Source organism: Eschrichtius robustus, chromosome 19 (assembly GCF_028021215.1).
Source record: "Eschrichtius robustus isolate mEscRob2 chromosome 19, mEscRob2.pri, whole genome shotgun sequence".
NCBI classification, from domain to species: domain Eukaryota; kingdom Metazoa; phylum Chordata; class Mammalia; order Artiodactyla; family Eschrichtiidae; genus Eschrichtius; species Eschrichtius robustus.
The window spans coordinates 50893886-50963370 of NC_090842.1; the positions used below are offsets into that span (position 1 = coordinate 50893886).

Below are 69485 nucleotides of genomic sequence, written 5' to 3' on the forward strand. Positions count from 1 at the left end.
TGTAAAGCACTATAGAATTTAAAGAATCTTTCATTCAATAAAAAATTTTAATAAAAAAAAATAAAAACGGGAAATAAAAGCACATGCATTTCCCACTGAACCCACACTTGGGCTGGTTAGTTTCCTCTTGGTTATTAATTTGAAATGTTACAGTTGAAAAGATTGAGTGTTCCTGCACTGACCCAGGGAATTTTACAAACTTTGTCCATTTGGAAAACAGACACCATCATTTTTATTATATTTGGAGGTCACTGAAGAAGTCAGAGGCAAAACAATAAACCGGGACTACTTAGTCTTAGAGGGATACCTTTGTAGATTTCTGGCGTATGTAAACTCCTCTCCCTTTTTCTCACAGAAAGGCACCAAGGGAAGGTAACATGCTAAGCCCTGCCTCACCATGTGAGGGGGACCCCCCAGAAAGGAGGGTGGTGCAGAAACTGGGCCCACGGCAGGACTGCTGAGTCCCCGCCTCTGCTCTCCGGGCCCCTCGGTCACACAACGTCACTGCTCTTCCCATTCCCTAAGATCCTTCCAGCCTTAAAATCCTATGACATTCACTCTGAGATAAACAGTGAAGGAAGAGAAAGAAGGCAAAAATGGGGAGCAACGAAAATGGAGTTTGGAAAACTTAAATCAAGCCTTGCACCTAGCCAGAGTCAGGAAATAAGCTTCCATTGTCTTTCCTCCTCCCACCCAGGGTTTTACACAGATATAAATTAAGATAGACTATTTTACCAAGTACTTCTGCCCCCAGATCCCTTCTTCTACCTTCTGTGTAATTACCTGCAATCATCTCAAACATATAAATAGACACATTTAAAAATACCCCCACCTCATTAGGTGTTCCCAACTTGGTTTTGATATGGCACCCTAGAAATCCAAGATCTCCTGAAACACTAGGCCTGCCATGAGTTGAGGAGGAAAAGGGCCAGATGGGGTCTCTGAAGTAGTGGCTGGAGCCTCAGAAATCCAAGCCCTTAACCAAACAAGCCAACATGATGGCTGCAGAATAATGGCCCACGGGAGAAAGGAAAGGCCCCTAAAGACAGAACTTCGGGCTGGGGGAAGGAATTCTCTTGAAGAGAGGCACTGAAGACAAGGACTGCATGGTGAGGTTCTGACCTCGTCAGCAGGGATGCTGAGGTGAGGCCTGCCGTGAATAATACCCGTGATCACAGATCTGATGGGTGGTCTCCTGCTAACTACATCCCAGCATTGTACAAAAGTGGGTTGGGCAGGATTAATTACTACAACTGTTGACGTTATAGAGTTTCAAAGATTTTTATTTCGCATTTAAAAGATTTACAGGAAATCTCCAAGCAGTTAAGGCAAGGGGCTGAGCTTGTCTCTCAGCTGGCTTGAAGCCAGTCATTCGGAGGATAACTTTAATTCCTGGGATAGGAGTCATACAGTCAGGAAGCAGCCCTGACCCCTGTAAGGTCAATGTCGTGGCCAACTACCCCGGGCTCAATTTAGAGACATAACTATGGCAACAACTGTGCCCAATCAGTTATTAGAGGAGATTTATTGACGGATATGCTTGAATAGCAGAGCCATTAATTGCAATTACCAGACAAGACACTTTGTTCATCTCGGGGAACTAGATGCCAAAATGCCCTAACAACTTTAAAATCCCATTTGCTCTTGAGCTCCTGGCTGGCATCACTGCACCTGCCTCAGCTTCCCAGTACTGGGAGGGAGACGAGAAGGGGTTTAGCTTGACCTGGCACCAGCCGCAGAAAATGGCAAGTGCTGGGCTATGGGGCACAAGCTATAGGAACCTCACAGAGTCCCAACACCCTTCACAACAGTGAGGGAGGAATAAGCAGCACTGCTCCTTCTGGTGTCCCTTCTCTGGGTCCCACCAACAGAATAGAGAAATGCCTTCCTCCTTCACTCCCCTGGTCCACGCCCATCATTTTCTTCAAGACTCTCTGGGTTGCCCCTTGGCCTTCCTGTGCTTGGTGTAGCTCAGCCCAGGCTCTGTCCACCTTGTGGTCCCCCAAGCCTGAAACAATCAATTCCCAGATTTCATCCTTCTGGTCTACCTCCAGGCAGCCTTGCCTGAACACTCCATTTCTCTACAACAGTGACTGACTCTCACCTCCTCCTGTACTTTCTAACCTCTCATTTGCTCTTGTTTCTTCATAGATTGCAGTCATGCTATTTATTGATCTGCCTGTTTACCTGTTTATTTCTATCTTCCCTCACTAGATTCTAAGGTCCACGAGGGCAGAGATTTGGTCTGTTCTTTCCACCGCAGTATTCCTCGTGCCTAGAATAACACCTGGCATACAGTAGGTGCTCAAGAAATATTTGTTGACTGAATAAATGGATTCAGTACATTCTGCAATTGTGCTTAAAGGGCCCTTCTCTCTCCAACTAGGTCATAACTTTCCTGAAAGCAGGGATGCTCCCTATAGCATCTTATTTAGCACCACACATACCTTAGGTGCTTTAAAACAAAGCAGTGGGTGAGAGAGATTGCAAACCACAAATTCTGTCCGTGCATTGGAATAGGCAAAAGCACATCTCCCTCCACTTCTCACGGAAGAATAATAGCTAAGGCTGAAATATGCTTTCTACAGGGGCATGCTCGAAGCACTCTCTAGAGTATTCAGTCATAAAACCCACATGATACGACTGACTGTGAAATCTGGAATGTTATTCTCTGCATGTTAAAGGCAAGGAATTAGGATACAATGAAGCAAAGTGACGTGCCCAAGATTATACAGCTAGTGAGTGATGGAGCCAGGAAATAAACCCAGGCATGGCCCAGAATCTGTGCCCTTAACCTCTATGCTTGCCATTTTTCTTGACTTAGAAATCTAGGATAAATACAAAAACAATTAGAAAATGCCCCAAGAAAAGCCTTTGGGCGCTAACGCTACGTCCCCTTGAGTTTACTCCTATTTTTTTCAAAGTAGATTATAGGCAACAAATCTCTGCTCCAAATTAAGATGTTGCCTGATCATCTTTCCCTTATAAATAAAACATCAAGACTATACCTACCTGAGGTTAGTGAGGCAAAGGATTTTTAGAAAATTCTTTCCAAGAGAGAGTGGAATGTATTATAGTTCTTCCCTAGAGCTGTGAGAATGCAACTCCCATTCTTGGACTCTGCCTGGGTTTGGGTCACAAGAATTCTCAGCTAACATAGATGAACTTCATCAATGCAAAACTGGCCATACCAGGTACCTCTTTATTCTACAGCATCTCAGTGTTAATAAGCAGGAGGACCTTTGATCAGTGAGGCTACTCAAGTAATTGGAATTTTCTGTACTCAACACTGAGACCCCATGATGTGAAGTATTCATTTAAATCAAATTTTCCTCAGTGGGTCTTAGAACTCACATAAATTTAACCCATCTTGTCTATCATCTAGTTCTCTATTTTGCACAACCAAATGGAGTGCTATAGACTGAATATTATGTTCCCCCAACATTCATATGTTGAAACCTATCCCCAGTGTGATGGTATTTGGAGGTGGGATTCTTGGGAGGTACTTAGATTATGTGGGTGGAACCCTTGTGAATGGAATTAGTGATCTTATAAAAGAGACCCCAGAGAGCTCCCTCGACCCTTCTGCAGTGTGAGGACACAGAAAGAAGATGGCTATGAACCAGGAAGTGGGTGCTCACCAGATACCGAATCTGCTGGCACCTTGATCTTTGACCTCCCAGCGTCTAGAACTGTGAGAAATCAATTTCTATTGTTTATAAGTCCCCAGTCTATGGTTTTCTGTGATAATAGCCCAGATGGACTAAATCAGAGTGATTTGACATTGGACTGATGAATCTGAAGCACTACAAGAATCTCAGTCACTTAAGACAAACTCCACCATATTTATCATTCATTCATTCAACGTTTGTTTCTTCATCATTATCTACTAGTGCCAGGCACTACACTAACACAGCATGTTGGCTGACATCACAAAATCCATCCGTTCTGACATGGATGCAATAACCATACAGATAAACTACAGCGATGGCAAGAGCTGTGACCAAAGGGCACAAGGCTCTAAGAAAGGGTAAAGGGATTTAACCTGGTCGTGAAAGTCAGGGAAGGCCTCCCTGAGAAGACAGCACTTTTCTGAGACCTAAGGAAGAGTAAGAGATAATCACGTGAAGAGGAGTGGGAGGAGGTAGGAGGACACCAGGCTCGGTGCAGCTGGGAAACAAAAAAAACACCTAAGGATGGGCGGTTGTGATGGGGCCGACGCTGGGGCAGTGGCCAGGGACATCAGGCCAGACAACGAAGGCTGGGTAAAGGTCTGGATCTTTATTAGAAGCGTTGGAGATTTTTAGGCACCACCAGAAAGGGAAAGATTTGAGGATTATTTGGAAGGTGAAACTGACAGCCTGGTGATGCATCGGTTCTATACACTCAGCTTGCTATGGCAGAAAACTGGACAAAGAGAGAAAAGGAAAGGTCAACAGCAAGGGTTGGAACAAAAGGATTTCCCAGCCCATCTTAAGATAATCAAAAAGTTAAACGATCAGGGTGTGCATTTCCAGAGTGGTACCCAACACTCAGCTCATTCTGTACAGTTCTGCAAACCAGAAATGAGCCTCACAGCTTGATAACACTGAGGGTCAACTCATACCCACCAATGGAGATGAGTCCTATTTTGCATCGCTCTCACTAGAACATAAAAAAAAAAAAACTATAATTCTTGTGCTGCTACCAACATTATTATGCATCAGTATAACAGGGTACTAATTTTAATCTGCACAAAAATCAGAGAATTTTCATGCTGTGAGGAACCTTAAACATTATCTGAATATTTGTGAATTTTTCCAGTATGTTCATAGATGTTTTCATGTATAATTTATTTCCTACTAACATGTATGTTTGGTGTCCTCTAAATAAACTATGCTTTTCATGGACTTAACCCAGGTGTATTGCCTTTGGGGCCCCTATCAATCCCACCTGAACCCCATGGGACACACACACACACACACACACACACACACACACAAATGTGCACATGCACATGGATAAGACTGTACCCAGAAGATGCTCAATCACCACTGTTAGCTGACTATCTGACAACAGACCAAAAGCTCCCTCTGATTCTGACAGTCAAAGCCACAAAGTCAAGAGAATGGCCCATTTAAAAGAATCTGGTAAAATCGTAGGGTAGAGAAGAGGTGAACAGTCAGACTCCCTCCACTGGCTCATCAAAGAATGGAAAAACCTGAAAGGAGCTAGAACCTGTGGTCCCAGCCCTTCTCCATGCAGGGAAGACAGTTCTGTCACCCATAGGAAGAGTGGTCGAGGCTCAAACAGGAGAGCTGAGAAGGATGCCATATCGCTGGTTAAAAAGCCAGGGGGGTGCTTCCCTAGTGGCGCAGTGGTTGAGAATCCGCCTGCCAATGCAGGGGACACGGGTTCGAGCCCTGGTGTGGGAAGATCCCACATGCCGCGGAGCAACTGGGCCCGTGAGCCACAACTACTGAGCCTGCGCGTCTGGAGCCTGTGCTCCACAACAAGAGAGGCCACGACAGTGAGAGGCCCGCGCACCGCGATGAAGAGTGGCCTCCGCTCGCCGCAACTAGAGAAAGCCCTCACGCAGAAACGAGGACCCAACACAGCCAAAAATAAATTAATTAATTAATTAGTTTAAAAAAAAAAAAGTCAGGGGGGAAATAAGTATATTCAGCAAACTGAGAAGTGCTGCAATTTTAGAAAGAAAGTCGCTTTCTTAGATGACAGCAGAAGTTACTTCCAGCTTTTTCCTTACTTTGATCCATCAGTGTTGCCCTGGCCACCAACCAAGTTCACACGGTCCAGACATTTTAAATGGAATCAATGTGTTAGCACCCCTATTTTTCAAAATGTAGAGGACATATATCTAAGATTAAACCTGTACAAACCAACCCCTAGATGTCATTGTTGCTGCTAAAATATCAAATCTTGAGTCTTTGAAATTCTAAATCTGAAGAGATAGCAGTGTTAATCTGAATAAGCCACTTAAATAATGCAAATTCAATTCACTTTCAATTTTTCAAAGCCAAGTCCAAAGTCTTCTGGACTTCTTAACCAAAATGTAACTAAATCTTAGGGTGTTAGCACGCATTCTGTTGCCAAAAAAAATCCACGTTTAGGAAAAATAGGCTGGAAACGCACGTAGTCGTATGTAACATGACTAACTGGGCTCACATCAAATTCCACGACTGATGAGCTTATTGTAGCGTAGCTCGGTGATCCTGGCCTCTTCTTTTCCATGTGTCCTCTGACTTCCGTGCTTGCCTCTGCCATTGGTGTTGGAGCCCAGAGCTGTCTGTCCTTCCCACCCAGGGCACGCTGAAAGAACAGAGGTGCTCCTTGGCCCTCCACCGCACACCCTAGTTCCAATTCGCCTCAAATGCTACTTGTTCGCCGATCGCAGTCTCACCTCCATCTCTTCCTTCCATTTCGTATCATTCCAGTCTGAACCTTTGCAATAATAATACTTGTTGTTTATCGATCGGGCATATCGGTGCTTCCTATACATTATGTCCTTTAAATTTTTCAGTAGCCCTGCAAGATAGGTATCACTATCCCCATTTTACAGATGAAGTAGCAGAGGCACAGCGAGGTTAAGTACCTTGCCCCAGATCACATAGCCAGTGAGTGCTAATAGGTTTTGAAGCTCAGGTGAGAGCCAGTCCACAGCCTGGATTCTTAGAGCCTCTCTAGAGTCAACTCCCAGGTCCCTAAGCGGACACCATCTTTATTCTCTCTCCCAAGCCCCCAGCTCTCAATCAAATTGCTGCACTTCCCCAAAACGGCTTTCAAGTAGCTCCTCAAATAAAGCCCAGATCTGGGAGCATGTCTGCTGAATGAAATCACTTCTTCATTCAGTCAACGAGTGTTTACTGAGTGTAACTGCATTCGGGGTCCTATTCTAGGCCAGGCGGAATATTGATGAACAAAACTGGCAAGCTCCCTGGGTTCTTGGAGCTCATTCTCTGCCAGGGTAGACAGTTGCTGAGGCAGGGATTACACACGTAATTAATGACTGCAGAGCCGAGTCCACAAAGATGTGTGAAACAAGAGAAGCAGAGCCCCTAACACAGGGCCCTACACCACGAGGGCCCCCAGTAGATGCTTGCTGCCTGTCTCTGCTAGGTCAGCCTCAGCCCCAGCGTGCCTTTCAGGGCAAAGCTCTCCCTACTCCCCACTCCAAGCCCTCCATGCCAGGCAGAAGCACCTTCACAATCCAGACAAATGCCTTGTGTTCACTCTTACTGCACACTTCCATTCATGTTGGTCCATATTCTTCCACATACCAAGCTGATTTATTCAAGACCTTAGCTCAGGCTTCTCCCCTCCCATCAGCTGGGCACAGGGTTCTCCCTCCATGGGACCCAGACGTGTGAGCTGAGGGAGAGGTGCTAGTGCAGGAGGGGTAGATGATATGGGAGCCTGGCCACCTGCTCATGAAGCTCACATGTGCCCTGCAGCAGCCCCACGCATGCCTGATTCTGGATATACCACTTCCATCTCACAATAGACCTCAGTTGGATCCTCCCAATCTTATGTCTTGCTGGAGCCAGTGAAGACTAGTTTCAGCCTCATGGCCAGAAAAGGCATGACAATTACAGTACGGACCATCTCTAGGTGCCATGTGCATTTTCCCTTCCCTTTCTCACTCATGTCTCTTTCTCAATGAAAGAAACACCCCAGAAGATCAAACAATGCTCCTCATGCCTGGTCTTCCATAGTATATGAAGAGCTCAGACTGGAGGACCTTAGAAGGTAGTCTACTTACTGTCTGTGGTTATCCATTTACTGATGTCTTAAGGAAGCAAGAGGTGGAACTCCCAGCCGGCTGATGGTGATGCCAGCAGCTTCTCCTAGTCTATCACCTCAAGAGGAGCTGTCGAAATAACAAACGACACATTTGGAGGTCACAGGATTACCCTTTAGCCAGGCCCTCTTGGTTTGATTAGCAGTTACTTTTCCTCTTAGTGTCTTTCTTCATCTTCTCCTTCTTCTTTTCATTTTCTTCCTCTGCCCCTCTCATCAATAAAGGTCACTGCGTTAAGGAAACCGTTTCTGTGAGAAGAATTTAACGGTACCCTATTAGAATCACACTGTCTTGTTCAGAAGCAGGTGGTATTACCTGTCAACAGGATTTTGGACACAGCAAATAGCTGCCACCCAACTCAGCTGAGGATCCTGGGCAGATAAAGTGGCCCAAGGAGACAGCCCTCTGGCGGCCTCAAAATCTCATTTTCATTCCCTTGGTAGAAAAGAGACTGACTTTATTGACAAAGACGACTGAAAATTGCTTGAGCGCTCCAATAACCAGTCTGCGTTGAAGCAGAGAGACAGTCTGGCGGAGGCCAGCTGCCTGCTCCTCCGTGCAGCTCTGCCCAACCCTGAGTCTGTGGCACACGCAGACCAGACTGAAGGGAGCCTCCTGACACCCTCACGAGCAGCCTCGCTCCACCTCCACACACAGCCTGCTGGTGCCGTTCCTGGACCCCAACCATAAATCAACATGAATTCAGGACAGCTCTGCCAGAAAGCAAACTCTTAGACTGATTCAGGGAACCAGGGGTCAGGCCTGGGTTAGCTGGAGAAGGCAAATGTCCTGCTTCCCACTGGAGTGTTCTGTGGCTTGACTGCACATCCCAGGTAGGCCACTAGATGTCGCCACCATTGATTCTTGTCCTTACTCCCAGGTGCTGGTATAAGACAGAGTCCAGGGACCAAGGGAACTCTACAGAATTCCATCACCGCCAGGACTGCAGGGCTGCTTTAGGTCCTCTGACAGTCTGAGCTCCTCGTGGGCCTCTCCTAAACCAGTTAGCGACTCAGACCCAAAAACAGCTGAGCTGAAAGTTAAGCAAACCCCAACTCTGAGAATAGATGCCCCCTGATCTTTTTCCAATTCTTCCTGGTCATTATCAGTGTATCCTTCTAGTTTATTCTGGCCCTCAATAAGAAACAAATTAATATGTGTGCCTCGTAGCACCAGAGATTTTAGATGTCAATGTGCTGCTGAAATGATGTAGGTCTGTGGCTTTTAGCAGAGAATGAATGACAGATGGATAATTTATGATGATTCTTGAGACCTGAACTATAATTATGAAGTATTTCTAGGTGTACATTCAGATGCAAAGTGTAAGGAACCTAGCGCTAATATTAATTTATTACTGACAGCAGTATATATAATAATATATCACGTCTTTTAATCTTACATTCCTTCTAACTTACATCAAGCAATCTTTTCATTCATTAATAAAATCAAGCCTTGCCATTATTCTTAATGATGAAGTCCCATTTTGAACCCAGAGGGCTCCTATAATTAAACTCTGTGCTTCCATGTACCAGACATTTGAAGCTAAAAAAAGAGGATAAATTGAACTTCTTGTCTTACAGGCAGGATGAAAACATCAGAAAGATGCAGCCTACCTGCTCACAGCCCCACAGGAGCTAAATAGAAAGTCAGGAAAAATTTTTGTGTTTATCTTCTCCACTCACACCACCACATCCCTTTCATTTCCCCTTTTAGTCCCCTGCCTTTTCTGACCCTTCCACAATCTTTCCTTTTGTGTGTGTGTTTTTTTTTAATTGAAGTATAGTTGATTTACAACGTCATGTTAGTCTCAGGTGTACAGCACAGTGATTCAGTTATACATATATACATACATATATTCTTTTCCCTTTTCCCTTATAAGTTATTACAAAATATTGAGTATAGTTTGCTGTGCTATACAGTAGGTCCTTGATGGTTATCTACTTTATATATTGTAGTGAGTATATGTTAATCCCATCCTCCTGATTTATCCCTCCCCCACACACACCTTCTTCTTTGGGAACTATAAGTTTGCTTTCTATGTCTGTGGGTGTATTAATCTTTCTTTTTTTGAGGCAGTATATCCAAAGAATATTTTTTAAAGGTCATGATAAAAATTACAACTAAAAGAAATGCAGGCTAACATGTCTCCTCCAATTCTCTGTGCTGTGCCAAAAATGTACATGATTAATCCCTTCAAAAGAAATCTAACCTAATCCTATTATGCCAAAGACGAGGTGTCCTTCATGAGTATCATGTCCGGGAACAAGCTGGTCTTCTCCACAAGTTTCAACTGGTTAATGTCTCATTCAGTTTATAACCAGTCATTGCCTTGGCAACTTATTCACTGCACTGTACTGAATGTTCCCCAAATTTAAACAGTGCTCTGGTTTAAGCTGTCAAGCACACACCATGTATTATCAGGCAACCTGGTCACTTTAGAAGATACAGATCTGTGACACTTGTAGAAGTGAAACCTTTAAGCTCATCAGCTAATTAGTGATCCCAAAGTAGAATAATGAGATGTGTGGAGATAAGGATTCAGTTATCTGGGTCATCTCTCATCTGGAGAGAAAATCCGATTCCACTGAGTAGGTACTAGATAACTGAGTAAGCAAGTTTCCTATCTATAACACTAAATCTTAATATGGTTGGTTAATTAAATCATGACAAATGACATTCCGTGGCAAGTGGAAGGTGCTTAAAAGAGATTCAGTGAGATGTCCCCAAGTTCAGTGGAACTATACCTGAATGTCTTTGTATTCCCCTGACCTAAAAACGTTTACCGTAATTTTCTGGAGAGCTTCTGTGTAGGAAAGAGAAATACGGAAGTTTTGCTCCACTGGCTTTTTGAAGTTGCCTAGGTTTTTCTATTGCATTCTGTGTCTTATACCTTCTCTGTCTTCAGGAATGAAGGTCCTAATTCTTTTATTAACATTCCTATCTGCCTGTAATGGTTTCTTCTTATTGCTTCTGTCTCTTCCAGTTACTTCAGTGTAGGGAAGAGGAGTGTCAGTCAGCAGTGGTTATGTCGTGGTGTGGTAACAAACAGCTCCAAAACCTCAGTGACTTCTCCATTCTATATATTCATTGTGGGTCAGCTAGGGGCTCAGCTCATCACCTCCACTCTAAAATGTGGGCTGACAGGGTGGCCACCATTTCAAACATTGCTGGTCATCAAGCCAGCAGGGAAAGGGCACTCTGGAGGGAACTGCCCTGGCAACTAAACGTTCCAGGATGGAAGCGGCAGCCCTCACTTCTGCACACAATTCATTAGCCAACACCAGTCAGAGGCCACACCTCTGAGCCAGGAAGAGGGCCAAGAAGTTCTGTCTAACCTTGTGCTGGAAGAGGTACATTGCAAAATAGCTGGTGAATATTAGAAAAGACAACCACAGGAAGTTCAGACAGAGATATACTTAACCTCTCACTTGTTTTAGAATTCCCTTATTTTCCCTAGATTATAGTTTCTCCACTTTGTTTTTGCACTCTGCTCTAGTAAAATAATTCTCTGATTCCTGTTCTGTCAACTTTCATATTCATGGACATTACAGTTAAGACAGTACTAAAGAAAAGCCTCTCTTCAGATAGTTATAAACAAGTATTGTTTGTGTCAGTAGCTCAAGAAGAAAAAAGAAATTTGCACATTGTTTGTTCTCACATTCTTCCTTTTATGTATTTCTGGTTTTCCTCAAATTTTTTTCCTTCCACCCTTCCATGCTAGTCTCCTGCTCAGTCTCTTTTATTGAAAAAAATCACTCAACCCTTTATTTTTCCTTCTTCTTAGCTATTTGGTCCAATTGGCAAAGAATTCTGTGGAATAGCAGAATTCTAAATTTGCTGGTTTCCCAACCCCCCAAATTCAGGTGAATTTGTATCCTGAGATATTTACTGTATCTCAGGAATTATTGACCTCTCTGAACAATGACAAGGTTTTGTTGGATCTTTCTCCCACTTGATAATTGAGAGTCCAGCCTGCTGCAAAGGTCTCTAAGTACATCTGGAAGTCCCCAAGAGATACAGGCATAACTCATTTTATTGTGCTTCATTTTTTCTTTTTAATGAGCTTTGCAGATATTGCATTTTTTGCAGATTGAAGGTTTGTGACAACCCTGCATCAAGCCAGTCTATCAGTGCCATTTTTTTCAACAGCATTTGCTGATTTCATGTCTCCGCATCCCATTTTGGTAGTTCTCAAAATACTTCGAAACTTTTCATTATGTTTGTTATAGTGACCTATGACCTTTGATGTTATTATTGCAAAAAGATTATGAATGTGAAGGCTCACATGATGGTTAGCATGTTTTAGCAATGAAGTATTTTTTAATTAAGGCATGTATGCTGTTTTTTAGACATAATGCTATTACACACTTAAGAGATTACAGTAGGGTGTAAACAAAACTTTTATATGCACTGGGCAACCAATTGAGGTCAAATTCATGTGACTCGCTTTATGGCAGTGGTCAGAGAACCAAATCCACAATCTCTCCCAGGTATGCCCGTATCTCAATGAACAAGTTCATTACTATGACTGGAATCTTCAGTTTTACTTCCTTCCTACTGTTCACAGCCCACCTGCTCAGTCTGGATCCAAGCACCCTGCTGTGTAGTTCCCAATACACCAAACCTGTCCAGCATTCCTGAAGCTGGGTGGAACGCTTAACTAACATTGCATTTTACTGTCAGCAGGGGGATGGAAACAGGACTGCTTATAAAGCTGGCATGTATGTCATAAAACAGATCCAAATGACCAACACCATGGTGCCCTCAGAGGACTGAGGTTGTGCTACCAGGTGAAGCAAGCTACCAAGTCTGGTGTTACAACTCTCAGGATGAGTTCTTTCCCTCAAAATCCTCAATCTCTCCAGCAAATAGATTTCCCAGGGCCAGCTCTGCCCCTCACCAGGCACACTTGAAGTCCAGCCATGAACCTAGGTAGCACCTCTACATTTTAGCCAAGAACACCACAAAAAAGTATAGCCCAACCAAAAGCTGTAACAAATTCAGAAGCATAGGGCTGTAAAGAATGTCCACGCCCACTGCTGAGAGCCAGTGAGGGAAAGGAAACTTAGCCCACAGCAGGTTTGGGCGACGTGGGGAGACTCCAAAGTGAGCACTCACTGACTTCTAGACCCAACGACCACTGAGAAGGCCACGCTTGGGCCGTGGGAGCCCGACAACCCGCGCCTTAACCCCACCCAGGAGCCGGGGATTGCAGTGGGCGGGCAGGGTATCCTCCTCGCGCCTGCCCAGCCCGGCGCCCCGGGATGCCCATGGGCGGGGCCTGAGCATCGCCCCGCCCCCTCCGCCCGCCACTCGGGTCACCTGATCTGCCCGCGGCTCACGTGATCCGTCCCCAGCGCCGCCATTTTGGAGCTCCGGATGAGGAGGGGAAAAGCTGGGGAAAAGAGGGAAAAGAGCAGGGAGAGAGGTGGGCGAGGACGAGGGCGAGGGCACGGCCGGGCTCCTGGCCGGCCAAAGGAGGCTCGGGGAAGCAGCAGCCGCCGCCCGACCGCAGGTACCGCGCCCCGGGGCCGCCCCTCCGCCCGCTGTTAGCGCCGCCGCCGGCCATGTGCGTCCTCCCCTCAGGCCTCTACCGGCTCCGGCTTCCTCAGCCGGCAGACACCCGCCCGATGCTGGCCACATGCCCCAAGTTCCGTGTCCCTTTTCAGTCCTCTGTGCCGCCCACAGCAAGGCTTGTGGAGACCCCGGGCTTGCCCTGCACCTGGGGGTGGGGGGGAACCTGCCGCTGCCCGCGTACTCTCACCAGCCGGGCCCGCAGGCAGGCCCGCCGGGTGTCGCTTCCCTCCCCTTTGCACGTGTGAAACCCCTTAGGCCTGTCGGGATGGAGCGAACAACGGTGTCCTCACCGCGTCTGTTGATTTCTTTTCTCAACCCGCATCTCCCAAGCCACTGCTTGGTGGAGGAAAAGCTAGTACATAGACGCCGTTCTGGTGTTCTGCACCTATTTCGAGCCTCCTCCATGAAGTGGTCTCCCCAGAGATCGCTGAGATCATTGGGAAAAGCTCCCACCGTGTAAGACCTGGGGGCATCCGTAGTGAATGGTTTGTGTGTGGAAGGCCTGGATGATTAATTAGGCAGAGGCCACCATCCCAGCCCGTAGGCGATCTTTTTAGTACTGCAGTGGGCTGTAATTTGCTGTCAGTCTGCATCTCTCCTATCCGGCAATTACTGGATTTATCAGTAATTGAATTTGTTCTTTGAGTTTGTACTTTCTTCAGTACTCTGCTCTGATTCAATGTATGGGTTGCATTACTGATTAAAAGAGAAAGCCTGGCTCTTCATTTCTTTACTTCACTAACTCGTTTAAAATTAATTTCAGGGGAAAGCCAAATACGTGCTTTCTGCCCTGGCAGTAAACTGTTTACTTAACCATAATCGATAAAGTTGCATTCTAGGTGAAATGAATACCATTCTTTGATCTTTTAGATTCATTCTAGGTAGTATAAGAAACAGTAGCAAAGAAATGTAGGACCAGCGCAGGAAAGTGCCTTAGAAGATATATAGGTCAGTACCCTGCGTTTTATCTTTCATGATGCCGTTCAGTTGTAGAACTGCTGGAAGTTTGCAGTCACCCTTTAGATTGTAGTTTTGGTTAAGATTAAAATGGCAATATACAATTTATAGTTTCTTATTTATTAGAAAGTGTTATCAGTAAAACCAATAGTATTTTGAGTTAATTAGATAAATTCTGAGCTAAAACATAAAATACACAATTATTGGAGAAGTTTCCAGTGCTATTTTTTCTAACTGGTGCAAAATCCTGGAATCTGCTTGTTAGGTAAATTATGTAAATTTGCGTCACGTAACGGGTTGCGTGAACATTTCCTCTGAATTTCTTTTTGACATGCAATATTGGGCAATTTTTCACTGCCGGAAAAAAAAAAAAATCATTACTTTGTTTCACCAAGAAAGGGAAATGTTTGATACTATGTACTTTCGTTCTTGGCCACAGCTGGATTTTGAAGATCGATCCAGGGGACTGTATTAATTTCAGGAATTGATTTGAAAGACACAGGCTCTGCCACTTAACAGCCATGTAACCTTGGGTAAGTCACTTAAACTGCACTGTTTCCTTATTTGTAGAATTGTGTAACACCCACCTAGCCTGTCCCAAAGACTTAATGAAGCTCAGACATACATGTTTGATACTGCCTAGCTGTAAGGGGCTGTTGCTCTTTTCAGTATTTATACTTAATGCATTTTTTTGTTCACACTGAGTATTAAGAGGAAAATTGGTGTATTGAGAAAGGATGGATTTAGAATCAGGCCTGGATTCCAATTCTTAAACTAGCTATTACTTTGCATCTGTGAACCTCAGATTCCTTATCTGCAAATAAAGAGGCCAGTATTACCAGGAATTTCATGAGTAATACACAGAATCTACACTGGCACTACTCTCTGGTCTGTGAGCACCTCAAGGGCAAGGGTTCCCTCTTACTTATTTTGGTAGTCTCCCGCACATTGCTTGGCACATTATAGGTGCTCAGTAAATGTTAAATCTGAATATTGGTTAACATTAGTTAGACCTTATGTCTTAATTGCAGCTGTCAAATTCAAATATTCTCTCAGGCTCGATGCCAGCTAAGAAATTTTATACTGTGAAATTCATATACTTTGATATTTACACTTGGTTTTTTCTTTGTGGGCAATTAATAATTAAGCTAAGGAGATTTTAATTCAAGTAAATTATAGCTGATGTTAGTAAGGTAAATCTATAAATAACGTGTAAGCAGTTTCAAGGTAGCTTTTTATAGGCAATTTATAGGACAGGAACATGAAAGTTCATCCAGCACAACTCTTGTTTTACATCTGCAGAATGTAAAATGCTCAGAAACAGTGACTTGCCTAAGGTCACACAGCTGAGGTTCCTCTAGGAGAGGGACCCATGAGCTATGTCCCCTGCCTTCTTTTGGCTGGAGCAAAATGGATATTTTATATTTTACAATTACGATAATGTGGAAGAACGAGGAATTGGCCATTACTTCTATAACACAATTTTTTTCTAATTGGAAAGAACAAATTCTTAGTCTGAAAGAAAAGATTGTTTATATAACAAACCGAACTGTCTTTGTATGTTCACAGAAAATTACAGCCTTTCTCTAGCTCCACCCAAGCCCCCATGAATTGTTCAACTTGATTTTACGTATGATAACCATACGGCCATAACTGAAAGGAACTAATTAGATGTACAAATAAACCAAATAGCAAATTGTAAGGAAATAAAGACAACTGAAATAATTTGGCTTTATTTTTGGGAAAGACATTAATTATTAGCTTTTGCCTATGGGATTCCGTTGTTTAGGGAAGACTTGAGACTCAGTGGAGAAGGTTGTAGAACTTTTCTGGCTTGGGATACAACTTTTATTTATTTATTTATTTATTCATTTATTTATTTATAACAATTTGATATATTTGGTCGAATGTTATGTCTAAAGATTCCAAATGAGAAAACCTGTGTTTTGTTGATGTCTATAGTCTTTCCTCATCCTAGTAAACCTTATTGTTCAGCCATATTGATCTTTTCACTAATCCCTAGATAGCATGCTTATTCTCGCTTCTGAAAATCTAATGTTATGGCTGCTTTCTTGTCAACAAATTTCCAAGAAAGCAAAATGGCACACTCAAATTAGGATAATTCAAGGAGGATGTATTTACAAAGATACTTATAAAGTTGTAGGATTTGTATAGGCAAACCACAGGAATAATTCTGTCATCCGGAGCTCGCAGCATCAGGAGAAGGGAGAGTCCTGTAGAATAGCCTGCCTGGAGAGAATGGCCTTTTGTTGAGGAACACAGCCACTTCAAGGTGACCTAGAGGGTGGGAACCAGGGAAATGAATGTCTTGATCTCCCTTTGCTGCCTTCTTCTGATCTCCTCTCATGGCTCCCCATTGGCATAACTCAACCAGAGGGCGTGGGAGCCTAATGATGTAATCCCTCCTGGGATAGAGAGCAGAGTGGAAAAGAGGAGACAGTCCAGAGGGGCAAATGGGTAACGTCCAGCATGCTCTTCTTTTGGAATACAGTGTACATCTTACCTCTTCAAGAAGCGTTTTCTTCCCTTCCTAGACCAAAATGAGCTCTTCAGTCTCTGTTAGGATTTGGTCATTGGGTGTTGCCTTCTGACTATTTCATCTTGTATACTGCTGGGTTATTTTAAAGCTGTTAATTCTTTTTAACTTCTAAATATGTTAGTCTTATCCACTTAACTCAGTTTTAAACTCTGTGAGTACTATAAATTTAAAATTTTCTCCATTCTTCTTGGTACTTGGCTTGGTGGCTTGTACATAATGTTGTTTTGTTTTTGTTTTTTTTTTAATTAATGTACTTTTATCTTTTTTTTTTTTAATTTTATTTATTTATTTATTTATTTATTTATGGCTGTGTTGGGTCTTCGTTTCTGTGTGAGGGCTTTCTCTAGTTGCGGCAAGTGGGGGCCACTCTTCATCGCGGTGCGCAGGCCTCTCGCTATCGTGGCCTCTCCCGTTGCGGAGCACAGGCTCCAGACGCGCAGGCTCAGCAATTGTGGCTCACGGGCTTAGTCGCTCCGCGGCATGTGGGATCTTCCCAGACCAGGGCTGGAACCCGTGTCCCCTGCATTGGCAGGCAGACTCTCAACCACTGCGCCACCAGGGAGGCCCCTGTTTTTTTTTTTTATAAATTTATTTATTTGTTTGTTTATTTTTGGCTGCGTTGGTTCTTCGTTGATGCACGGGGGCATTCTCTAGTTGCGGCGAGCGGGGGCTACTCTTCATTGTGGTGCACAGACTTCTCATTGCGGTGGCTTCTCTTGTTGCGGAGCACGGGCTCTAGACACGCAGGCTTCAGTAGTTGTGGCACGCAGACTCAGCAGTTGTGGCTCACAGGCTCAGTAGCTGTGGTGCACGGGCTTAGTTGCTCCGCGGCATGTGGGATCTTCCCGGACCAGGGATCGAACCCGTGTCCCCTGCATTAGCAGGCAGATTCTTAACCACTGTGCCACCAGGGAAGTCCTTTAACTTTTTATTTTTAAAAATTTTAAACATTTACACAAGTAGAAAGAATAATATAATGAACTCCTAGATACTCATGATTCCAGCTAGAAAATTTGCCGTTCTTACTTTATATCCTCAACCTCTTCACTCGCCCCCACTCCCCGTTGGTATTTTTTTTTTTTTTTTTTAGGTTTCATTCAGCTTGATCTCTTCTTGGAGGTCATGGATAGTATGCGGATTATCATAATCCAGGTTGTCGGCAATCTTGAGCCACTAGGATTGAATCTGTACTCCTTATTTTTATCTCTTTTATTATTCAAATTTTACTTCACAACATGTAATCCCATATGTATTCAGCACACACGCACACGCACATTGGTGGCCTAAGTGAAATTTTGGTGAAAATTTTGAGTTGGCCAATATTCAACTTAACTTCCTCTCTGTGTATACTTTATTATGAGCTGTTTATCTAACCTTTTTTAACAAAGCCTTTTGTTTTAATGAGACTTGTGCATCGACTTTGCCATGTGGACCCCAAATGGTTTTTCAGGTGTTTCTTGATGTATTTTATGTTGTCATATCTGTTTTATAGGTGCCATTTCTGTACTTATCCCCAAATGTATGCAGCCTCTAAAATGAGATACTTACATAAATGTTCAGGGAAAATTGGAGCATCTGCTGCAAATTTTCATTAGCTCTTAATGCCTGAGCAGACACAGCTTTAAAATCTGAATGTTTTGTCAGATTCTTTTGTATTAGTCTTTTTCTTGAGATAAGATGAACTCCTCCTCTTCTTCATTTTGCTTTCTTTTTAAGGTACACACTGAAATATCCACAGGGAGCAACTTTGCACTGCTCTGTCTCCCTCCTATTATGTCATTAAATAGAAGAAGGATAATGAGTCACCTTTGTAACCCTGTGGGTGTGCAAAGTCTGTTGAGCAAATATTCACTGGTTAACCTCCAGATTATCAGTCAACCTACATGGATGTCACATTTCATGGGAAGGAGACCTTCCATCTATAGTAGTGCACCAAATCTTATGTAAGAAATTAAATGTTCAGGGATTCCTATTAGCTATTATTTAAGACATTTGCATTTAACAATTGAATTGAAAGAAATAAAGCCTTAAGTGAATGACCCTAGAGGGAAATCAGTAATCACATGAAGAGCCAAAGCTTCCCTTGGCCTAAAAATGTGGAATTCTCGGGCAATAAGGTGACTTATGAAGTCACAAAGGGTTTTTCTAAAGAAACAAATTGATTCCCCCACCAGTCCCTTCTTTAGTGACTTAAGGTTGAGTGTAGAGATTTAAAAACATTTCTGTTCTTTCTACTTGAGAAAGATGTAAAGGAGCTAGTCTTTTGAGAGGTAATGCCCTCAGGTTGTTTAGGGGAGACAGTGGCTAAAGGGCCACTGGCCTTGGGGAGCTGGCATAGCTGTCATTGTTGTAATGGCTGTGGCATGCATTCCCTGCTGGGAGTGCAGCTAGAAGTGGAAGAGAAAAAAGCTGATCGCACAGAGCAGAGTATCAGGACAGAGGGAGGAAGTAGTACTGAAGAAGCTGAGAGTAAAATGTTTACCTTTTTGCATGACATGGATCTGGGTATAGAAAGTTAGTGTGCCACAAAGAGTAGAAAATGAGAGGAAAAGCCATAACTGCTGTCAGTTGATGTGGGAGAACTGGGCCTGCAGCTGGTCAGAGCACTGGTGAGGTCTTGTGGGAGTTTAGGTATGATCTTGGCAGTGGCTAAAGGGCCCCTATGTGTTGATTCAGCCATTCGAGGGAAGAGGAGCCATGATTCACCTCCTGAAAAGAATTCAGAGCCTGTGACTGAGGTTTAAGAATAGTATGATCTTTAGTCTATAGCTAGTGCCACTAGAAATTTTGCTGGCATTTATTGAATGTTGTGAGTAAGATTCCAGAATGCACCTAAAATGTGGAAAAACAAAACTTGTTGCTGGAAAAAAGCCTAAACTTAAAAATGTGATCCAAGTCAACAAATTAATCTCACTTTAAGCCAAAGGAAATGTTTGAAATGCAAGTACTGCCAGGAAATAGAGTATTCAAGATTTAGGCTGAAAGATAAGCATTTTATGTTAATGACTTCCTCGGCCATAACACATTACTAGAACCTACAGATAACCTGTAGGAAATGACTTTTTTAAGGCCTCTGTGCTTTTTTTAGACCTAAAACACGACTAGAATATCAATTTTTTCCTTCTCCGATGCCCCTTTCCCTTTCAGAAAAAAAAAACGTATGTGTGTATGAGTAATAGTTGACCGCTAATATGACCTCTAGCAAAAACCACAGCATAGTTTGTGGTTTATCTTCAGGAAAATAAATCAAAGGAAGTAAAAGAAGGAACTGGATCATTGCTTTTATTTAGTTTCATTTGCATGATACTTCTCAAAATACTCTGTGCCCTTTACAATAGGTTACATGCCCATATTTTCACAATTCCAAAGATCTAGGGAGAAAAAATAAAAACAAAAACAAAAACATGCTTTTAGTAATAAAACCACAATTATATTTGGTGTAAGAAGTTGTCTCCCAAGAATTGTATCAATCATGTGTTGACTTTACAGACTAGTATTTCATAATAACTTGAGGTGGTTCCACATGCCCTGGGAATGGCTGTATTCCTTTGATAATGGAATAGCAGTCTTTTTTTTTTTTTTTCTGGCATTGTGCAAAAGAGAAGGAGTACTGATTAGGTCCAGCTAGATGTCTAGGGGAAAGAAAGTGAAGAAAAAAGGAGATGTAGATTGTTAAAGTCATTTCCAAAGAAAGAAATGAAGGGTGGAAACATCTCAATCATCAGTCTTGATAGGGGACAGCATTCCAAAGAAAAATTCTAAGCAATTTAAGTCTCTGTTGAGGATAGCCAGGTATATTGATATGGAACTCCCAGGTTAGAAAATACTTAGATTAGCTTAAATCTAAGAGTAGTTTAGATTTCCTGAATTATATGCCTGTAATGATCCTGTAACCTGGTGATTCTTTCTGTCATATAGTCTCCTTTTTAGATATGGAAGAAAGCAGCAGTGTCGCCATGTTGGTGCCAGAGATCGGGAAACAGGAAGCTATGTTGACTGCCAAAACTGTCATCAGTTCATCACTGGAAATTGATGAAAAAAGAAAAACTAAAACAGATCCATTAATCCATGTTATTCAGAAGTTAAGCAAGATAGTGGAACATGAAAAGTCACAAAAATGTCTTTTAATTGGCAAAAAACGGTCACGTTCAAGTGCTGCAACACACTCTCTTGAAAGTCAAGAATCTTGTGAGATTCCAGCTAAAGTAACCCAGTCACCTGCTGCTGATAATAGAAGGGCTGAGATGTCACAAATACATTCTACCCCTGACTCTCTTGCCCAGAACGATGGGAAGGCTATGTCTTACCAGTGTAGCCTTTGTAAGTTTCTGTCATCATCTTTTTCTGTGTTAAAAGATCATATCAAGCAACACGGTCAGCAGAATGAAGTGATATTAATGTGCGCAGAGTGCCATATTACATCTAAAAGCCAAGAGGAACTTGAAGCTCATGTGGTAAATGACCACGAAAACGATGCCAACAGTCACACTCAATCCAACAACAAAGCCCAACAGTGCGTAAGCCCCACCAACTCTTTGTGTCAGGGAACCTCAGGAAGAAATAATGAAACCATTCCTGACATCCCAGTAAGTGTGGACAGCCCACAGACTCATACCATCCAAACGGCGTCTGTGGCAGAAATGGGTAGGAGGAAGTGGTATGCCTACGAACAGTATGGCATGTATCGATGCTTGTTTTGTAGTTACACTTGTGGCCAGCAGAGAATGTTGAAAACACATGCTTGGAAACATGCTGGGGAGGTTGATTGCTCCTATCCAATATTTGAAAATGAAAATGAACCCCTAGGCTTGCTGGATTCTTCAGTGGCCGCTGCACCTGGTGGGGTCCACGCAGTAGTCATTGCAATTGGAGACAATGAACTGAGTATCCATAACGGGCCATCAGTACAAGTGCAGATTTGCAGCTCAGAACCATTATCATCTTCGTCTCCTTTAGAACAGAGTGTGGAAGGGGGCGTTCATCTAAGTCAGTCAGTTACCCTCGACCCTAATGAGGAAGAAATGCTGGAGGTGATTTCGGATGCAGAGGAGAACGTGGTTGCTGATAGCCTACTTTCATCAGCACAGAAAATCATTAGCAGTAGCCCAAATAAAAAAGGTCATGTTAATGTGATAGTGGAGCGTCTGCCAAGTGCTGAAGAGACTCTTTCGCAGAAACATTTCCTCATGAATGCTGAAATTGAAGAGGGGAAAAACCTGAGCCAGACAGAAGCCAAGATTGGATGTGAAGGAAGAGATGAAGTCTATCATGCTGATAAATGTACTGTCGATATTGGGGGGCTGATCATAGGCTGGAGCAATACAGAGAAGAAAGACAGCGAGTTAATAAATAAAGGACTGGCTACTGATGAGAATGCCCCACCAGGCCGAAGAAGGACAAATTCTGAGTCTCTCAGACTACACTCATTAGCTGCAGAAGCCCTGGTCACCATGCCTATAAGAGCTGCAGAGCTAACACGAGCCAACCTTGGGCACTATGGGAATATAAAGCTTTTAGATCCAGACACTGGACAAAGGCAAGTAGATGGTACGTTGGCAGCATATTCTAAAATGATGTCACCACTTAAAAACTCTTCAGAGGGATTGACTAGTTTCAACCAAAGCAACTCTACCTTAGTAGCACTCCCAGAGGGTAGGCAGGAATTGTCAGACGGGCAAGTTAAGACAGGCATCAGCATGTCCTTACTCACCGTGATTGAAAAATTAAGGGAAAGGACAGACCAAAACGCTTCCGATGATGACATTTTGAAAGAGTTGCAGGATAATGCCCAGTGCCAACCCAACAGTGATACAAGTTTGTCAGGAAGCAACGTCGTGGAGTACATCCCAAACGCTGACCGGCCCTACCGCTGCCGCCTGTGTCACTACACCAGCGGAAACAAGGGCTACATCAAGCAGCACTTGCGAGTCCATCGACAGAGACAGCCCTATCAGTGTCCTATCTGTGAGCACATAGCTGACAACAGCAAAGACCTGGAGAGCCACATGATCAACCACTGTAAAACAAGAATATACCAGTGCAAGCAGTGTGAAGAATCCTTCCATTATAAGGTAAGCATTGGTTCATGAAATCATTCGGAGAACCTTAGAATTTTAGAGCATGGAGGGAGCTTTGTAGATACAGTCCACCCACCTCATTTTATAGGTAAGGAAACTGAGCCCCAGAAAAGTTTGGTAATCTGCCCATGGGATCCCAACTAATTAGTATTAAAGTTGGGACTGAAATCTGGGTCGTCTGGTGTAGGACTTTTTCCCCCTGCCTGCCACCTCCTTAACAGGCCCTGTGTTTATTGGTTTAGTGTTTCCATGTGTATATCTTTTTTTAAAGTGTGTTGATTTTAAAGTGCAAGGGAATTACAAGGGGATGTACAGTGGAGGGACATTGTACACACATTTGACTTACACAAATTTAACCCTATGTCATTGATGCAAAAAAATACCTATTTTTCATCTTACGTGGCCCCAAAATGCAAGTCATTCACTTCAGCTGCTACACAACCAACCAACAGTGATTTATATCCTTGCACAAGCAAAAATGGACTATGGGACTTAATGAAAGACAGCACAGTGGAAATAGAGCCATGTATGTTATATTTTATGGGAAGTTTACAGTATTTTCAAGGATTACTTTGACCGTGATTTTCATTTTAAGTGCTACCTAAAACCAACAACCAGTATGAAAATACTGTTTTTGTAAAGGCAACTTGTGTTCATTGAATCATTGGTTTAGAACTTTTCTTCAATATGCCAGTTGACTGTTTGGGGCGGGGGGTGGGGGGGGAAGTGTATTGTAAAGGGCTAACTGGGATGTCGACTTTTTTCTCAGATTAGCCAGAATTGGGGTCCAGCTGGTAGTAAACAGGTAAGCAGGAATTAAAAAGCCTTTGAGTCTGAGATTCACTGCCTCTTGGATTGCTCTCATGAAATTCTGAAATGGCCTCTGGCCACTGGACAAGTAGCCATCCAAATGGGCTGCAAAGGCAAGTTCCAGGAGCTTCTTTTGCTGCTGCACTCTTGATTCATGGGTGTGGGCGTAAGGAGGAAGATGTCCTTGGAGTCTCAGTTCCAGCTAAGTCTCTTTTACAAATTTAGTGGATATTTAAAGGCAGAAATCAGCTGAAGCGCAGAAGTTAACTGATTGGATTTGTTTTTGTGCAAGTGCTGAGTTATCCTGAACACTCTGCCCTTCCCTCTGGGCTCGCCAGTGTCTCAGGAAGCACACACATGCCATGCATGAGCACTCCCTCGGACAGTGGTGGCTTCCTTTCAGAGAATGTGAAAAGAGAAACTGCCTTTTTGATAAGATTGTGTTTTCCCTAGTGTATTTCTTTCCACAAGCTGTCAGATGTTTCAAGTAATCTTTTAACACGTTTGATTTTTAAATATTGGTAGTAGTGTGTTCTAGGTACTAGGCCACGAAAGCAGTTAACTCCTACAGCCTCCTAGTAACTGTATAAGTATGTTTATTGAAAATTACATATTAATTTCTCTCAATTTTTTAGAGTCAACTGAGGAACCATGAGAGAGAGCAACACAGTCTTCCAGATACCTTGTCAATAGCAACTTCTAATGAGTCAAGAATTTCCAGTGATAAAACTGATGGAAAATGTGTTCAGGAAGGTATCTGCATTTTTTTGTATAGATGATATCGACTAGCATATGAAGTAAAAAATGCCCTTCGTTGTCATGTGGGTTATTTTCAGGACTAAAGCTCCATCTATTTGCCTCTATTTTTAAACTGTGTGCGTGAATCTTATCTCTGAGTACTAAATGAAGTACTATATTAGTAAGTACTCAGCCTCAACTGTATAGGTAGATATACTCTGCAATGTGTGCTGTCCTGTAAGAGCCAAAGTACAGCAGAAACCCTGAGATGACATGCCAGCAAGCCAGGGAGGCTGCAGCACAGAAAGAAAGCCTCCTTTCCTCTCTCAGTACCAGTTGACCCACTGAGAATGTAGCTTTTGCAGATGGTAGACCCCCACCTCAATCTTTAACTGAGGCTTCCTGCTGTGATCTTATTCTTATCCAAGTGTAACTACCAGATTTCATCTGCATTATTTAAAAACACAACACAGGCTGTTTTTATGTACTGGTTAGGTATCAGTCGGCCGAGTTTCTGCTAATAGGAATATTAGAATCAAAAGATTTAATTAGAGTTCCATGAAAAGGCGGATGCCACATCCGGAGAATTAAAGTGTAATAAGCTGTGCTTCCTTGCATCAGCTCACTTAAACTGATATACTTTAAATGTCTCAAGTGTAGTACATAGTGTTTATGGGAAGTAAAACATACTGGGGTGACTTTCCTTTTTAGATTTCCTAAGAATTAAAGTTAGGAACAACTGCAGAGTAAAATGTTTTACCATAAATGTTTCATTAAATTATACCCCAGAAAGCAAAACTGATTCTAGAATGTTTCTGAAAGAACTGATTTTGATACCGCTGTAGCACCAAAATTCCCTTGTCAAACAGATGTCATCCCTGTAAAACTATCCAAAGCAAAAGGAGTTTATGACATAGCATCTGTTCCTGCCATAGATGGCTGAGCTAAAACTGTTTTGTTTCCTTTTTACAAAATAGCCCTAAATGCCTCCTTTTATTTTAATTCATTATGTTTCCATATCCCCTTTAAAGGAGACATTAAAACATTTGATATCTTTGGGCCATAAATCTCTAATGAAGGAATAAAGTAAGTACTACTCACTCAGTGGCACCACCTGTGGTTACTACCAGCGGTAGAATGTGTCTTTTCTAGCACCATCTCTAAAAACAATAATTTAAAACTGGCCAAATGGGTTAACAAATTAAAACGCACAATTTGAATTAAAAAGATTGAAATGTCAGCTCAAAATTAAAATAACCAATTTGAGCTTCGTGGCATTAGCGTCTATCCACCACATTCCATTTTGCAGCCTCCTTTCTTTGTGGCTCATGCTCTGTTTCTTAGGGCTACACGTATGGATTTTAAATTGCTTGCCATGCCTCTCCTCCCCACCCTCAAACCCCCACTTGGCTCTATTTGCTGTTCGCTATCGTGGTAGTGTAACAACTCAGATGGCTGATAACCTCCTGTGTACTTACATCTATACTGATACTTTATTGATTTGGTATTAGATCTTTCAAAATCTTGTTTTCAGGCCGAAGAACAAGTTTTTAGCTCACAAAGAAGATAAAAATAATTCATGTTTATCAAAACTTTTTTAACCCTTTAATAAACTAATTAAACAAGAGGGGAGATGCATGCTTCTGTGGCTCCCAGTCTGCGTCCATCACAATAGCACAGATAACTTGCGGCATGTTTTTGACTCAGAGATCCAATGTAATGGTACCTCAGACATTTGTTCTGCCAGAAGGCGTGGAGTGCCCATCTTGAGCTGGATACTGTGCTAGGTGCTTGGAGTGCAGTGGACGTGTCACTGCCTTCTAGGTACCCAGCCCAGTGAGGAACACAAAACTGTACTGACAGGTATGTCAGCAAACACCACAGGTGCTCTGAGAGCTCTGGGCAAAGCACTTTCATATGATGCTTCTTCATGAAATTTAATTAAATTGTTCTTTATTGTAAATCTATAATTTGCCAAGCCCTGGGGATTCTGTGTAAGCAAAACAGGCAGATCCCTACCCTCAGGGAGTCTCCAGCTAGTGATGGGTCGGACTTGACACAGACATGCAGGTAACATACAGACTGCAGTGAAGGAGGAGTACAGCATGCTCCTGGGCTTACCAAACCATGCTGGGAGGTTCCAGTATTTCCATTTTGTAGATGAATAAACTGAGTCCTCAAGAGGTGAAATAATTTGCCCATGATCACATTGGTACTAAGTGGCAGAGCAGAGACTAAGCCCAAGTTTTTGAAATTTAAATCCAATATTCTTTCCATTGGAAACAGTTGCTTGAAGTAGCACAGGCTCGCATTCTGTGCTATATTAAGTTTTTCCATCTGTCATTTGTATTAGTTGTCATTGATCTGTACTATTCCTCACACAAAACCATTATCCAATATTTCACACTTCATTTTTTCAGAGTTTTTTTTTTTTTTTAACTGTATCTGGAGCAGTGCCGCTTATAATCAAGTCCAAGTTTTTAACCTACCAATTAAGAGTGATACTTAGATTATAATTATGATTAGTGTGTGTATTAATGTTACAGATTTATACCAGGAAATCAGGACATTTTGTTCTGCCTGGCAAAAGTAGTTATTAGCAAAAGAAATTTTCAATTTTAGAAAGCTTAAATTTAACCTAAGGATTTTCTTTGTTTTGTTAAAATTTCCATGTGGGTTTTCTTTTGTATCACCAATTTTACTTTTATGCAGTGTGTGCTAGTGTTCTACCTAAGCTTTCTTCCTGTCGTGCCTTGTTCTTCAGCTTCTATGCTTGCTTTGTTTCTGAATATAAAGCAGTCAGGCTATGAATAGGCTGTGGACTTTGTGCTGACAGAAGCGTAAATAAATCACTGAGTATCTTCAGGAACAGTTTCCTATGATCAACTCATTCTGCTTGTATTGCCTCAAGCTTACCCTGATTTGAATTCCCCAGCCCTGTTGTTGCAGCGTGAGTTTAGTGACAAGGCCTGTTCCCATGGATCCATGTTTCCTGGATTTCGGAGAGCTGCATATTCATGTTAGTCCTTGTAACCTGTCAGTTTACTAGGTATAATTATACTACATTATATAGCACTTAATACTTTGCCATTGCTTTCCCTTCTGTTGTTGCTTTGATAGCTGACAGTTATAAACAAAGGAAACCTACAGAGTGAAAAAGCTTTGGGCTTTTTATATTGAGTTTGTTAGATATGCTTTGTAGCCATACTTTATAATGTTGTATTATAGTATTAAATTACAGCTTGTTGACAAATCAATGTTTCCTTAAGACAATATATCCAATATTGATTAGACTAACACCTTTCAAATTAACTGTGTATCTCTGGTTAATTCACCTGCTACACAATCAGCAGGGCAGCTGGCATCAGGTTCATTATATTTTAGAATTTTGTACAAGGTTATGTAGAAGCTAACCCAATGTATCTATGTTTACAGATCAGATGATATTCACTTTATATTCACTGATAGTGCAGATGTAGGAGAACCTGTAAAGCTACATTCAAACTTGTTAACTTTATTAAACAGTGAGAAAGCCTTCATTGAAATGTTAGTACTGTGTGGTATAAATATTGTTTACAGTGGAATGTAAATGCTGTCATTTTAATCTAATCAAAGCACGTCACTAAAACTGTGAAATACTTTGTCCAGGGAATAAGTCTTCGGTCCAGAAACAGTATAGATGTGATGTATGTGATTATACAAGTACAACGTACGTTGGTGTCAGAAACCACAGACGAATCCATAACTCTGATAAGCCTTATAGGTAAGTGTGATGATCCTAGAGTTTTAATACTTGTGTTACAATACTCTATAGTAAAGAAAAAAGTAGAAGTAATTAAAAATTCATAGCAGTTGTTTAAACATAAGTTAAGCACGAAGAAACTTTCACTTCCTGGTTTCATGAGTATTGCTTACTTTGTTAAAGAATGTGAATTTTAAGCTTGAGTCTTAGGATGATAGGCTTATTTTTGACTAGATTTTGTCTAGTTGCAATATAAGAAGATGTCTATATCCGTCAGTTTCATGTGGGTATAAACTACCATAGTAATTTTCAGTGCTTAGAGTACATTTCAATAATTTGGCAGTTAAGTACTCAATATTCCAGCAAAAGATTCTTAAAACTTAAAAGCAATAAAATTCCCTATGAAAGATTCTGTTTTTGAAAATAAATCTATCATGTGTAGAGGAAGGTCATTTAATTTAATTTTGTTACTTGATTTTTTACAAAAGCCAGTTCTAATATGTATTCAGAAAATATAGGCATTCTCAGTTGATCAAGATAGGCTGATAAATAGAAATAATTACTTCTTAAATAAACTTTGCCCCTTGAGAATAAACTGCTTGTTGTTTAAGTATAGTAAAGATGCAGATATTTTTGCATAGTTTGTCCAGCTGTCACAGAGCAATTTGTTCTACTTGCAGCTGTGAGGGAACATCAAGCTTCCACTCAGAGTTAAGCCAGTCACCATGACCAATAGTGAGTGCTAGGCAGTGGCATGAGCTCTTTTAACCCCTTAACAAAACTTGATTCGTGTTTTAACACTCTCCCCAGGTTTTATAGGTGTGACACAGGTCACTGTGGGAAAGTTACTGTATTAATATCTAAATGAAAACCTGACAGACTATGCCTTAAAATGCCATTGTTTGATCGCATAGTGTGGCTCTCTCTATATATATATGTATATGGTTTTAAATATTTAATACACACTTAATTCGCTAACCAGCAAACTTATTTATAATCACTTTGCAGGCAGTGTATCTCTTTGCAAAAAGTTTTGTAGCTCCATGGAAGGTGTTTGATGTTGTGTCATTGTCTCTATTTTTATCTCAAATATTTTTAAAACTGGGATTGCTAAGAAAGATTTTTTCCCCTGAGTATAATTAAGGCCATTAACCATTATTAACAATAGCTCAGTGCCATACACTGTAGATGAAGAGTGCTAGGTAGTATTTAACATGTATCATTTATCATTTACACTAGACAATATTTAGGAGAGCATGATGGAAATGGAGGACACTAGTTCATCTGATATGAGGAGAAAGCCTTATCTTTATATTTCAGGTGTCTGTTCTTAAATTTAATGACATACCATGTAATCCAGGCAAGAATAAGATAACATTCTCTGGGTCTAGAACTAGACTGTTCGTTGAAATTCACTGAGAAATATTTATTGAGCAAATATTATGTTCCAGGGGCTGTGTTAGACTCTTAGACTGTAGTCCCAATAAAAAGGTATCATCCCATCCTGACGGTGGCCCAGATTTCACAGAGGACAAAAAGAAAAAAGAAAAAAGGTATCATCCCTGCCATCTTGAAGCTTTAGACAATAAACAAGTAAACTCTCAAATATACAATTATGATAAATTTATGAAAGAGGTTAATGATTGATTCTGGTTCTGTAGAAGAGAGTTTCACATCTACCTGAATAGATTAGTCTTAAGCTAAAAGACTCATTTTGATAGCTTTTGCTATTTTAGGGATTATGTTTTCTCATGTTCTTAAAATATTCACACTCATAGGATTGGTTGCAAGTTGTCCTAGGGGCTTCCTTCCAGTGGGCAACATCCTGTGAGAATCTTCTTCCTGTTACATCAGAGAAGTCTCAGTATGTTATTTTCCAGATTTGTTCACACTGTCTCACTGGGTTTGGCCTGAGTGCCTTAGAAAAAATGTTGTCATACCAACCCGTCCATGTAATTATTACCTTTCACGTAAGACTTATTTTCCAACCTTCGAATCTTGTGACTCTTCTTTTAACCTTCTTTAAATACTTTAAATACTTATACTTCTTTGTCTTCGTGGGATTTGCAGTCTACACAGCATTATGGATTAACATGTTCTATTCCAGTATGTTTCTGGGACTTTCTCTTCATTGTCACATACTGTTTGCCTTAATCTTAGTTAGCTAGGATGCACAGCGTTCTTGATATCTAATTTAATCACAGTAGTTTTTCTGGCTTATTTCATTTGTGCTTCACTCAGTTCTGCTGCCTAGTACACTTATGGTCAGAGTTGAGACTTGTTTTCTCAGGGTGCCTACCCTGTGCATTTCTGATTCCCTACTTTCTGTAAAGAAACGTGCTCACAAGTAGCAGTGATAAATTTCTTATAGAGTGAGAGTGCTTCGCTACACCACGTGTAGTCTTTGCATGAGGGCAGAACAGGTTGATTGTGTGTGTTTAACGTGCCTGTTATGTAATAGACTTTCTGCAGTATTGATAACTATTCTTTTCTCTTGCCTTTGCTTTTATGTTGCCATTCTGGTCCTTCACTGAGCCCATTCGTGTGATCTGGGCAGTATAGCTTCATGTATCAGAGCCCTGGGAGCACATAGTCCTGGGACTGAATCTGAGCTCTCTGACTTATGGCATTTGTCCCCTTGGGCAAACTGTCTCACTTCTCTATGCTTGGCCTTGTCATTTCTAAAATGAGGATAATTAAGACACCTGCTTTACAGGACTGTTGTAAGGACTAAATTAAACACCATATGTAAGATCCTGGCACATAATAAGCACCCCATAAATGGTAGCTGTCTAATAGTCATTGGGCCCAGTTTTTATCCTTATCCCTTCTCACCGATTCATTGTCTAACCATACACACAAAAAACGTTGGCCTCTCATCATTTGGGAAACAGAGTAATTCTTTTCCTGGACAGGAAGCTTATTAGTTTTTTTTGTTTTTTTTAACAAGAGAGATGCTGTACCCAGGCAGAAATACTGTCACAGCTGAGGTCCCCGTGCTGTGTTGACTGCCTTGCAAGGCGACTCGGCGTCTTGGGGAGCACTCGTGCTCTAGTCTCAGGCCTGGACCATACACCACCTCTGCCCAACCGGGTGACCCTGGGGATGTTATTCTAAGCTAACCCTCCTTTCCCATATGAACCTGGTGAGAATACTGCCCAGCTCATAAATTTGGGGGAGGATTGAATGAGATTATATGTATTAAGCACCGAGCATGTTACTTGGAGCATTGAAGGGCCTGGTTCCTTTCTTCTGCTCATGAAGTCATGAGGTCATCTCAGAAACCCTGTCCTCAATGCAGAAGGAAGAGAGCTGTTTTTCATTCCCATGTTAGGACAGGGAAAGATGAAAAAGGCATCATCCCATCCCAGTCCTACCAAATGCAGCAGACTTTGTTTTTCAGTGCTTTATTATGGAACATTCTGAGTAAACCACATACCAGTTACTATCATACTTGATATTTATAACACTGACCCCAAAAGTTACTAAAAGGTCCATTCAGAATTTTCAAGTATTGGATTGTCTTCGGTTTAGTTTAATATTGCAGTACTAGAGTTCCCCCTGCTTTCCTTCCCCCAATACCACCTTTGTGAATGACTGGCTAGAGATGGAAGATGGGACAACAAAACGTTTTCCTCAGGTTCCCAAGTTTCCTCCTGATTATGTGGCATTGAACCCATTTTCCCTTAGAAACATAATTGTATTGGTACTTAGGTGCCAAAAGTACTTGGCGAGGCGGAGGGTAGGAGGGACAACATGACAGAGGGAAGTACATGGTCTTTGGACTGAAGTACTCAGCACACTACCTGGCACATAATAGGTACTCAGTAAATGACTAGTAATTATCTGTATACCTCAGTTTTTTTAATCTATAAAATGGCTCTGGTTCTATACGTTTATTATATTTTGAAAATAAATATGTAGTAATATTCTTCCTTAAGTAGAAGAGCTACCCAGATATGTATGTTGATTTTTTAATACAAATCCTATTTTAATACCCAGTCCAAAAATACCCAATATTTCCTTAAATGTTTCAAAAGTATCCTCTTAGGGTTATTTTGTTTATATTAGGAGGTCTAAACATTGCATTTGATTGATAAGTCTCTGTCTCTATTTAAAATTTTGAAATAGACTTTATAACTTACAGCAGTATATATCGTGAAAATTGCGTAAGTTAAAAACATACGGTTTGATGCATAAATTAAAAGCATACAGCTTGATGAATGGTCACAAAGTAAACCCATCCTTTTAACTCCTCAGACCAAGAAATAAACCATTGCCAATTCCTCAGCCGCACCCTCTTCTTGGCCCTTCCACTCACTAACTTGCCCCTATTCCCCACCAGGTAATCACCATCTTGACTTCTAACATCATAAATTAGTTTTGCCTGTTTGTGAACTTAATATAAATGAAACCATACAGTACATATTCTTTTATGTCTACCTTCTTTTTTTTTTATGAATTTATTTTATTTTTGGCTATGTTGGGTCTTCGTTGATGCATGCAGACCTTCTCTAGTTGTGGTGAGCGGGGGCTACTCTTCATTGCAGCGCACGGGCTTCTCATTGCGGTGGCTTCTCTTGTGGCGGAGCACGGGCTCTAGGCGAGTGGGCTTCAGTAGTTGTGGCACGTGGGCTCAGTAGTTGTGGCTCGTGGGCTTCAGTAGTTGCGGCTCGCAGGCTTCAGTAGTTGCAGCATGTGGGCTCAGTAGTTGTAGCGCATGGGCTTAGTTGCTCCGTGACATGTGGGATCTTCCCGGACCAGGGATCGAACCCGTGTCCCCTGCATTGGCAGGCAGATTCTTAACCACTGCTCCACCAGGGAAGTCCCTATTTCTAGCTTCTTTCACTCAACATCATTGTGTGTAATTCAGTGTAGAACTAATGCATTCCTTTTTATTACTGTGTAGTATTCCATTGTAAGATTATACCACAATTTATTTTTTTATTGTACTACTGATGGATATTTGGATTATTGCCAGATGTTCCCCCATTGTGAATAACACCATTTTGAATATTCTTTTACATATGTTTTGGTGCATATATGAAATGGTTCCTTTTCCATTGGTTTATACCTAGGAGTGTAATATGTGGGTAATAGGGTGTGCTATGTTCAGGTTTGGTGGATATTGTCAACAGTTATCCAAAATGGTTATACCAATTTACAGTGGTTGTACCAGTTCATACCCTCATCAACACTTTGTATTATCAGTCTTGAATTTTGATCATTCGGGTAGGTGTGTATGTTGTGGTTCTCATTTGCATTTCCTGATGATTTATGAAGTTGAGCATCTTTTCATTTGTTAATTGCACATTTCTTTATTGGGTGGTCTGCCTTTTACTGACCGATTTGCAGCAGTTCTTTATGTGTTCTGAATACAAGTTTTTTTGTTTATTATGTATATTGCACATATCTTCTAAACTGTGGCTTGCCTTTCTACTCTCAGTGGTGTCTTTTGAAGAACAGAGATTTCTAGTTTTAATGTAATCAGATTTATTAATCTTTTTCTTTGTAGTTAGGGCTTCTATGTCTTTATACTCTGAAGTTGATGCTGATTTTTCTAAATAGCCTTGTGAGTAAGGTAGATGATGAAGGGAGGGGTAAAAATGTGTGCTTATAAAATAATGACCCTGATTTTAAGGGATTCACATCAACTGGGTCAAAAAACCTGTGTGCTTATGTGTTTGTGACCCTGATTTTCTAATATGACACAAAAAGTAAAAGAAAAATCTTTAAAAAAAAAAAAAATCCAGGGACTTCCCTAGTGGTCCAGTGGTTAAGACTTTGCCTTCCAGTGCAGGGGGTGCGGGTTCGAGCCCTGGTCGGGGAACTAAGATCCCACATGCCTCGCAGCCGAAAAACCAAAACATAAAACAGAAGCAATATTGTAACAAATTCAATAAAGACTTTAAAAAATGGTCCACATCAAAAAAAAAAAAAATCCAGAAAGGTTTTAAGCAATGGACGTGACATTTGGAATGACAGTGTTGCTTCCTGTGTGTGGTCAGTCATTGTAAAAAGTCTGGTCTTTATATAAATATAAATATATTATAAACAGTAATAATAATAGCTAACATTTTTTTAGAACATTTTTCATGGACCAGGCAATGTGCTAAGTACTCAATATGTGTCAGCTCACTTAATCCTCATGACAGCCCAGTACTTAGGAATATTACTACCCCAGTGTTGTAGATATGGAAACAGAGGCTGGAAGGACTGAACAATTTTCCATGGTCTCAGAAGTGGAAGAGCCAGGGCTTAAACCCTTGCTCCTGTCAGCTATGCTGCTCTGCCTGTACCTGCTTGGCCAGAGAGAACTCTTTGTGGGCCATACTGCTGCTGCATGCCAAACCACCTCCAACTTAGTGGTGTGAAACAACAGCTCTTTTATTTTGCTCAGGGATTCTGTGGGTCAGGAATTCAGAAAGGGCACTATAGGGGTGGCTTGTGTCTGCTCCGTTTGAGGTCTGGGGCTCGGGAGGGAAGGCTTGAAGGCTGGAGGTGACTGAGACGGCTGGGGTTGCAGGCATCTGAAGGCTCCCTCACCAGTCTGGGGGTTGATGCTGGCTGTCGGCTGGGGCCTCAGCTGGAACACGTACATGATTTCTCCACGTGGACTTGCCAGGTGTGCTAGTTCCAAAAGTGAATGCTTAGGTAAGAAGTAGGCAAAAGCTGTATTACCTTTTATGACCTACCCTTGGAAGTCACATACTATCACTTCCACCATACTTGCAGACTTCTTAAATCTCTTTTAATCGGAAGGCATGTTGAATCGTTAGTCAATTGTGTTGGCTTGGGGAAAATCTCAAGTCTTTGAAAAACTTCAATTTGTCTTAAGGAAAACAGTTTAGCTGATAGTTTAATTTGGAGGGGAAAAATATGTTTTGTTTGGAAGGAATGAACTAAAGGAGTTTGTTTTTCTCAGTGGCATAAAGAGTTCTTGGGTTCATCACAAAATTTGAAGTGGCTACTTCTCTGGGCCTTAGTTATTTATTCCTTTAAAAGCATAGAAAACTAATTGAATGTGGTAAGACAAACTCTACTGCAAAATTTCTACTGCAGTCTTTTCATGTATGTTCAAGTCACACCTCGAATATTGCAGGACATCCACGTTCTGCTTTCCTCTGCCTGACCTCTCAAAACAGTTGTTCCTAATTGAATCAGACCTGGAGTAATGTCCAAGTAAGGCCCCAGGCCAGGGAAATAGGGTAGTTTAACCACATCCTTATCTCTGTGGGGTTCTGGGATTAAAGTAACTGACCCTTTATCGATGGGAGAAAGCCTGTAGAAAAATTCAGTCGGTTTTTTAGCCAGATTGAGAAACCTTGGGTTTTCCGATGTCAGATGTTTTCCACACCACCAAGCAACTCAATTCTCATCAGATATTAGCTGAGTGTTCTGCAAATTTAATTCAGTTCTGACACTTTTCTACCTGGAGATAGTATCAGATCCCACCAGTTAAGGGTTCAGTCCCACAAGACTGCCATTACTTCAGATGCCAATCACAAGTCTAGGTTGTTACCTGTGCTTCTGACCGGCTGACTGTAAATCAGGTTTTAAATCCACTGTAAATGAGGTTCTCGTGACTCCCTCCTCAGGTTTGATTAATTTGCTAGAGAGGATATTATAAAGGATACAGATGTACAGCCGGATGAAGACGTACAGAGGGCAAACTCTGGAGAGGTAGAACTTCCATGCCCTCTCTGGACATGCCACTCTGCCAGCCCTTCCATGTGTTCACCAGCCCGGAAGCTCTCTGAACCATCCTTTAGGTTTTTATGGAGACTTCATTACATAAGCACCATTGATTAAATCATCGGCCTTGATGGTTGAACTCAATCTCCAGTCTCTCCTCTGGACTCGAAGTTCCTACCCTCTAATCACATGGTTGGTTCCTCTGGCAGTCAGCCCCAATCCTTAGTTTACCTAGGAGCTTTCCAAAAGTCACCTCATTAACATAACAAAAGACTTTACTGCTCTCATCACTTAGGCAATTCCAAGGGTTATAGGAGCCCTGTGCCAAGAACTGGGACTAAGACCAAATATATATTATTATAAATCACAATATCACAGGTTTCTACATTGACTTCCTGTTCTTTTTCTGACTCAAAACACGTGGTCATAGAATTTACACCTTCATGAAAGAATATAGATAATAAAAAAGTAAACTATAATTTCAGAAAATAAGTGCAGCAAAGTGAATAAAACAAGATAGTAGTATAATAGTGGTTTGTTCTAATTTTTTTTTAACTATGAGAATTTGGTTTGCTCCATGGAATTGTATAGGAAAAGTGGAGAAGGAATGAAAATGAGAAAATAATATTTTAGCTAACGGAAATATATTCTTAAAAAGGGAGTAAAAATATATTTTAAGCCACCTTTACATAACTTCGAAGTTGAGGTTCTCTTATAGTATCCCTTCTCTAATCAGTTAAAAATCATTTTAGTAAATGCTTACCCTTATCAGATTGTTCCTACTTTTTTTTTTCATACTTAGATCTTTTAATGAATATTCACCATTATAAGTGTCCCTTCAGAATAACCTTTGTACCAGGCTAAGGTAGGTACTCATAGAATTAGGACTTAGTTGTTCAGCACACTGCTCTTGCTTTATCTCTCCTTTCCTCTCCTTAAAAAAAAATTTTAAGGCCTTCACATTAAGGGATATTGATGAACAGCAAATTTTAACAGAAATAAGTCTTTGTCCAATAGAATGAGAGAGAGAAATTTGGAAAGTAAAAAGCTTCATCTATATGCATTGTTTACTTAGGAAAGCTAATGAAAGTGGTAGATTCTAGGTTAGCTCATAGATTACATTGAATTGTTAGAAAAGAGCATTTCTGACCATGCATAATATTTCACCATAAATTTTAGCTTTTCTCAAAAACTCTAAGGTGTACTTGTCCTCCACACACTATTCTAAAAATAATTTGAGTGTTTACTTCTGGAATATGTGATTCACTACTTCTATAAATATCCATTATTTATTTATTTATTTTAATTTTTATTTTTGGCCATGCCACACAGCTTGCGGGATCTTAGTTCCCCAACCAGGATTGAACCTGTGCCCCCTGCAGTGGAAAGTGCGGAGTCCTAACCACTGGACCACCAGGGAATTCCCTCCATTGTTAATTTAAATGTGCTTATTTCATCATACCTGGTGTCTCCCTAATGTAGTAAATGCTGACAGGTCAAAAGCCTTAAAAATGGCAATGTCCCACAGTTCAGGAACATTTTTACCTCTCGGAAAGTAAGAGGGGGCAGTCAATATGGGGCACACAGGGAGTTTCAAAGGTATACTGGTAATATTCTATATCTTAACTATGAGTGTTCATTTTTTCTTTATTATTCTTAAAGATTATGGGGGTGGGGGGAATGGACTTCATCCTACAGAATAATCAGCAATACATATAGATATAGAACATATTTGTTACAGGATTGTTTATAATGTTTAAAAGATCAAAAACATTCTCTGTACTAATAGTAGAATGATTAAGTGATGACACTTTCATAGGGTGGAACATTAAACCCCATTGAAAATATATAACTTTTAACTTGAGAAAGTACTATGTAACATTGTCAAAAATAGGATTAAAAATCTGTAGTATGCTTCCACTTTTGCTTCAGATCTATGTATGTACCTTAAAAAGACTGGGAAATTATGCAAGTGATTCTTTAGAATCTGTACTTAACTTGCCTGTATATTGCATTTTTGTATAAGGGAAATTGATTATATAATCAGGGAAATGTTTAAATAAAGACCGCATTTGCTGACCAGTTGAGTTAGGACAGAAATTGGCTTAGCAATTTTAACTAAACATCCAAAAGCAGGGGCTCTCATTTTAGACAATATACCAAACTAGATAAAGTGAACAACTCTCCCAATGACAATAACTAAAATGCTAGGTAAATATTTAAAACAATGTTTATATGTATAGTTCATCTATCAGGGAAACTGAGAAACTGCAGAGGTAAAAATCAAAGTAAAGCAGGTAGCTGTGAGGTAAATGAGCTATATCTATTAACATGAATGAATCTCAGAAACATTGAGCTAAGACAAAGAAACAAGTCACACAAGAATACATAAAGTGTGATTCTATTTATATGCTCAAAAATATGTGAATAAACAATATGTTAGAGATACATATAGGTAAAACTAAGAAAAAGTAAACAAATCATATAATACAAAATTCAGAGAAGTGATGCCTCTTTAGAGGAGGAACAGGTATGAGATCTTGGAGGAACCCACATAGAGCTCTTAAGTTAGAGGTAATTTTCTCCCTTAAGCAAGTATTATGAACCCAGTGTTTATCATTTTTTTAAATTGCATATACATGTTATACCACTCTTTTACATGTTTCACCAAAAATCATTTGTTTCAATCATATATGTAAAGTATTACAAATTCTGTGGGAGAAATGCTGATAAGGAAATGAAGTTAAGTATGTGGATTTTGTGGGTAGTTCAGTTTCTTGTTTGAGGTTTTGATTGGGTAATACATACGTGCACAGATGAACTTTAGAATCAGCTTGTCATAGTTTCCTCTTAAAATAATTCTGTTGCTGTTTGTATTGGGATCATGTTAAGCTTCTAGATTAATTTAGAAAGAATTAACAACTTGATACAAACAAGGTATGGGCTTTTCCATTTTTTCAGGTCATCTGTTCTGTCCCTTTAAAGTTTTTTCCATGTATATTATTGTGTACATTTCTTGTTTTGCCTGTGTGTATATCCACACACACATATATGTATGTATTAAGTACACAGATAGTCCTCGGTTTGTGCAATAGCATGGGACTTTAAAAATGACTGTGCAAGCTGGAACCATGCAAAGCCATCTTAATTAATGGTGAAAATTACAGTTGTTCGATTACCTTTAAACATTTTTCTTAAAACATTAAAAACTTTTCTGTCAGTTATATAGGGAAATGAAAAATACTAAAAGTAATATTAACCTAGTACACTGTAACTTAAAACTTAGAAACATTGAGAATTAAAGTGTTTTATTTCTTGTAAGAAACTTCTCAAGAGTAGTTTGCGCAGTGCTTGCCTTCTCATTGTAGGCGTTAACAGCACGGGGTGAGCAGCTTTTCTGTGCGTTGGCCAGTTGTCATACTCCTTTCTAAGTATGGGTCAACTTTCAAAGACAGTTTATCCTTTGCTCTTTAAATATCATGAAACATCTCCGAGAGTTTCTGTAATACGAAATTTTTCACTGGCATAACCTCCCTGAACAACTTTCCTTATTTATGTCATTAAGTTCATCTTCATGGAGATCCTCTGGCTGCATATCCAGAGTTTCTTCAGTGGTGGCAGTGTCAGCATTCCTGTGGTCAGCTATTTGTTCTCTAACTCCATTTACATTTGAGTCTAATTTTACTTCCAGTGTTACCACTTTTCTGTTTCTTGCCCTATGTACTTCCATTTTGTTTGGCCAGTTCTCTCTTTTGGATTATCCATTTTTGTAAAATGTTACATGGGTTTATCACTGGGATATAAGGAGGCAACGTAACTACATACTTTGCTGTCAGTGAGTGAATTAATAGAAGTGAGTGACTAATCACTGACAGACTTTGAAAGAAAGGACATAATTAGTCACTGATCATAAAGCACCTTTGTTTTCATAGAGGACCAAAGAGTTCCCGGTGAAGTTTGTACTCTGCAGTTACTCACAGTTAATGTACTATGACATTTGAACAGTGTTGTTAGGAGACTCATTTAACTAAGCCATAGCAACCAAAATCCATGCATATCAGAACCATACACAGCAAGGACTGCCTACATACACACAAGCACACACATAACACGCATACTTACTGCTAGGCTTATTCCTATGTATTTTTTTTTTCCCATTGCTCTTATAACTTGGATCTTTTTCTTCCTTTCCTAGCTTTCAGTATTGTTACGTGGGAAAGCTGTTGATCTATACAGGATGTTAGCTTTACACACTTATTGAATTATCTTATTACTTGTAAAAGTTTTTAATTCCTGTTGGATTGCCAGGTATATAATTGTATTATCTGCAAATAATTTTCTCAACCTTTCCTTTATGATATTTGTGCCTTTTCTTTTATTACCTAATTGTACTGACTAGTAGCTCCACAACACTAAGTAATAGTGGGGATAGTGACCATCCTTATTTTGTTCTTGGGCTTAATGGGAATGATTCTGGTGTTTCCTCATTAAGCTTTATACTAGTTTTGGGGTTGAAAGAGATATATTTTTGAAGATAGATAGATAGATAGATAGATATTTGTAGAATTATTCTCCTACTGTATTTTGGTGAGAAATTTTATTGAGTGTTAACTGGGTTTAAGTGTTGTCAGCCTGATCCAAGTGCCTCCTAAAATGTGGTAGGGAACACAGCTGTACCCATGAAGTATATTTGCAAAAAAAAAATAGAAATGAAAAAAACTAACCCTGAATCTAATGAAACCTCTACATCAGTAGTTCTCACCAGGTGAGACATTTGGCAGTGTCTGGAGACATTATTGGTTGTCGCAACAGGGAGAGAAGGTGCTAGTAGCCAGTGATGCTGCTAAAAACATCCTACAATGCCCAGAGCAGCCCCCACAATAAAGAATTATCTAGCCCACTGTCAAGTGCTAAGGTTTAGAACCCTTTTCTAGATCTCACTACCAGTTTACAAAAAATGTGGGGAATACAGGAACATAACACTAACAGAAAGTAATCAGTACTGTTCATAATATGAGAAATTCTAGAAGGCAGATGACCTGGTTTCTTCAACATATGAATGGCATGAGGGGGATGGGGGAAAGGAAGAAGAATTATTACAGATTAAAAGAGACTTAAGATATATGCCAACCAAATGCAATATAGTACTACACCATTTTATATGAGGGACTTGAGCATCTCAGATTTTGGTATCTGTGGGAGGTCTTGGAACCAGTTCCCTGCAGATACCCAGGGACAGCTGTATAGATCTTGTTTGGAGCCTCATTCAAGTAAGACATTTCTGCAAAAATCAGGGAAACTTAAGTTGGGGGAATACATGAAACGAGACTGGCAGAATGTCGATAATTATTGGAGCAGGGTGGTGGAGATTCATTATTCTTTCCTACTTTAGTTTTTTGCTTAAAGATTTCCATAATAAAACGTTTTGTTAAGATGGATACTGAATTTCTTTAGATTCACTTTCAGTGACAACAGTGAAAATATGACTTTTCTCTTCTGATCCTTTCAAATAGTGAATTATAATAATACTTTTCCTAATATTAAATTCTCTGTATTCCTAAAATAAGTGGCCCTTCTTCATGGTATTATTATTGTTTTAATGTACTGGAAGATTCTGTTTGCCAGCATCTTATTCAGTATATCTGCATTGATAGTCATAAGTGAGATTGGTGTGTAGTTTTCTTTTTTCTGCTGCCCTTGCCAAATTTTAGTATCAGTGTTATTCTAACTTCATAGAAAGACTTTGAAAGCCTTTTTTAACTCTCTGGAACTTTTAAAGGTTCAAGCTAATTTAAATACAAAGAAGCTGGCTACTCTATTGACTTCAGCCACTGGAATGGTAGGCCTTTAGAAAAAAAAATTGGTATCTTATTTCTTTTTCTTCTTTCTCTGTTTCCTAAAAGAATGAACATATACTGGTGCAAACATCACAGCTTATGGGCTGTGTTCTGTGTTCTCAATGACTTTTTTTTTTGGCCACACCACGCGGCATGCAGGATCTTAGTTCCCTGACCAGAGATCAAACCCTGCAGTGGAAGCGCGGAGTCTTAACCACTGGACCGCCAGGGAAGTCCCAACTGTCAACTCTTTTTAATAGGCTGTTTTTTAGAGGCAATTTAGGTTCATTGCAGTATTGAGCAGAAGTACAAAGATTTCCTATATACTCTCTGCCCCACACATCCATAGCCTCCCCCATTATCAGCATTCCCCACCAGAGTAGGCCATTTATTAGAATCGATGAGCCAATATTTACACATCATTATCATCCTAAGTCTGTAGTTTATATTAGGGTTCACTCTTGGTGCTGTACACTATATGCATTTGAACAAATTTATAATGACATGTATCCACCATTACAGTATTAGAGTATCATACAGAGTAGTTTCACTGCCCTAAAAATCCCCTGAATCCCACCTATTCATTCCCCTTCAGTGGCCCAAACCCTGGTGACCACTGATCTTTTACTGATTCCATGGATGTGTAGTGTCACACCTTCAACTTTGTCCTTCTCCTTCAATATTGTGTTGGCTATTCTGAATCTTTTGTCTATCCATATAAACTTTAGAAACGGCTTGTCAGTATCCACAAAATAACTTGCTGGGATTTTTATTGGAATCATATTGAATCTATAGATCAAGTTGGGAAGAACTGACATCTTGACAATATTGAGTCTTCCTATCCATGAATATAGAATCTCTCCACATTTATAGTTCTTCTTTGATTTATCAGGGTTTTGTAGTTTTCCTCATATAGACGTTGTACATATTTTATTAGTTTTATACCCAAGTACTTCATTTTCAGGACTGCTAATGTAAATGGTATTATGTTTTAATTTCAAATACCACTTGTTTATGGCTGGAATATAGGAAAGCAATTGACTTCTGTATATTAACCTTGTGTCCTGCAACCTTGCTATAATCGCTTATTAGTTCCAGGAGTGTTTTGGTGTATTCTTTCAGATTTTCTGCGTAGACAGTCATATCATCTGTGAACAAAAAAGTATATATATATTTAGCTAAGACTTCAGTTATGATGTTGAAAAGGAATGGTGAGGGAGGACATCTGTGCTTCGTTCCTAAACTTACCAGGAAAGCTTCTGGTTTCTTATCAAGTATGATGTTACCTATAGATTTACTGTAGATATTCTTTGTCCATTTGAGGAAATTCCCCTCTGTTCCTAGTTTGCTGAGAGTTTCTGTCATGAACGAGTGTTGGATTTTGTCAAATGCTTTTTCTGCTTCTGTTGATGTGTTTAGTATGTTTTTTCTTTACCTGTTAATGTGATGATTATGTTGATTGATTTTCAAATGTTGAACCAGCATACCTGGGATAAATTACACCTGGTTATGGTATATAATTCTTTTTATGAATTCTTGGATTCAATTTACTGATATTTCATTAAGGATTTTGCATCTATGTTCATGAAAGCTATTGGGCTATAGGTTTTTCTTTTTTTTCTTGTAATGTCTTTGTGTAGTTTTGGTATTAGAGTAATGCTGGCCTCATAGAATGAGTTAGGAAGTATTGCCTCTGCTCCTATATTCTGAAAGAAATTGTAGAGAATTGGTATAATTTCTTCCTAAATGTCTGGTAGAATCCACCAGTGAACCCATCTGGACCTGGAACTTCCTGTTTTGGACCTGATTCAATTTCTTTAATAGATACAGCCCTCTTCAGATTGTCTGTTTCTTCTTGTGTGAGTTTTGGCAGATTGTGTCTTTCAAGGAATTGGTCCATTTCATGTAGGTTATCAAATTTGTGGGTGCAGACTTGTTCATATTATTCCTTGATTATCCTTTTAGTGTCTGTGGGGTTTATAGTGATGTCCTCTCTTTCATTTCTGGTACTAGTAATTTTTGTCCCTCTTTTTTCTTAAGTATCCTGTTTACTTGCTGGCTTATTGATTTTATTGTTCTTTTCAAAGAACCAGATTTTGATTTCGTTGATATTCTCTGTTGATTTCCTGATTTCAGTTTCATTGATTTCTGCTCTAATTTTTATTATTTCTTTTCTTCTACTGACTTTGGATTTAATTTGCTCTTTTTTTCTAGTTTACTAAGGTAGAGACTTAGATGATTGATTTTAGATCTTTCTTCTTTTCTAATACATGCATTTAATGCTACAAATTTCTCTCCAAGCACTGCTTTTGGTACATCCCACACATTTTGATAAGTTGTATTTTTATTAGTTCAAAATATTGTAAATTTTTTTGTGTGATTTCTTCCTTGACCCATGTGTTATGTATAAGTGTGTTGTTTAATCTCCAAGTATTTTGAGATTTTCCAATTATCCTTCTGTTATGGATTTCTAGTTTCATTTTGGTCTGAGAGCAGACACTGCATGATTTCTATTCTTTTAAATCTGTTAAGGTGTGTTTTGTGGCCCGGAATGTGGTCTGTCTTGGTGAATATTTCATGTGTGTTTGAGCAGAATGTGTATTCTGCTGTTGTTGAATGAAGTAGTCTGTAGATGTCTATTATATCCAGTTGATTGATGGGGGTGAGTTCAGATATGTCCTTACTGATTTTTCTGCCTGCTGGATCTGTCCATTCCTGATAGAGGGGTGTTTAATACTCTAAATACAATAGTAGTTCATTTATTTCTCCTTGCAGTTCTGTCAGTTTTTTGCCTTACATATTTTTACACTCTATTGTTAGACACATTCATGCTAAGGATCATTATGCCTTCTTGGAGAAATGACCCCTTTGTCATTATGTAATGCACCTTTTTTCCCCTGATAACTTCCCTTACTCTCAAGTCTGCTCTGTCTGAAATGAATATAGCTATTCCTGCTTTCTTTTGAAGAGTGTTAATGTGGTATATCTATGTCAATCCATTTACTTTTCATTGATATGTGTCTTTATAAAGTGGGTTTCTTGTAGACAACATATACTTGGGTCTTGTTCTTTATTCACTCTGACAATCTCCATCTATTAATTGGTGTATTTAGACCATTGACATTTAAAATGATGATTGATATAGCTGAATTTATAGCTACCATATTTATTACTGTTTTCTATTTGTTTTCTCTTGTTCTTTGTTCTGTTTTTTTCTACTCATTTTCTGCCTTTTGTGGTTTTCACTGAGCATGTTATATGATTCCATTTTCTCTCCGTTCTTAGCATATCAGGTATACTTCATTTTAACTTTTTATTAATGGTTTCCCTAGCATTTGGCGTATACATTTAAAGCTAATCAAAATCCACCTTCAAGTAACAATATACTGGCTTCATGGGTAGTCCAGGTACATTATAATAAAATAACCTAATTCTTCTCTTCCATCCCTTGCATCACTTCTTTCATTCATTTCACTTATACATAAGCGTGTGTGTGTGCATGTGCACATACATAATCATACATAAGCATACATAATCGGATACATTGTTGCCATTATTATTTTGAACAAACTGTTATCTCTCAGATTAATTAAAAATAGGGACTTCCCTGGTGGTCCAGTGGTTAAGACTTCGCCTTCCAATGCAGGGGGTGCGGGTTCGATCCCTGGTTGGGGAGCTAAGATCCCACATGCCTCCTGGCCAAAAAACCAAAACATAAAACAGAAGCAATATTGTAACAAGTTCAATAAAGACTTTGAAAATGGTCCACATTAAAAAAAAAAAAATCTGAAAGAAATGGGAGAGAGGAGCTTCAAGATGATGGAAGAGTAAGATGGGAGATCACCTTCCTCCCCACAGATACATCAGAAATACATCTACATGTGGAACAACCCCTACAGAACACCTACTGAACACTGGCAGAAGACGTCAGACCTTCCAAAAGGCAAGAAACTCCCCACGTACCTGGGTAGGGTAAAAGAAAAAAGAAAAAACAGAGACAAAAGAATAGGGATGGGACCTGCACCAGTGGGAGGGAGCTGTGAAGGAGGAAAGGTTTCCACACACTAGGAATCTCCTTCGCAGGCAGAGACTGTGGGTGGCGGAGGGGGGAAGCTTTGGAGCCACGGAGGAGAGCGCAGCAACAGGGGTGCGGACGGCAAAGCAGAGAGATTCCCGCACAGAGGATTGGTACCGGCCAGCTCTCACCAGCCCGAGAGGCTTGTCTGCTCACCCGCCGGGATGGGTCCGGGCTGGGAGCTGAGGCTGTGGCTTCAGAGGTCGGATCACAGGGAAAGGACTGGGGTTGGCTGCGTGAACACAGCCTGAAGGGGGCTAGTGCGCCACAGCTAGCCGGGAGGGAGTCCGGGAAAAGGTCTGGAGCTGCCGAAGAGGCAAGAGACTTTTTCTTGCCTCTTTGTTTCCTGGTGCGCGAGGAGAGGGGATTAAGAGCGCCACTTAAACGAGCTCCAGAGACGGGCGCGAGCCGTGGCTATCAGCGCGGACCCCAGAGACGGGCATGAGACACTAAAGCTGCCGCTGCAGCCACCAAGAAGCCGGTGTGCAAGCACAGGTCACTATCCACACCTCCCCTCCCAGGAGCCTGTGCAGCCTGCCGCTGCCAGGGCCCCATGATCCAGGGACAACTTCCCCGGGAGAACACATGGCGCCTCAGGCTGTTGCAACGTCAGGCTGGCCTCTGCCGCCGCAGGCTCGCCCCATATTCCGTACCCCTCCCTCCCGCCGGCCTGAGTGAGCCAGAGCCCCCAAATCAGCTGCTCCTTCAACCCCGTCCTCTCTGAGCGGGAACAGATGCCCTCAGGTGACCTACACACAGAGACGGGGCCAAATCCAAAGCTGAACCCCAGGAGCTGTGCGAACAAAGAAGAGAAAGGGAAATCTCTCCTAGCAGCCTCAGGAGCAGTGGATTAAATCTCCACAATCAACTTGATATACCCTGCATCAGTGGAATAACTGAATAGACAACGAGTCATCCCAAATTGAGGCAGTGGACTTTGGGAGCAACGATATATATTTTTTGTTCCCTTTTTCTCTTTTTGTGAGCGTGTATGTGTATGCTTCTGTGTGTGATTTTGTCTGTATAGCTTTGCTTTTACCAGTTGTCCTAGGGTTCTGTCTGTCCAGTTTTTTTGTTTGTTTGTTTTATACTTTTTAGTGCTTGTTATCATTGGTGAATTTATTTTTTGGTTTGGTTGCTCTCCTCTTTCTTTCTTTCATTTTTTTTTTATTTTTAAATTTTTAATAATTTTTTATTTTAATTATTTTATTTTATTTTTTTCTTTCTTCCTTTTTTTTCTCCCTTTTATTCTGAGCCGTGTGGATGACAGGGTCTTGGTGCTTCGGCCAGGTGTCAGGGCTGTGCCTCTGAGGCAGGAGAGCCAAGTTCAGGACATTGGTCCACCACAGACCTCCCAACTCCACATGATACCAACCGGCGAAAATCTCCCAGAGATCTCCATCTCAATGCCAAGACCCAGCTCCACTCAGCGACCAGCAAGCTACAGTGCTGGACATCCTATGCCAAACAACTAGCAAGACAGGAACACAACCCCACCCATTAGCAGAGAGGCTGCCTAAAATCATAATAAGGTCACAGACACGCCAAAACACACCACCAGACGCAGACCTGCCCACCAGAAAGACAAGTTCCAGCCTCATCCACCAGAACACAGGCACTAGTCCCTTCCACCAGGAAGCCTACACAACCCACTGAACCAACCTTAGCCACTGGGGGCAGACTCGAAAAACAATGGGAACTACGAACCTGCAGCCTGCGAAAAGGGGACCCCAAACACAGTAAGTTAAGCAAAATGAGAAGACAGAGAAACACACAGCAGATGAAGGAGCAAGGTAAAAACCCACCAGACCTAACAAATGAAGAGGAAATAGTCAGTCTACCTGAAAAAGAATTCAGAATAATGATAGTAAAGATGATCCAAAATCTTGTAAATAGAATGGAGAAAATACAAGAAACTTTTAACAAGGACCTAGAAGAACTAAAGACCAAACAATGATGAACAGCACAATAAATGAAATTAAAAATTCTCTAGAAGGGATCAATAGCAGAATAACTGAGGCAGAAGAATGGATAAGTGACCTGGAAGATAAAATAGTGGAAATAACTACTGCAGAGCAGAATAAAGAAAAAAGAATGAAAAGAATTGAGGACAGTCTCAGAGACCTCTGGGACAACATTAAATGCACCAACATTCGAAGAAGGGTCCCAGAAGAAGAAGAGAAGAAAGGGACTGAGAAAATATTTGAAGAGATTACAGTTGAAAACTTCCCTAATATGGGAAAGGAAATAGTTAATCAAGTCGAGGAAGCACAGAGTCCCATACAGGATAAATCCAAGGAGAAACATGCCAAGACACATATTAGTCAAACTATCAAAAATTAAACACAAGGAAAAAAATATTAAAAGCAGCAAGGGAAAAACAACAAATAACATACAAGGGAATCCCCATAAGGTTAATAGCTGATCTTTCAGCAAAAACTCTGCAAGCAAGAAGGGAGTGGCAGGACATATTTAAAGTGATGAAAGGGAAAAAACCTACAACCAAGATTACTCTACCCAGCAAGGATCTCATTCAGATTTGATGGAGAAATGAAAACCTTTACAGACAACCAAAGCTAAGAGAATTCAGCACCACCAAACCAGCTTTACAGCAAATACTAAAGGAACTTCTCTAGGCAGGAAACACAAGAGAAGGAAAAGACCTACAATAACAAACCCAAAACAATTAAGAAAATGGTAATAGGAACATACATAGTGATAATTACCTTAAATGTACATGGATTAAATGCTCCAACCAAAAGACATAGACTGGCTGAATGGATACAAAAACAAGACCCGTATATATGCTGTCTACAAGAGACTCACTTCAGACCTAGGGACACATGCAGACAAAGTGAGGGGATGGAAAAAGATACTCCATGCAAATGGAAATCAAAAGAAAGCTGGAGTAGCACTTTTCCTATCAGACAAAATAGACTTTAAAACAAAGACTATTAAGAGACAAAGAAGGACACTACATAATGATCAAGGGATCAATCCAAGAAGAAGATATAACAATTGTAAACATTTATGCACCCAACATAGGAGCATCTCAATACATAAGGCAAATGCTAACAGCCATAAAAGGGGAAATCGACAGTAACACAATCATAGTGGGGGACTTTAACAGCCCACTTTCACCAATGGACAGATCATCGAAAATGAAAATAAATAAGGAAACACAAGCTTTAAATGATACATTAAACAAGATGGGCTTAATTGATATTTATAGGACATTCCACCCAAAAACAACAATACACTTTCTTCTCAAGTGCTCATGGAACATTCTCCAAGATAGATCATATCTTGGGTCACAAATCAAGCCTTGGTAAATTTAAGAAAATTGAAATCGTATCAAGTATCTTTTCTGGCCACAACGCTGTGAGACTAGATATCAGTTACAGGAAAAAAATCTGTAAACAATGCAAACACATGGAGGCTAAACAATACACTATGTAATAACCAAGAGATCACTGAAGAGATCAAAGAGGAAATCAAAAACTACCTAGAAACAAATGACAATGAAAACACGACGACCCAAAACTTATGGGATGCAACAAAAGCAGTCCTAAGAGGGAAGTTTATAGCAATACAATCTCAATACATCTCAAATAAACAACCTGACCTTACACCTAAAGCAATTAGAGAAAGAAGAACAAAAATTCCCCAAAGTTAGCAGAAGGAAAGAAATCATAAAGATCAGATCATAAAAAATGAAAAACAAATGAAGGAAATGATAGCAATGATCAATAAAACTAAAAGCTGGTTCTTTGAGAAGATAAACAAAACTGATAAACCATTAGCCAGACTCATCAAGAAAAAAAGGGAGAAGACTCAAATCAATAGAATTAGAAATGAAAAAGGAGAAGTAACAACTGACACTGCAGAAATACAAAGGATCATGAGAGATAACTACAAGCAACTATATGCCAATAAAATGGACAACCTAGAAGAAATGGACAAATTCTTAGAAAAGCACAACCTTCCAAGACTGAACCAGGAAGAACTAGAAAATATAAACAGACCAATCACAAGCACTGTAATTGAAACTGTGATTCAAAATCTTCCAACAAACCAAAGCCCAGGACCAGATGGCTTCACAGGCAAATTCTATCAAACATTTAGAGAAGAGCTGACACCTATCCTTCTCAAACTCTTCCAAAATATAGCAGTGGGAGGAACACTCCCAAACTCATTCTACGAGGCCACCATCACCCTGATGCCAAAACCAGACAAAGATGTCACAAAGAAAGAAAACTACAGGCCAATATCACTGATGAACATAGATGCAAAAATCCTCAACAAAATACTAGCAAACAGAATCCAACAGCACATTAAAAGGATCATACACCATGATCAAGTGGGGTTTACCCCAGGAATGCAAGAATTCTTCAATATACGCAAATCAATCAATGTGATACACCATATTAACAAATTGAAGAATAAAAACCATATGATCATCTCAATAGATGCAGAAAAAGCTTTTGACAAAATTCAACACCCATTTATGATAAAAACCCTCCAGAAAGTAGGCATAGAGGGAACTTACCTCAGCATAATAAAGGCCTTATATGACAAACCCACAGCCAACATCGTCCTCAATGGTGAAAAACTGAAACCATTTCCAGTAAGATAAGGAACAAGACAAGGTTGCCCACTCTCACCACTATTATTCAGCATTGTTTTGCAAGTTTTAGCCACAGCAGTCAGAGAAGAAAAAGAAATAAAAGGAATCCAAATCAGAAAAGAAGTGAAGCAGTCACTGTTTGCAGATGACATGATACTATACATAGAGAATCCTAAAGATGCTACCAGAAAACTACTAGAGCTAATCAGTGAATTTGGTAAAGTAGCAGGATACAAAATTAATGCACAGAAATCTCTTGCATTCCTATACACTAATGATGAAAAATCTGAAAGTGAAATTAAGGAAACACTCCCATTTACCATTGCAACAAAAAGAATGAAATACCTAGGAATAAACCTACCTAAGGAGAGAAAAGACCTGTATGCAGAAAACTATAAGACACTGATGAAAGAAATTAAAGACGATACAGATAGCTGGAGAGGTATACCATGATCTTGGATTGGAAGAATCAACATTGTGAAAATGACTCTACTACCCAAATTAATCTACAGATTCAATGCAGTCCCTATCAAACTACCACTGGCATTATTCACAGAACTAGAGCAAAAAATTTCACAATTTGTATGGAAACACAAAAGACCCTGAATAGCCAAAGCAATCTTGAGAAAGAAAAACGGAGCTGGAGGAATCAGGCTCCCTGACTTCAGACTATACTACAAAGCTACAGTAATCAAGACAGTATGGTACTGGCACCAAAACAGAAATACAGGTCAATGGAACAGGATAGAAAGCCCAGAGATAAACCCACGCACATATGGTCACCTTATCTTTGATAAAGGAGGTAAGAATATACAATGGAGAAAAGAGAGCCTCTTCAATAAGTGGTGCTGGGAAAAATGGACAGCTACATGTAAAAGAATGAAATTAGAACACTCCCTAACACCATACACAAAAATAAACTCAAAATGGATTAAAGACCTAAATGTAAGGCCAGACACTATATAACTCTTAGAGGAAAACATAGGCAGAACACTCTATGGCATAAATCACAGCAAGATCCTTTTTGACCCCCCTCCTAGAGTAATGGAAGTAAAAACAAAAATAAACAAATGGGACCTAATGAAACTTAAAAGCTTTTGCACAGCAAAGGAAACTATAAACAAAACAAAAAGACAGCCCTCAGAATGGGAGAAAATATTTGCAAATGAAGCAACTGACAAAGGATTAATCTCCAAAATTTACAAGCAGCTCATGCAGCTCAACATCAAAAAAACAAACAACCCAATCAAAAACTGGACAGAAGACCTAAATAGACATTTCTCCAAAGAAGATATACAGATTGCCAGCAAACACATGAAAGAATGCTCAACATCACTAATCATCAGAGAAATGCAAATCAAAACTACAGTGAGGTATCACCTCACACCAGTCAGAAAGGCCATCATCAAAAAATCTACAAACTATAAATGCTAGAGAGGGTGTGGAGAAAAAGGAACCCTCTTGCACTGTTGGTGGGAATGTAAATTGATACAGCCACTATGGAAAACAGTATGGAGGTTCCTTAAAAAACTAAAAATAGAACTACCATACGACCCAGCAATCCCACTACTGGACATATACCCTGAGAAAACCATAATTCAGAAAGAGTCATGTACCACAATGTTCATTGCAGCACTATTTACAATAGCCAGGACATGGAAGCAACCTAAGTGTCCATTGACAGATGAATGGATAAAGAAGATGTGGCACATATATACAATGGAATATTACTCAGTCATAAAAAGAAACGAAATTGCGTTATTTGTAGTGAGGTGGATGGACCTAGAGTCTGTCATACAAAGTGAAGTCAGAAAGAGAAAAACAAATACCATATGCTAACACATATACATGGAATCTTAAAAAAATAAATAAATAATGGTCATGAAGAACCTAGGGGCAGGACGGCAGTAAAGATGCAGACTACTACTAGAGAATGGACTTGAGGACACGGGGAGGGGGAAGGGTAAGCTGGGACAAAGTGAGAGAGTGGCATGGACATATATACACTACCAAATGTAAAACAGATAGCTAGTGGGAAGCAGCCACATAGTACAGGGAGATCAGCTTGGTGCTTTGTGACCACCTAGAGGGGTGGGATAGGGAGGGTGGGAGGGATGGAGATGCAAGAGGGAGGAGATATGGGGATATATGTATATGTATAGCTGATTCACTTTGTTATAAAGCAGAAACTAACACACCATTGTAAAGCAATTATACTCCAATAAAGATGTTAAAAAAATAAAAACTTAATAAATAAATATAAATAAAAGCTTTTATTTTATCCTTCTTATACCTTATCTGATGTTTTTCCTTTCTTTGTGTGGATCCAAGTTTTTTTTTTTTTAATTAATTAATTTGTTTATTTATTTATTTTTGGCTGCGTTGGGTCTTCATTGCTGCGTGTGGACCTTCTCTAGTTTTGCCAGCAGGGGCCGCTCTTCGTTGCAGTATGTGGGCTTCTCATTGCAGTGGCTTCTCTGTTGCGGAGCATGGGCTGGAGGTGCGTGGGCTTCAGTAGTTGTGGCTTATGGGCTTAGTTGCTCTGTGGCATGTGGGATCTTCCTGGACCAAACCCGTGTCCCCTGCATTGGCAGGCGGATTCTTAACCACTGCGCCACCAAGGAAGTCCCCAGGTTTCTTGATCTATAACATTTACCTTCTTTCTAAAGAACTTCTTTAACATTTCTTACAAGACAGATCTACTAGCAACAAATTTCTTCAATTTTTGTTTGTCTGAGAAGGTCTTATTTCTGCTCACTTTTTTTTTTTAATTTTTATTTATTTATTTATTTATTTATTTGGTTACACCGGGTGTTGGTTGCAGCACATGGGCTCCTTAGTTGCAGCATGTGGACTCTTAATTGTGTCCTGCATGCGGAATCTAGTCATTATTGTTTAAAGTATTTCTTCTGTTCCTTTCTCTCTTCTTCTAGTATTCCCATTACACATAGATTACACCTTTTGTAATTGTCCCTTTTGTGGTTGTATATTCTGTTCTGTTTTTTCCAGTCCTTTTTTTTTTGTTTGCTTTCTAGTTTTGGAGGTTTCTATCTATTGAGATATCCTCAAGCTTAGAGATTCTTTCCTTAGATGTATCCAGTCCACTAATAGGCCCCATCATAGGCACTCTTCATTTCTCTTATGTATTTTTTATCACTTTTTGGTTCTGATCTCTTTGATTTCTTTTTGGTTCTTTCTTAGAATTTCCATCTGTCTGCTTTCATTGCTCATCTGTTTTCCCAGGCTGTGTATTTTATTCATTGGAGCTCTTAGGATATTAATCGTAATTGTTTTAAATCACCAGTCTGATGATTCCATCATCCTGCTATATCTGACTCTTGTTTCTTTGCTTGCTCTGTCTCTTCAACTTTGGTTTTTGCCTTTTAGTATGTCTTGTAATTTTTTCTTGATAGTCAGGCATGATGTACTGGGTAAAAGGCACTGCTGTAGATAGGCCTTTAGAAATGTGGTTGTTAAAAGCGGGGGGAGGGGAAATGTTCTGTAGTCCATAACTAGGTCTCAGTTTTTTAGTAAGCCTTTGTGTCTGGGCTGTGAACTGTACTTGCAGTCCCCTCCCTCCCCAACCCTTGGTGGACAAGATAGCTGGAGTGGGCTGGAGTTGGGTATTTCCTTCCCTCCGGTCAGATATGCTCTGATAAAACTCCAGTAGGTTAGGCTCTGGTTAAATAATTTCTCCTGAGAATAGACCTTGCTAAGAACAGAATGTTCTGGGACTTCCGTGACGTCCAGCAGTTAAGACTCCATGCTTCCACTGCAGGGGGCACAGGTTTGATCTCTGGTGGGGGAACTAAGATCCCACATGCTGCGTGGTGTGCCCCCCGCCCCCACCAAAACAAGCAGACAAACAAAAGAACAGAATGCTCTGGCATATCCCAAAGTGGTTCTTTTACTCATCTGCTGACTGTCTTGTTGTGAAGAAGAGTTCAGGTAACTTACCTGATTTTTGTTAAGTTTGTAATTAAGTATTTAATAAAAATGTCTTTTTAAAAGTATGTTTTCAGTTTCCTAAAAAGATGAACATAATTCTGCTCTTAGGTATTTACCCAAATGATGAAAACTCATATTCACACGAAAACCACACATAAATGTTTAATAGAAGCTTTACTCATAATTGCCAAAACTTAGAAGCAACTAGATGTCCTTCGGTAGAGAAATGGATAAACAAACTGGTACATTCATACAGTGGAATATTATTTAGTGATAGGAGGGGGAAAAAAGAGCTCTCAAGCCATGAAAAGACATGGAGGAACTTTAAATGCAAATGGAAAAGGGAAAGAAACCAGTCTGAAAAGGCTATATACTGTATGATTCCAACTATTATGTGACTTTCTAGAAAAGGCAAAACTATGGAGACAGTAAAAGAATCAGTGATTCCCAGGGATTGGGGGAAGGGAGAGATGAATAGGTGGAGCACAGAGGATATTTAGGGTTGGGAAATTATTCAGCATGATATTATAATGATAGATTCATGGCATAATGCATTTATTAAAATACATAGAACTATACAACACAGTGAGCCCTAATGTAAACTGTAGACTCTAGTTAACATTAATGTATCAATATTGTTTCATCAGAAGTAACAAATATTCCACACTGATGCAAGATGTTAATAATAGGAGGAACTGTATGCAGGGGAGAGAGTGGGTAAACCTTAAACATGCTGTAAAAAACAGTCTGTTAATTTTTTTTTTTTAATTTTTTTTACCTTGGTTTTTTCTTTTTTTTTTTTTTTTTAATAGTAATCTTTTATTTATTTTTATATTTATTTTTGGCTGTGTTGGGTCTTCGTTTCTGTGCAAGGGCTTTCTCTAGCTGCGGCAAGCGGGGGCCACTCTTCATCGCGGTGCGCGGGCCTCTCACTATCACGGCCTCTCTTGTTGCGGAGCACAGGCTCCAGACGCACAGGCTCAGTAGTTGTGGCTCACGGGCCCAGTTGCTCCGCGGCATGTGGGATCTCCCCAGACCTGGGCTCGAACCCGTGTCCCCTGCATTGGCAGGCGGATTCTCAACCACTGCGCCACCAGGGAAGCCCAGTCTGTTAATTTTTTTTTAACTACTTCATTCAGTTCAGATTTTACAAAGTATACCCAATTATGTGAAACAATTATTATTTTGAATAGAAACTTTAAGATGATTAATTATCTGTTTTACTTATGAAATCTAAATTGTTGAAGCATTTCAGGACTACTTACATTTTCTGTGAATCTGTAAGTTAGCACAGAGTTCATGTTGAAAATTATTTAATTCTTTTCTGCTTTTTTAAGCAATAGAGTGGTATAGAGTATTGATTTTGTGTATTTGTGTATGTGGGTGTGGTTAAATAATATAGAGCAAAGATTTTTCTTATTACTAAATTAGAAATCTTTCCAAATACTGTAATAGCTAAAGTAATTTGGGATGTTTGTCCTGATTCTTATAAATTCTTTATAATGTAAAATACTTTGTTTCATTGATTCTGAGATATCCACCCTAGGACATTTTAGCCTCTGAAATCAATATCTCTTATAATCAGTGGCATCTTAGATTCAGTGAAATGTGATGTCTAATAAGTCTTCAGGAGAATAAATTTAATAATTGTTACAGAATCATTGTAATTACTAAAAATGATATGGGATCATCTGATTTACTTCATATCTTTCAGATGCTCTTTGTGTGGGTATGTATGCAGCCATCCTCCTTCTTTGAAGTCTCATATGTGGAAGCATGCCAGTGACCAAAATTATAACTATGAACAAGTAAACAAGGCTATTAATGATGCAATTTCACAAAGTGGCAGGTATTTGGTCTTACTGTTATATATAAATAGGTTATTATTTATAATTATATATGCATTATATATAAAGTTAGGATTAAATCTGCTAGTCTACATTATAAGCAACTCAAGGTTTGATGTGCTTTCTTTTGTTTTTAAGAGTTCAGGGGAAATCCTCCGGAAAGACTGTATTAAACAGCAGTGAAGAAAGAGCTGATTCTCTCACTGGAAGTTCAGAAAATTTGGTGTCATCCTCAGAGCTGATTTCCCAGGCTCCCAGTGAAGTCGTAGGTACCAATGAGAATGAGAAACTAAACCCTACAAGTAATACCTCATATAGTTTAGAAAAAAACTCCAGTCTGGCCCCTCCTGGCGTGGAATATTGCGTTTTACTCTTCTGTTGTTGTATTTGTGGTTTCGAGTCTACCAGCAAAGAAAATCTTTTGGATCATATGAAGGAGCATGAGGGTGAAATTGTAAACATCATCCTAAATAAGGACCACAACACAACTCTAAACACAAATTAGGTGGAATAGTTATCTGAAGAGGAAAACAGCAGAAGAGGAATCCTTTAAACCACAGTTTGCCCTTTGTGCTGTCCAGTAACTTACTAGGCACAGAAGAAATAGTTGGTGTGATTTTTGAAGAAATGACAGATGTGACTTTGGAACAAAATTTGTAATGTAATAAAAGGAATTCCAAATGGATAAGGGGTAATAATATTTAAGCCTTTTGAGTGAGGAGAAGTGGGTTGAGGAGGCAGCAAAGATGTACTCTTATAATAACCCTCTGTTACCTCTTAGTTTGAGTGTATTTATTATTAAAAGCTTGTTATAGTGTAGAAATGCAAGCAAAAGAGTTAAGACTTAAGGGCTTTTCAGGAACTGTTCTAAAACTTACTGTTATGAAAGTGTCACAATCTTAAGCAGAGCTTAATATTTTTCATTCTCAATTTTGACATGAATGACAACCCTCTTGTGAGAAATGGGAGGCACGTGTCTGAGGGTTTTCTGGTATCAACAAGGAAAGAAAAGATCATTACAGGGCTTTGAGATGATCAACCTAAATCTTTAGCCAGATTGATAGGAACAAATCATATACTCAACCTGAGATATATTACTTTACTCTTTAGAAAGAAAAAAAAGAAAAGAGACCTCTAAATCCAAATCTAGATTGTAAATAGGCGTTTACAAAGTAAATTATTGTCTTAAATTTACAGTGAATGTCTTGTGGGCAAAGGAGGAAAGAGGTGAATTCCCACCAGCCTCAAACCAAATCTCAAGGTTCATAAAAAAGGTGACTGGTTGAGCACAGTGCACTTCTCAGAGGTTCTTTTCAGAGTGTTGATGGAATACCCCAGCTTCTCAATAGTTACATAGGCCTTCTAATCCACTCTTCTAAACTAGACCAAGCTTGTTGTCTAAAAACAACAAAGTAGGAAAAATTGCATTTGCTCATCAGACCTTGGAAGTAGTTTGAACTGTTAAATAAAAATCATTTGTGGGAAGAGGAATGAAATTCAAAAGCCCCTTAAAATGAGTACTACTATTGAGATTTTACTTCCTGGAGCTTTTTATTTAGTTATTCTTAGCATAAGAGATACAACCAAATGTGGCTAAAATATAGTAAAAACTCAGGTTGTTTATGAAACGTTTAATAACAAAAACTATTTGGGTTTCTCCTATCCAGGAAATTGTATTTTGTTGGTGTGCAATAGGACACATGGGAAGCCAACTAAAACTCGCCATCAAATAGATGTAATCTTCTCATTAATTACGCATTTGTATTACAGTGCATTTCAAAGAGTGAAGAGAACGGGGGTTTTTTGGTTTTGCTTTTGTAGTTGTGATCATTTACGTATGCATTGTTCTGTTAATGTCAGTTCTGCCTACAAGTCAAAAGGCGGCCGGTGCACCATGCGGTGCACCGTCTTCACGGTGCTCTTTCTGAACTTGACTCTAACATCTTCTAGAGCTGAGGCTGTGACTCTCATAAAGCTTAGAAAACATCGAAAACAGAATTTCTTGAATAGGATACTCTGTAGACACATTTTAGGAAAGAATTCTCTTCCCAAAGTCCAGGTATGAATCGAATGAATTAACATTTTTCAGATAGCATTAGGAACTACTTAAGTGGGGCCAAGTAACCTGAAATACTGTCTGATTTGCGTGGGGTTTTTTTGTGTGTTTTTTTTTTGATTTGCTTTTTAAAATCTAATTTGATGATGATATTTGAACAAACAGAGTTGATTGTAAGTTTGCAACTCTTTAATTTACGTAGCTTTAGTTTATTTGTGAAAGTTAATCCATTTCTGATATCTGGTTTTTAAAAGAGAAAATGGATTCATATATACTAAACTATATCCCCCAAATCCACATGCAGTGGGTTTTCTCATTTTCTCCTGTTTTCAGAATTAAAACACAGTTGTATTTCATTTCAAATTCAAAAATAAACTAAAATATTTTAAATGGTTCCATTATTACTATATTGTTCCCACTTAGTTTTTTCATTACTGGTAGCTCTGACTCAATGTTTCTTTATAAAAATCTATTATTCTGAAAATTAACAACCTTAGAAGAGTTTTTGTTTTATAAATTTTCCTTGGCTTTAATTTTATATAATCATTTGGAAAATGCTAATAACCAAAAAACATTCCCAAAATTTCAACAGTGTATTTTTAAATTAACTTTCTTCATTTCCTTAAACTACTTCCATTGATTGTTACTTAAATTTTCCATTTGGAATCATGAATTTAAAATTTCCCTAGCTCATGGGAAAAAATTAACCCAGAAGTTCAAAAGTCTTTAAATATTCATCTGCTTCCAGCCTAAAATATCTTCAAAAGCTTTCTCTTGGCCTATAGGAGGAACCATATACCAAGGATGTTGTGTACCTTCCCATTATGGTTTTGTGGCAAGCCTTAAGTTAACCCTCCCCACTAAGAACAATTGAATATGATGAAGACTAAATATGCAATTTTAATTATAGAATATATATTTTAAAAATCAGCAGGAATTCCCTTTATAGGAATAACATTTACTGGTACTAGATCTTTTGCCATGTAAAGCTCAGTATTTGTTTTCCACTCTGAACACTTACAATTCTAAGATTTGACAGTGAAAATAGTTTCTAAAACACTTACTGGATAAGGCAAAGGTGGGGAGGGGGAAGATGATGCATTCTGATCATTATAAATAATACTTTTTCAGGGCTCTATCATTTTCTCTCTTTCTCTAATAATCCAGAATGTGGTCGGTATCCCCAGTGTTCTAACAGTACCATGCCTGTATTCCAGGTGACCTGTAGACTTCAAGTTCTGTATCCAGCCAGTGCAGTGTAGTGACACTGACGGAAGCCTTTATTCTAGATCTTTCATCTATTTGAGGTAGCTATCAGTGGCTTTGTTATTATTTTCTTTGTCTTTTCTCACAAAGCAAATGGTGGGCACCTATGTTTACATTGTATCTTCCTGCAGTGTACTTGGCTTGACAAAGACAAGCAGGCTTCTCTTTTGAGACTTATTATATTTTTAGTTTTCATAGACACTTATTTAATCTTTTTTTATTGTACAGCAAGGTGCTCTAAGTAATATTCTATAAAATATATTTAATAGAGATTTGAGTTGATATTCATGGACATGAATACATGTATTTTTTTAAGAAATAAGTATTGTGTAACACTATGGCATTGCTTCTATAGCCAAAGTCTAAAAATTTCTGGAACACTGACATGTAAAGACTACAGTTAATTCTGACACTGTATCTTATTAAAATAGGATGATTTGCATTTTGTAAAATTATCCTGCACATCAAGCTGCATGCCTTAACGCCTAAAACTCTAGGATTGTTTTCATGGTAGAACAGTTTATCTGTTCAACAAACAGTGAAGCAAGGTCTTAGCGCTTCTTTAACTACCTTTGGAAATACTGTACAATGTTAGAATAATTTATTTTGCTTTACAGAAGTTTGTCATGTATTGACTTTAATATTGTATTTTGGTAATAAATTTTTTGTTAAAAACACTTGCCTCTAAGTTTTATTAACAAAAAGTTATATCCATTCTTATTTTGGAAATGTTGATTTAATCACTTAGAAATTTGGATTTAAATAATGAAGAACTTCCCCAGGCTTAAACTAAGGCTTATGATTACCCTTTGGTAACATGTTAAACTATTGATGACTAGCATTAAACTGTGTTACACAAAGGTAATTGAAAAAGCATTTAGATTGTTTTAATCTTTTTAAAAATTCAATCTAGGAACTCCCCTGGTGGCGCAGTGGTTACGAATCCACCTGCCAATGCAGGGGACACGGGTTCAACCCCTGGTCCAGGAAGATCCCACATGCCTCAGAGCAACTAAGCCCATGTGCCACAACTACTGAACCTGCGCTCTAGAGCCAACGAGCCACAACTACTGAGCTCGTGCCTAGAGCCCGTGCTCCACAGCAAGAGAAGCCACTGCAATGAGAAGCCCACAAACCACAACGAAGCGTAGCCCCCGCTCACTGCAACTGGAGAAAGCCCACGCACAGCAGTGAAGACCCAACACAGTCAAAAATAAATAAATTTAAAAAATTTTTTTTAATTCAATCTAATTTTGTAGTTTTTTTCCTTGCTACACAGTTCTTCACTTTATCTTCCAAATCACATCCTTATACGCTTTAAATTCTGATGTAGTCAAAGTGCTAAAGTAGCTCTCTTAACGGCAGTTAGCATTTTGCACTTGCATTGATCCGTTGCATTGGCAAGTGAAGCTAACATCATCTGACTGTATCATTGGTCTAGTTACACATTTGTGCCCTAGAATCCTGGGCTACCTCGGCTGCAAGTGTCTGAGGCCAAATATTTCTCCCAAAAAGCTTTAATCCCTTGTCCTATCTCCCCAGGGGCAACATAATTATGTCCTATCTTTTAAGAGCCAAATCCCAACACTGTCGCTAACCTCCGGATAGTTGTAGAAATCTCAGCACGAAAGATCCAGAACACGTGCAACTTGGTAGCCACCAGCCACACGTGGCTATTGAGCACTTGTAATATGACTAGCACTTGTAATATGTTGTATGTATAATATGCAACAGTTCTGAAGACATCGTTTTCTAAAAAAGTATCGCATTAATAGTTTTTTATATTGATTACTTGTTGAAATGATATTTGGGATATTTTGGGTTAAATAATATTAAAATTAATTTCACCTGTTTTTCTATGTAGCTACTATAAAATTTTAAATTGCATATGTGGCTCACATCATATTTCTGTTGGACAGTGGTGGTACAGAAGGATTAGTAAACTGACAGCCCTTGTTTCAAATCTGGCCTGCCATCCATTTTTGTAAATAGTTTTATTGGAACACAGCCACACCCAGTCATTTACATACTGTATATGGCTATTTTTGAGGTACAACAGCAGCACTGAGTAGTTGTTACAAAGACTGTATGCACCACAAAGCCCAAATTATTTACCATCTGCTTAATAGTAAATCGTTTGATCGAGTTTGCTGACCTGTGACCTAGAACAATGGTATGATCTGTGCTTTAAAGCTCCCAGGGAAAAAAAGCTTATAAAGAAAGCTTTATATAGCATTATTTTATAAATATATTATTTCGTCTCCTGTTCTTCTACAGCCCTACCCATAATTTATGACTTCAACCTAACTATTTCATCATCTCCACTACTTAAAGCCAAACAATTTGTTGAAAATAACAACATAATTAAATAATAAATAATGCTGCTTTTAAAAAGTATTGTTTTCCTCCTGACAACCTTATGGTGCTGATGGTACCCTCTCTGCTTCACCCTTTCTGTGATGTGGTCATGCCACCGGCATATCTAACTGCAGTAGGAGGTAACCTTGGCAGCTAATCCACTCAGCTGCGGTGACCATTGACTTGCATAATCCAGGATATAAAGAAGAGTCTTAGACACACCTCTTTATAATGAATAACTTGTCTGACTCTAAAACCAGATTCTGGGGTTGGGTGGCGGTTGTAGTTGGCTTTGACGTAGAACTGTTGACTAAATTGGCAGATTAAGAAAAAGTCACAGTATTCGCCTACATAGATTCTTCGAATCAAGCAGCAAGGATGTAAAATGAACATTTTTGGCCCTATAAATTCTCAGAGGAGTTTCTGTTTTTAATTGGTGCCATACAATAGATAGTATGTTTTGGTTTATATCTTAGAATCCAAATGACTGTAAGATGCTTAAACCATTTCCAGAGTCCTAGATGTGCAGCAAAATCTAGTTTGTGTGTTGTGTTGGGGGACTGTAGACCTCATTTTTCTGGTGGTACATTAATATACTGCATCCAGTTTTCTCATTTAGACCATAAAGTGTTTGTAAGATTATGACATACTTGGTTTTTATCTATTGATTTTTTTTCCCAGTATGAGTAATTCCTGTTTAAATTGTTTGCCTTACGAAAGTTGATTCTAGTAGATCTTCCTTTGAATTAAAAGTTTAATTTTAGGCATCTAATATAAATTCTTACCATTATAGAACAAAATCATAAGATATTGGTGGTGTTTTGTTTCCTAACTCAACCACATTTACACCAGTTGTATCACTTAATCCAGAGAGTAAAGGCACCATTCGGGAACAGTTTGAAAAACTGAATGTAAGACAGATACTTCCATGACAACGCTGAGGTAGATGGGGCCTTTGTTTGAAAAGGACATGATGTGTTAGGTGGATGGAGTTTTATTTACACAAATCAGAAAATAATGAATCCTTGACCATGAGCTGATAAAATAGACCCAACTATTTTATCTTTCTGATTTCTCAGCTTTATCCTCTGTTAAAAGGAAAAATTAAGAATAATTATCCATGTCATTGCCACTGGTATCAGTAATTGTAAAATGTTTTTTGAGTTATTAATAAAGTATGTCATCTTAAATATGTACACAATAGAAAATTATGAACTGAAGAGACCCTCAACAAAATAAAACAAGTTATTCATTTTTCAGGTCTTTTATTAGTACCTAATGTTATTTAAAGGCTTAGTGCACATCTCCAGATTTCTGGGTTTTTTCTACTTGTCATTTTATTAATTTTAGTATCCATACTTCAGCAATAATGTGGCTGCATTTTACTGAAATAGACACATCAATCTACATCTTGTTCTTTTTTGTTTATATCTGCAATCCCATTTAAATTTAGTATTTCCAACCACAAAAGGTGTTAGAAAATTCTATTTCAGGCTAATGAGAAAAAGTACAGCAGGATACGGTTCAGACCATAAGCTGTATTTCTGATCCTCTACAGCTCACATTCTACAAAAAATAGTTATGCTGAAATAATTAAATAATTGTAGGAAACCAGCAGTTTCCAAGTTATCTTCATCTTCCAAGCCCTTCTCCATATGAAGCATGAGAATACAATTGGTGAGGTCGTGCCTTTCCATAATGCTGAGATTGGAATCCATGCAGGGTATCACCCTGTAGGTTAAAAAACTCTAAAATGAGGCTCTTCAGGATCTGTGCCCAGCTGGAGCACCCCTGTGCTCCGTGTGCAAATGCTGATAAAGAGGCTCCAGTGTACTATGTGACACTTGTTAAAACTCACTTTGTAATCACAGGGAAAAAGTAAGTGTGGATCTTCCTAATGGGAAAGCGGTCACTGTGTCCCATCTGAAGCAAGGGGAGGACATGGGTGGTGGACGGCCTGCCAGCTGCACACTGAGTGGGTATTTTGCTACCTCAGCTGGTTTGGAATATAGTTTGGCTTTACCTTTTTGAACCTCTTGTAAGTTCAGTTATGTCTTCTATTTTCTGAAATGTGAAACTGATCTTATAATACCAACCTCAGAGAGTTATGTGGACTAAATGAGAAGATCGTCTGTAAGATACCTAGTTGAGTTCTGACACTTCTGGATGGTGTTGGTTCGAAGCCATGTGACCTTGAGTAAGGCATTCAACCTTTTTTTGAGCCTCAGTTTCTTCATCAGTAAAACAGATGGTAATACGTAAACCTTGTAGGGTTGTTGTGAAGATCAGCAACCATGTGTATAAAGGGCCTGGCCATCTGTGAGCTCAAACAGTGGTTCCTATCATGGTTTGAGCACTCACTGTGTGTGCTGGGGGCAGGGACGCATTAAACGCCCTTATAAATCATGGTATCAAAGCTACCTGTTAGCCTTGGAAAGGACTCTAAGAGCCATACTGCTTTGTGTTTTGAGGAAGGATACTCACAACAAAATATCATATCTCTTAAAATATACCCAAAAAAGACAAACCTGGTACCTAGAATATTGTATACAATTCATGTCACGTCTTAAAAGACAACAGCCTGGGAGAAAGTGTCAGAACATTACCCTGTTACCATCACATTAAGTTCATATAATCATTCTCTCACACCTATAAACCGCCATTAAGGACTATGTGAAAATGGCCCTTTCCCTAAATCAGCTGATAAGCGGGCAGCATTGGCAAAACTTAGGCCCAAGGAAAGAGAATGGTATTTCAAGTTGTATATGCTCAGTATAATCAGCCACTAACTATACAGGATTGAGTGCCATGCACTGGACCATTAGGGAAAGGCAACAGTTCTTTGAAACGGTGAGAAATGGCCTGGCTCAGACCATGCAAAGCTCTCACACGGAACTCAGTCTTCTAACCATCTCACAAGGACTGTTTCACCTGCAGGACTCAGGTGCAGAGCAATCCTAATTCTGAAGCATACCTGCAGTCCAGCCCTAAAGCCAGCCTCTTCATATGGGCTGCTGTCCTGTGGGCCTGGGATGTAGCTCTCCTAGTTTCACCGAGGAGACTTATGACCAGGTAGGAAAACGGCAGAAGGGGCAAAGATAAAATCCAGACCAGCATTTGCGTTTAACCACTATCCACTGATGTAACTTAACATTATTTCCAGTCTCCCCCCACGCCCCCAACACACACACACATACACTTATGCATAGTGAAAACACAAAAGTTAACCTCTAGAATTTGGCCGGTGTTCCAACCACCAAAACTTAATCTGTATCAGCGTTTCAACCTTTTTTTCATTATCACATCCCTAAGGAACTTTTTTTTAGACCTTTTTTTCCTGATCACCCCCCTCCATGAAATTTGAATACCTTAGATATACTGTATATCTGCACTTTATACATTAAAAGAATAAGGTTTTTTTCAACCCCCAAGAGCCAATTTTCTCCCTATTGTGGGTGGAGGGGGTAACATCACCACGGAGAATGTATGCTCATATAAATGAACTGGTTGGTGACAGTTGTGAGAGGAAACAAACTTTGTTTCCTGGTATCTTGACTGAAAAAAATTTAAAGCCATCAAGAGACTGTGATTAAAAACCTCTCAGAGGTAGCTGTATTCGTTCCTCCATCATATGGGGAGCACAAAAGGACAGAGCCTACCTACTCCAATCTCCACACAACTATTGGGGTCCTTTGAGTCCTAGCAGCTTTCAGGCCTGGTGAGATGCAATCAAGCCTGTGAATTCCTAAGCATAAGTCCTTCAGGCTAGTTTATCAACATCCATGGGTGGACTCAGGAAGATTTGGGGACAGCACGTGGTGTTAGTGAAAATCCAACCCAGTGCTAGATTAGCCATAATTTAAGGCATGATAAAATATCTGAATTTGAGGGTATGAGAAACACATTTCTGGCTGAAAGTCCTACTTCGTCCTACAAAAAAAAAAAAAAAATCCCAAGCCAGACAGTATACCTCGGCATCTGTTAGTAGGAAATGTCTATTTCTAGGGTTTTTAGACACCTGTTGTATGTATACCTGTTTTGCAGGGAATGACATTAGAACAGTCCAAGGGAACAAACTGGCAAGACCAGCCAAGGCCACTGGTTTGTGGACTAGAAGAGCCAACTTCTAGGAATGATCACACTTCGCCAAAAGCTTATTATGTGATAAAGCACCATCATCTGCTTTAATTGGATAACCTGACTATTCATGTCCTTATTCAAAAACATACAATAGTTATTCTAACCATGGAAATGGAAAAGAAAGGCGTAGGTGGAAACAGCAGACAAGTAGAAGGAAGAAGAGTAGCAGGTGTTGAAGAAAATGAACCAACATTGACAATGTTTATTTTGTTAACTTTATTTAATAGAGTCCTTGGATAATTATGCACCTATGCTAATCTGCCTATAAATTTCATTCTTCTAAACCATTACAAATCTAGTTAATACAAAGTTGATCAAAGGAAGAGAGAAAAAGTAACTAACAATATTACATAATACCTTTTCTTAAGAATCTGCCAGAGAAGGAGGCAAGTATTTTAAAGGCGGGGTTGGAGGGGGGGGACGGGGAAGGACTCAGGTGTAATGTTGATTCCTGTGCAACTCTGGAATGATCTGTGAGCACCGAGAAAGCTGATATCCAGGACTCAGCATGGGTTGCCTAAGACTAAGAGTGCCAAACTAGGCTCGAAAGAATGCCGTAGACACAGCTGATCTCTGAGGTCTCTGACATGGGTCATACACAAGGAGTGTATAAAACAACCCATGGGATGTAGGAAGAACATATTAGGATTTCCATATATTGCAGTACATAATGTGTACATATATGTATGTATACACACACATATACGTGCACACGTTCACACACGGAGAGGACAAAAATTTTTGATTGATGAAGTTGTGAGATCAAAAAGTTTGGAGACCACTGCTCTGACTTTTATTAAGACACTTGAAAAACCAACCCTGTGGACGAGGTGGCAAAATAAGAATTGCATGAAACTATTGTTGCGAAAATATGTGTAAGTGGGCCAAACCGTCTTCAACTGAATGTGTGTTTCTGTAAAAGAATACTCAGTATTGTAAAGATCTCATTTCTCTCAAAGACTTCTTTACCTTTTATACAATTCCAGTAAAACAATCTCCATGGATTCTTTTTTGGAAACTGGTAAAAGATTATAAAGTTTATATGAGCAAGAAAATATGCAAAACTTGCCAGAACATGTGTTTAAAAGAAATACAGTATGTAGAACTGTTGCAAACTAGTTCTTTTTAAAAATCATTTAAACACAATAATGAGTTTACAAATAGGCCATATACGTACTGGAATTAGTATGTGATACAGATAATTCAAATCAGTAAGGTAAGAATGATGGTGAAACAACTGATTCTCCAATTAGAAAAAAAAATTGTCAGATCTCTCTCTTCATATTAAAAAGATGCAATATCTTTTAAAACTAGGAAAAAGTATTTTTAAAATTTTACAATCTTGGGATGGTAAAGGTTTTCCTAAGTATGTTGGAAAAACCCAGAAGCTATAAAGGGAAGATGATACATTTGATAACATAAAATGGAAAACCAATGCAAAGCGAAACACACCATATGAAGTACACAACACTGAGAAAATATCTGCAAGGTATACAACAGAAAGTTAATATCCAGGGACTTCTGTGGCGGTCCAATGGTTAAGACTCCGCGCTTCCATTGCAAGGAGCGCGGGTTCGATCACTGGTCAGGGAACTAAGATCCCACATGCCACGCGGTGCGGCCAAAAAAAAAATGTTGAAATCCATAATCTACAACTAATCCCTTTATATACAGATTAAATCGATGACTGGCCAAAGAACATGAAAACATAAATCACAGAAAAAGAAATACAAACAGCCAATAATGTCCTGATATATCTCCACCTCACTAATGCATTTAAAATGATATATCATTTGTCGCCTAAGATTGGCAAAGATTAAAAATATCCATTGTTGGCAAGGACACTGAAATAAGCCCCGTAATGTACATTGGTGGAGGTGTAAAGTAATACAATTTTTAACCTTTTGTAATGTAGTTTGCCAATGTTTATCCTAATTTAAATTCTAGCAATTCTATTTCTAGAAATATATCCTAAAGAATTACATAAATATAAGGATATTCTCTATGCATTGCTTGTAATAGGGTAAAGCTAGAAACAATCTAAATGTCCAATTAGAGGAGAATATTAAATAAATTATGATACATCCATACAGAGGATGACTACTATATTGAATACCCATCATTGTGTAACAGAATTACGCCTAAACTTAGTGGCTTTAAAACAAACATAAACACTTATTATTCTTATCATATCTGTGCATGAGATATTTGGGAGTGGCATGGATGACACGGAGCTGGCAGATCTTCCTCCTAGGTGGCTCACTCACATGGCAGGCTGGTTGCTGGCCAGAGGCCAGGTGCCGCCCATGTGGCCTTCTCTACACGATGTTTGAGTGTCCTCACAACATGGTGGCTGGCATCCCCCATAAGTGCGCAATCCAAGAGAGGATAAGGCTAAAACTAGGATGTCTTTATGACCTGGCCTCAGAAGTCCCACAAGGTCACTTCCACCGTATTCTATGCATCACACAGAACAGCTGTGATTCAGTGAGATAGGAGTGTATAAATATCAAGCAGCAAGGATCATTTAAGCTGAAATTTAAAGGCTGAATAGTAGTTAAGTCAGGCACTTATAAAAACTTTGAAATTTATGAATAGGAAGTAGGGATGAGGCTGGAGAGGTGAATGGAGCCTGACTCAGCAGTACTTTCAAGCTTGTTAAGGAGCTTTTTATATAAAGCCAGTAAGCCACCAAAAGACTTGTATCTTAGTAAGATCAGTATGTTTTTTATATGGAGGGTGGACTGAGTAGACAAGGCCAGAGGGCAGGAATGGAGGTAAGGCAATCGGTTAGCAGACTATTGAAATGATCCAGACAAAAAAATGGTGCCTTGGATTACAGTAGTGGCAATGGAGATGGGGAAAAGTTGGGCAAGTTCTGAGATATTCAGGAATAAACCCAATGGGACTCAATGTTTGACTGGATATATGGGTTACAGAATAGGGAGGAATCAGGTTTGGCTCCTAAGTTATTGATAGCAATTAGGAAAAGGGGGCACATGGGATGAAACGTAGGTTTGGGGATTAGAAAAAGTTTAATTTTTAACGAGTTGAGTTTGAGCGCTCTGCACACATGGAAATTTCCAGTAGGCACTAGACATATGGGACCTGGCTGTCAGGAGCTATGCCTGGACATAAAAACTTATGAGTCATCAGAATATCACTGGAAATTGGAGCCATGAGCCAGAGAGGAAGAGGAGTTTACATGAGACTGAAAAGGAATGCCAGAAAGGTAGACAGAGGAGGAATACTGGGAGAGTCTATTACCACAGAAGACAGGAGTGATCCACAGCGTTCACACTACTAAGCCAAACTATTTAAAACTGAACAAACATCGTACATCAGACAGGAAAAAGCCAATGGAGAAGGAGAGCTCT

General features: G+C 39.6%; 1 protein-coding gene across 6 annotated transcripts; it reads left to right on the forward strand.

Annotated features, from left to right (window-relative positions):
• Nucleotides 1-13187: 13187 nt before the first annotated feature.
• Nucleotides 13188-60285, forward strand: ZNF507 (zinc finger protein 507). 6 transcript variants are annotated; one of them, XM_068528568.1, is made up of 9 exons: nt 13188-13313; nt 14772-14865; nt 20811-22963; nt 24415-24532; nt 28166-28280; nt 29711-29812; nt 56156-56290; nt 56427-56553; nt 59562-60285. In XM_068528568.1, exons 3-9 carry the CDS (start codon nt 20825-20827, stop codon nt 59604-59606), a joined length of 2781 nt encoding a protein of 926 aa, XP_068384669.1. In that variant the 5' UTR covers nt 13188-13313; nt 14772-14865; nt 20811-20824; the 3' UTR covers nt 59607-60285. The 6 variants fall into 6 exon arrangements, with proteins under 6 accessions (XP_068384669.1, XP_068384664.1, XP_068384665.1 ...); XM_068528563.1 differs by lacking the exon at nt 59562-60285 and having other exon boundaries at nt 56427-58786; XM_068528564.1 differs by lacking the exon at nt 59562-60285 and having other exon boundaries at nt 20823-22963; nt 56427-58786.
• Nucleotides 60286-69485: the final 9200 nt, after the last annotated feature.

Excerpts from the sequence above, each read along its gene's own strand:
- ZNF507 (XM_068528563.1), top strand. The coding sequence starts at position 20,825 with ATGGAAGAAAGCAGCAGTGTCGCCATGTTGGTGCCAGAGATCGGGAAA. Across the intron at positions 22,964-24,414 it reads AAGAATCCTTCCATTATAAG|AGTCAACTGAGGAACCATGA; the intron begins GTAAGCATTGGT and ends TCAATTTTTTAG. Across the intron at positions 24,533-28,165 it reads TGGAAAATGTGTTCAGGAAG|GGAATAAGTCTTCGGTCCAG; the intron begins GTATCTGCATTT and ends TACTTTGTCCAG.